At 37.3% G+C, this 70,821-nt stretch overlaps 7 protein-coding genes across 9 annotated transcripts; 1 reads left to right on the forward strand and 6 right to left on the reverse strand.

Moving 5' to 3' along the window:
- Positions 1–3,983: 3,983 nt before the first annotated feature.
- On the reverse strand, positions 3,984–10,179 carry LOC135676549 (ALA-interacting subunit 1-like). Of its 2 annotated transcripts, none has more exons than XM_065187868.1 (9): positions 10,042–10,179; positions 9,729–9,882; positions 9,276–9,334; positions 9,107–9,181; positions 8,885–9,001; positions 8,674–8,744; positions 8,212–8,512; positions 7,464–7,753; positions 3,984–4,334 (listed from the first exon to the last, which is right to left on the reverse strand). In XM_065187868.1, the coding sequence occupies exons 2-9, from the start codon at positions 9,814–9,816 to the stop codon at positions 4,280–4,282; spliced, it is 1,056 nt and encodes a 351-aa protein (XP_065043940.1). In that variant the 5' UTR covers positions 9,817–9,882; positions 10,042–10,179; the 3' UTR covers positions 3,984–4,279. The 2 variants fall into 2 exon arrangements, with proteins under 2 accessions (XP_065043940.1, XP_065043939.1); XM_065187867.1 differs by having other exon boundaries at positions 9,966–10,173.
- Positions 10,180–11,313: 1,134 nt separating this feature from the next.
- Positions 11,314–15,156, reverse strand: LOC103988564 (dihydroneopterin aldolase 2). Its single transcript, XM_009407139.3, has 3 exons — positions 14,699–15,156; positions 13,769–13,973; positions 11,314–11,740 (listed from the first exon to the last, which is right to left on the reverse strand). Exons 1-3 carry the CDS (start codon positions 14,889–14,891, stop codon positions 11,524–11,526), a joined length of 615 nt encoding a protein of 204 aa, XP_009405414.3. The 5' UTR covers positions 14,892–15,156; the 3' UTR covers positions 11,314–11,523.
- A 16-nt stretch (positions 15,157–15,172) lies between these two features.
- On the reverse strand, positions 15,173–22,299 carry LOC103988565 (small ribosomal subunit protein mS33). Its single transcript, XM_009407141.3, has 2 exons — positions 21,973–22,299; positions 15,173–15,502 (listed from the first exon to the last, which is right to left on the reverse strand). The coding sequence occupies exons 1-2, from the start codon at positions 22,179–22,181 to the stop codon at positions 15,412–15,414; spliced, it is 300 nt and encodes a 99-aa protein (XP_009405416.2). The 5' UTR covers positions 22,182–22,299; the 3' UTR covers positions 15,173–15,411.
- Positions 22,300–22,690: 391 nt separating this feature from the next.
- Positions 22,691–43,927, forward strand: LOC135676550 (probable ATP-dependent DNA helicase CHR12). The gene is made up of 12 exons (XM_065187869.1): positions 22,691–23,195; positions 24,069–24,222; positions 30,365–30,429; positions 34,127–34,321; positions 34,424–34,573; positions 34,739–35,134; positions 36,923–37,182; positions 37,259–37,477; positions 38,637–38,844; positions 38,931–39,084; positions 42,155–42,754; positions 42,866–43,927. The coding sequence occupies exons 1-12, from the start codon at positions 22,938–22,940 to the stop codon at positions 43,513–43,515; spliced, it is 3,309 nt and encodes a 1,102-aa protein (XP_065043941.1). The 5' UTR covers positions 22,691–22,937; the 3' UTR covers positions 43,516–43,927.
- A 4,560-nt stretch (positions 43,928–48,487) lies between these two features.
- LOC135676551 (bifunctional 3-dehydroquinate dehydratase/shikimate dehydrogenase, chloroplastic-like) lies at positions 48,488–52,036 on the reverse strand. Its single transcript, XM_065187870.1, has 4 exons — positions 51,795–52,036; positions 50,924–51,029; positions 50,142–50,360; positions 48,488–48,831 (listed from the first exon to the last, which is right to left on the reverse strand). Exons 1-4 carry the CDS (start codon positions 51,935–51,937, stop codon positions 48,787–48,789), a joined length of 513 nt encoding a protein of 170 aa, XP_065043942.1. The 5' UTR covers positions 51,938–52,036; the 3' UTR covers positions 48,488–48,786.
- A 235-nt stretch (positions 52,037–52,271) lies between these two features.
- Positions 52,272–55,408, reverse strand: LOC135676553 (acyl carrier protein 1, chloroplastic-like). The gene is made up of 4 exons (XM_065187871.1): positions 55,251–55,408; positions 53,858–53,962; positions 52,817–52,939; positions 52,272–52,604 (listed from the first exon to the last, which is right to left on the reverse strand). Exons 1-4 carry the CDS (start codon positions 55,311–55,313, stop codon positions 52,476–52,478), a joined length of 420 nt encoding a protein of 139 aa, XP_065043943.1. The 5' UTR covers positions 55,314–55,408; the 3' UTR covers positions 52,272–52,475.
- A 980-nt stretch (positions 55,409–56,388) lies between these two features.
- On the reverse strand, positions 56,389–63,029 carry LOC103988569 (sodium/hydrogen exchanger 1). Of its 2 annotated transcripts, XM_009407148.3 has the most exons (15): positions 62,886–63,029; positions 62,618–62,801; positions 62,433–62,551; positions 61,554–61,651; positions 59,405–59,464; positions 59,244–59,290; positions 58,966–59,160; positions 58,801–58,847; positions 58,484–58,550; positions 58,271–58,371; positions 58,040–58,141; positions 57,592–57,730; positions 57,440–57,502; positions 57,102–57,185; positions 56,389–56,935 (listed from the first exon to the last, which is right to left on the reverse strand). In XM_009407148.3, exons 2-15 carry the CDS (start codon positions 62,789–62,791, stop codon positions 56,516–56,518), a joined length of 1,716 nt encoding a protein of 571 aa, XP_009405423.2. In that variant the 5' UTR covers positions 62,792–62,801; positions 62,886–63,029; the 3' UTR covers positions 56,389–56,515. The 2 variants fall into 2 exon arrangements, with proteins under 2 accessions (XP_009405423.2, XP_018682508.2); XM_018826963.2 differs by having other exon boundaries at positions 62,618–63,006.
- Positions 63,030–70,821: the final 7,792 nt, after the last annotated feature.

Genomic DNA, 70,821 nt, shown 5'->3' on the forward strand with positions numbered 1-70,821 from the left:
TCCAGCATAATGTGAATCTGGTTTGTAATAGAAAGAACAAAACTTGAGTCATTCATTCCTTCAATGTTTAAGTTGGCATGACTACAAAATAGATGACAAGCAATGAAATGATGTACACTAGTTAAAATATGAAACTCAGGGAACCTTGGCAGGGAATAAAATTTCATAAGAACGATAATCAAGAGAAAATGGGTAGACAGTTATAATTTCACAATTAGGAAAGTGAAACTTGAAGACAAGCTTAAAAATACAAGTGAAACATCATTTCCAACATCGAGTCTATGCCTCTCTAAATTGTTGGTGAGCCTTCATAGTGTTGAATGCTAACGGTACAAGTATATACCAGGAAATATATGATTGTTAAATCCATATAATATAGCCACTGGAGCTATCCACATGATCATGGATGTAACAAAGAACTTCTTGATCACCCTTGACATCAATACCTACTACTCTGCAATTTCACAAAAAATAAAAATGGAAGATTAATTTTCCATAGCATCACATCAAATTGCAAATAAATAGCAGTATTGTTGTCATTCGTTTTTGGTAAATTAGTCAAACTGAATATTTCACCTTATTAACAAAGAAAGATGCATAAAAAAATTCTAGCTTTATCAATGTCTTGTATTATTAGTTTAGAAAGATTAAGCATAGAAAAACTGGATATGAGAAATGTGGGCATTCGAGTGTTCACTTGGCCTGTGGTTTTAGCATGTCATATGGCTATGTATTAATGGGCCCAATCAATATTTAAAATTATAGCTTTACAGTAAGGTTTAATGTGCTGCCCCATATTTTTGTGAACCCACCAGGACATGCAGGAGCTTCTATGGGCAACGATACTGCACCACTATGTCGAATGCAGTCATCACATTTCCTAATTTTATCAAAATGGTGTACGTATGTCATGGTTACAAAACCTCACCAGCATGGTGACTGACAGCCAGGATACTGGAAACATCAACTTATGAGATATTTGGCCAAAAAAGCTTTGAGCTTTGTGATGGTTGACATGGAGACAGTATGCTTAAGAATAACGGAGTGCATACAAACGAAATGATTGTTCGACCTAAACAGTACTCTTTCAGCATTCACCTTCTGAAATCAGTATCCTTGAAACCATTGATATATTGCACAACAAAGAACTTGCTACAAATCTCTTGCGATGATAAGGTCAATAAAGATAATCACATCTAGCTACATAAACAAATTTCAATTACCTAAACGGACGATCAACTCCACCAAAATAAACTTTGAATTGTTCAAAAAACGTACTGATCGAAAAAGAAAAGAAAGATTCCAGTCTTTTATAACTCTCCACCAACTGCTCCCAAAATTAGATCCCAAAACGCGAAGGTTTTTGGTGATTAGATACCTAATATTACGTCTACCTTCCGTCGATCATACTTACAACAGCGCGTGTTGCTCAACCAATACGCATACGGTAATCTAACGAACGAGCGTTCCAGGCAGATTACAAGCAGCACCGATTGAAACCGAAAGAGCAACGAAAAAAAAAAACCCCAAGAAGCGATCGACGATCCAGCAAGGAAACCCATGAACTGCGCAAGGGAAATTTGCGACCAGCGAACAACCTTACCGCGGAGGCAGAATCGCAGGCGACGCAGACGGAGCGAGAGAACCGGAGACCGCGGATCGATTAGGGAGATAGGAGGCGGAACGGGTCGGGTTGCGCGCGCTAAATGAGCCCTTTAGTGGTCACCGTATTTGATGCTGTTTTAGTTACGGTGCGCTTCGAGCTCATCATACCACCACCGTCCCTTTCGACGGTAGCGATGGACAGGTCGACCAAATGAACCGCAAAGATTCAACCCATCCGATTCGGGACCCACACCAGATCTGTGGCAGTTTCGGCTCGACGCTCCCCCTGTCTCAACCGACGCACGAGACCGCCTTCCGCCTCAGGGAGATGGTGGGACCCAATCACATGCTCATGTCCACGAGTTTGATGCCGAACAATGTTTGTCCCGTCTTTGTCGGAAAAAGATTCTGTAATCAATATAGGAAAATTATATAAAAAAATATCTTCTATTCACAAAAAAAGTTCCAAATGATTTTACTAGAATGCACATCATTAAGTTGAATAAGTGTTCTCTCTTTTTCTTTTTCTTTTTTTGCTAAATCAGTGGTGAGGTGGAGAAACAATGACATAATTGGGTGATCATTTATATAATGATAGAAAACATATAACAAATTATAAATATAATATGTTATATATATATCTTAGATGGTATCTTCTTTTCATTTTTCCTACTAGTCACCCTATATTTCTAATGTCTCAAAAATACCCCTCCAAAATTATCATGTGTTTTTTTCACTCATTTTATAAGCCACCCTATGGAGTGGTGCATAGGGTGGAACAGTCAAACTATTTACAATATATTGTGCATTTTTATAAAAAAAAAAAAAGAATACTACAAGACTAGTTAAAAAATATTACAAGTCTTGTTCAAAAACACTGTATAATTCTTCTTAAGGAACTATATATTGATGTCATTTTACTTAAAAATATTCACATTAAATCTTAACATGTTGTGGGTTAAATTTAAACTGAAGTATACTGATCCAATTTCTAATAATATATTTTTATCGACGTCACATGAACACCGTAAAGATAGTTAAAAAATACTATAAACATCATATTTTTTATCGAATACTCAACCTATTTTACGAGCCGATTTATAGTGTTTAAATGTTAACTAACTTTATAATATTTTGTAATTACCAATAAAAATGCTAAAATGATAACTCGTATGAAGTCCTAATGTTATATTGTAATTATTCAGATGATACGTGGCATAAGAAATGAAAGAATTACCGAAAAGAAGTCTTTATAGTGTTTTTATGTTCGTGTTATAATATTTTTTGAACACGAATGATCGAAAACACTGTAAAGACTTGATAAAAATATTATAACGATATCTTTTAATCATTTTTTTAGAATTTATTATTCAATTGTGTATATGGTATGCGCTGCATTGAATAAAAGAATGATAAAATTAAAGACTTTACAATATTTTTATGTTATCTTTAATAGTATTTTCTAAATATCGAATAAAAACACTGTGAAGACTTTATAAAAATATTGTAACGAAATCTTTTAATCACCTTTTTTTGGAATGAATGATGCAAATGATGTCTTAGTGCAATTCAATTGTGCATATGATATATGTATCGGAAAGAAAGAAAGAATGATAGAAATAAAGGCTTCACAATATTTTTATATTATCCGTTTTCTAAATACGAATGAAAACACTGTAAAGACTTTATAAAAACACAGTGATGTTTTAATTTTTAGAAACTAGTCTTAGATTATTTTTACACATGACATATCACTTTGTTTTACTATGGTTGACATTGTAAGAGTGTAAATACTCTATATACTATGGTTTACTATTTTCTATGCTAAAACATAATATATGATTGACTGTCTTCGATAAAAAATATGATATTTACAATATTATTGAACTACCCTTATCCTTTACTCTGGTAAAACAATTTAAATTTAATCCACAACCTGTGTCAAGATTTAATGTGTATATACTGACATCAATATATAGATCATATTGAACTATACAATGTTTTTCAACTACCTTTACTGTATTTTTTTTAATTAGTCTAACAATATTTCTATAAATAAAAACCTACAAAACATTAATAAACAATTGGATCGATCCACCATATGTAGGGTGACTCATAAAATGGATGAAAAAACATATCATAAGAAATGGGCAAAAATCCATGACAACTTTTGAAGAGATATTTTTGAAACATTAGAAATAAGAAATGACTAGTTGGGAAAAATAAAAAAAGAGATACCATATGAGAAATACCCAACAAGAAAAAAAATTTCAAAAAAATCACCCCATGCACATTATATATATATATATATATATATATATATATATATATATAGGTCAACTGTCAGCCTCTTATCAAAGTATCATCATCACTAAATATGAAGGAATTTTGCTGATATAACGAAAAAATAAGAAAGAGATAATGTTGTTGTTACACCCAAGACATAGTTTTCACACAACCCACACAATGGAAGGGTTGGCAGTACCAGCGTGCCAACATACAGAATGATGATCACAGAACTAAAAGAATGGAATAGTTACTTTAGTTAATGATACATGCATTGAGTCACTTATGATTTCCGCACAAAATCTTGCTCCTGACAGTTGATGACATGTGACTTAAACACGGAGACAAAAGATGCAGGATGTCATATAATTTGACAAGCCCTGAAAGCTTAGTGGCCGGCAGGATTTCTATTCCATGACAAGTATGAAGGATCACCAAGCTTCCTGCAATGGATACACAAAGTGGTTAACGCTACTAAGAACTAAGGTAGGGTTTACCATTTTGTATTAGTAACAAGAATGATATGTATAAGAGGGTATCATATGTAGATAACAAGAAATGAACACATGAAGGATATTAGAATCAAGATTATTGTTCTGTTCCCTGAGTAAAGCATTTATGAGTAGCAGCTGGATCTACACCCACATACCAGCTAAGATGTTTTATCGATCACCAAGAACATGCACATTTCAGATCATTTGTAGGTTTCATACATCCAGCATGCATCTGACACAATATCATACAACTCAAGTGTAACTGGTTAAGGTTTTATCATGGATATGGATGGTGCTGCGATGCTAGCCTCTTCTAAATTGATCTTTGAATTACTGACACAAGCAACTAAGATATAGGTATGACAGATAAAACTGGAAAACACAATGAAGATATAGAAACTGAAAACTTATGCACATGGCCAAGAAAAAAAATACATGTTTAAGAAAAGGGTGAAAATATGCCTGAAGAATAAAAAAAAGGTCTCAAATCTACAGTACATCCATGTAATGTAAAAACCAGATATAGAATAAAACATATTAGGGCATGCTTAGTATTTTCCAACGAAGGAGGATGTACTTAACCAGACCAGATATCACCTACTCTTCTTTTTCCTTTTTACTTTTCATTTGTTGCTAGTAGCACATACATTAATTTCCACTCAACAACTGGAAGACAACTTTTAAAGCCTTCCCAGGCACTAATGCTGGCTCAACATGCCAATGTGGACTAAGTACTTAACCAGACCAGATATCACCTACTCTTCTTTTCACTTTTTACTTTTCATTTGTTGCTAGTAGCACATACATTAATTTCCACTCAACAACCGGAAGACAACTTTTAAAGCCTTCCCAGGCACTAATGCTGGCTCAACATGCCAATGTGGACTAAGTTGTCTAGACTAGTATTGATTCTGCCAAACCATAAAAAAACCAATCTGGTTCATTCCTATGCAGTCCGACTAAATAAATTATGCTGCATGCTCTAGTTTCATAACAGTACAAACAAACACATGAAATGTTTTGGCATGAAATAAATTTGAAGGAACTGAAGTCGACCAAAAGAACATGGATTGCTACCAATAGAACATGATGTTGCAGTTCACCAATCTAAAAGTGCAAAACACTATCTTTAACAGGCCCAATAAGTGCATCCTTCGGTTAGAAAAGTCCATACTTTTTGCATTGTCATTAAAGATAAACTGAATACTCCACATTCTTTTTTCACTATAAATACAGAAAGTCTATGATATCTCATAAGTATATTCATATTCTGCAAACAATGACACTTAGCAAAAGTGTCAAGCCATCACACGAACAGAAGAAACATAGCAACATGGTGGAAGCTCTAAAAACACCTAGGATGAATTATTATTTGCATAATGGTAGTTACCATATATGTTAAACAAAATTAAAGCATATTAAGCTATTTCAACATTTTAATATTACCTTACCAAAAAATTTGAAAAATTGCTTATAAATAAGAACAACTAAAACTAAATTTGTCATCATAGAGGAGCCTTATTTGTTAGATTACTGGATACAACTAATCCCATCTTCCAAATAGATTTAGCCACTCTGATCGATTTGCAAGTATCTTTTGCAAGGAAGATAAGTCAACAGGAAAACATATATCTACAGTTTATAAGAGGTTTGGTAGGACCATAGACTTTCCAACATTTCATTATTTCTAAGAGGACATAAGTGAACATCAATTTGACAGTAACAATCAGCTTTTCCCCAACCACAGATGGTATAAATCTATGATACCAATAAGCAGAAAATGATAACTAAAGGAAAAACTAAAAGTAGCTATGCACCCGCCCTCCATAACTTACTTTAAGATGGTCAACCTATTTTAGCTTGTATAGGTTTTTAATCTTCCACCGTACCGGTGTTTGCTCGGTACGGTATGATGCAGTGTACCGAGCAATATGCCAAGGTGTACCGAGTGGTACGCCATGGCGTATCGAGCGGTATTACTATCGGCCGCCTCCCCTGATAAAGTCATGCAAGCCTTTACCAAACCCCAGCATCCAAAATCCAAGAGCAATGAGGAAGAACGATCATCGCCTTTACCAAACCTGTCTCATATACACACACTGAATTCCCCAAAACCGACGGCCACCAATTGGCTGTTGTCGGCGTGCAAGTATCCCAGGACCCCTTCCTTCATCGTCAACTGCAACCTCCCCGACCACTGCGGCCACGATCCCTCGACCACCCCATCCAACGACGACTGCTTCCTCTACGAGAAGTTCCACTCCCTCTACACACATGAGGAGGTACGACGAGGACCCGCCCCCTGCTGTGTTCCGCCCGATGGAGCCCTTCTTTGTGTCACCCATCGAGTCCAACTCCCTTCTCCGAGATGCTAGACCGAGCGTCGCAGCCTTGTCTTCCTCGCTGTTGTGCTCCTCCTCTTGTACATCAGATCCCAAGCCAAATACCTGATACCGCCCGATAGCGGACGGTTTGTGAGTCGGTCAGTTGACAGATTAGTACGTACTGCCCGTACCGGACGGTACGGTACGATATTCAAATCACTGGTTTCAACCACACTTAACAAAGGCGGAATGAAGTGTAAGATGGATTTCTAAATGAGCTAGTTATCTCCCATTGTATGTCTCCCACTAGACAGTGTATTAGATTACTCTAGTTCCTGTTATTATAATCTACCAATTACTGTCATTGATAAATTAAATTGAAGAAGGCTCAAAAGATGTATCTCAAATGATAAAATTGACAATGTAGAGGGTATGACTCAAGAACTGTAGTACCATATCACTTGAAGAAACAAAATCAGTACACATTGTAAATTTTCAGTTTCCTTTATCATATAACCATGTCAGTAATTTACTCAGGAGATATTTACTATCCTAAAGATAAAGCAAACGCATAGACAAAACCATCAAGGTTGGGTTGCACAACTAAACTGCACATAGACAGAGAGTGACAGATAAATTTCGCTTTAACTAGCTTCCTAGTTTCCAGCACTGAAATAAGTCCACTTCAACCTCCTTGATCCAGTCATGGCATTATCAGTTTTGCTCAGTAGATAAATACAGTAGAAGTACTTACCTAGGTTTTACCAAATACACGATAGTGAAGGCCACAGCTAAAAAGAAGCATAACCCTCCAACAGCCAGATAAGCAATGCCAAGAAAGTCATTTTTTCCACCAAGCCAACTTGATGTGGAAAGCACCAATTTCTTCTTGCCACTGAAACTGTATGTGTTGTAATTGTTCTCTAATGTAACAGTAATGACATCACCCGCATTCAGATCCTGCTCAATCTTCCCATACAATTTCCTAAATGTTGGAAGAGCAGCAGTGCGCATCCAGACAATGAGGTCTTCCTGCTCACTTAACTGTTCACATGAAAAGCAGAGCATATCAATATAGCACTCAGTTACACGAATTTCTCAAGATATCTATGTTTGCAGAGGCAACTATATAGAAAAACCTATCTATTAGGGAAATCTGACACTATAATTTCACTTAACAGATCGAGAGTAGAAGCAAGAATCAGAGCAAACAATTAGAAGCTGTTTCTCTTGGTGGAGGAAAAACATTGGGGTGAATGAATTTCTGAGGAACAAAAGAAAATTACTGAATAAGTGAAACATTCTTATTATTCACCCTCCAAGTCATGGAAGAAAAAGGTCAAATTGGTCTAATATAGAGAGAATGAACAAATTCAGGTACTTGAACTAAATCAAACTAATCACATTACCATGGCACTGTTATAGCTATCACTATTTGCTCATATTATGCCAAGAGATAAGAAACTGAACTTATGCAAAAAAAACACAAAGAGAAGTCTCACAGGTTTTGTAGCGTCAAGTGTTCCACCACCTATAAGAGGGCCACTTTGGAAGTTCTTTGGAAGGACATCCTTTCCAAACTTGTGATCCCTGTCACTCTTCCAAGAAATCCCCTTCTTGTTCACGGTCAAATTTTTGTTTCCAATGGCAAAGATATATGTGTCATTGAACAAACTCCATGCTATGAGACCACATGGAACAATTGGAGCACCATCTTTTGTCCTTTTTTCTGGATCACAGCCACTTGTTTCATTTTCCTGACTCTTCTTTCTCAATTGTGCATCATTTCGGCTCTTCACGTACCTGCATTCTTATTAATATAGGAAGTTAAAGTTCATAAAAATTGTCATGAGATATTGAATATGCAATAAAGAGCAATCAACATACAATGTACCATTCTAACTAGTTAATCCACAGAAAGAAACACAAGATTTTTTATCTTTAAAAGGTGGCTTGGTGCATACCTCCTATGGTTCTGGTAGAAGTTATCAAGTTGATAGTACACGTAAATAGGCTGACTCATGTGTTTGGGCACCTACAACAGAACAAAGTTGCATGTCATAACCTTAAGATTAATTCTCCTCTGATGGTTCAAGTCAGAACAATAAGCTGTTCTGTCCTCTTCCTGTTTTCACCTTTCGGAGGAAGAACTCGATAAAGGATGGGACACACTACCTCAAGCGTTCTTGTGCAGGATTTGTCTGTTTCATTATTCTGAATATACGCAACCTTGTCATTAGTCATGTTCAGAGGCACGCAGACATTATCATATCGGTCCACAATCTCGACAACCTGTCAAAGGAAGATGCATGCTCAGAAACAAAAGGCAACCAACATAACAAGAAGACCATGGAATTCCCATCCTGATATTTAGAAGCAAATTAGAGTTTACTATACATCATTGGAGGCCATTAGTGATGCAACGCCAATCGGAACAAATACGACACCGATGAGAGTGAATACAGATATCACCTACACAAGATGGTGCAACCATGGTAAGGTACATATGCTAGATTTCTGATGTGAGTTTCAAGAATACGGGAAGGAAAAAGCTGCTGAGTCTTACCCATTTTGGAGTAAGAATAGGTTTGCATGCTGGGAGCTCCTGCTGCGTAAACCTTGAATCTGAGGACACAATCGAGCGAGAATTAGCTTTTGACATGTCCGTACTTATAAGAGACAATTTCAGCATTCAGTTCAGCAAATACATTGCTCCGTGGAGGCAGATGAAATTGAGGTATGAACAAAACCGATACCTCTCTTAGAAAGGCCAAACAGATCTTTCGACGCAAGCAGCAGACCAATTAGGAATCAAATGAAATCTTGACAACTCAAAACCCAACTGATGAAGAAACGAAAGCATGGATTCCAAGAAAGAGGCAAAAATGATATTTAAAGGCGCATGAACAGCAAACAGCCCAGGAAAACCTCATCGCACCAAAAAGAATCAAACTTCCGCAACAAACAAGAAGAATCCAAGAACAACAAAAGAAAAGAAACGATCTTGACAAGGGATTACACTTAGGCCGCTTGGAGTTCCTCCTGGGAGCTGATCCATCCCCAGATCCGGAGCTGGAACCGACCACGGAACCGTTGACGTTGTTCATCCCAGCAGACACGCTCGGAAGAGCCTCCTCGATATACAACGAAAGGTCGGATTTTGAGATCTGAAACTATAACGATCGATCGCTTAAAAAACCTTCAAGAACACAATAAAGCTGTCGATTCCCCGTAAAACTCCTCCTCCTACTAGTACCAATCTCTCTCTCTCTATATCTCTCGATCGCGTCTTTGTTTGACTGTGGAAGGACAAAGAATGGAAGAAGCAGCACCTTCCTCCCTCCCGTCTTCGGCCGGCAAAGAAGACGTCTTCCAAACCCAAACCCAGAGAGGTCAACACGGTGCCTTCTGGAGACGCAACTTCAAGTACCAAGCATTCCGCTCCCCTGTCCTGGAAGATTGGTGACCGCTTCGCTGACGGTGACCGTATCCCCACAAGGCCTAAAAAGAATAAACCTCAACTCGGGACACGTATTTTGGTACCACGGAAAGTGCGGGTCCCGCGACCACCAACTTGCTTTTCTGCACTCACCAGCAAGGAAGGGAAGCGAGTACGATCGAACCGAGTACGAAAAACATTGCGTGTAGATGAGCTTTTATTATACCTTGTTCGGGACGGAGTATTTCTTTAATTTATTATTTTTTTATTTTAATAAGAAGGGTTAGTAACCGTGACTCGAGTCCACGTTTTATTCATGTGGTCGAAACACACGAATTAGGGCTAATTAATACAATAAATAATCTTATTTATCGTAATATCGTCAGTTGTATTGAAAAAATTATAATAAGTGATATCGTATATTATGTTAATGTAAAAATTATGAATAAAAATATAAATTTAATATTTTTATTTTTAACGATTTTATTTATAAAAAATAATTTTAACATGTCAAAAATAAAAAATATTAAATATTAAATTATTTTTTTAATCATCACATCCAGTCATGTCACATGTTATTGATGATATTAGGATATATAAGATTATTTATTTTATATTTAAAATATAATTAAAAATATATTTTTTTAAATATAAGAATCATAATATTAATAAGATCTAAAGGATAACATGTAATTAACCTCATAAATTAGGAAATCAATTCCAAAATATACGATGCTCATATTATATGTTGAATAAATTTGTCAACTAGGACTTTATTTTCTATAGTAAATTTAAATATTGCAAAATCATTGCATGACACAAGCCACGCCATCGCCATGCTGGCATATTTCATCCTTCGTCCTCATTTATATTATGTAAATATCTATACAATATAAAGATTTAAGAAGAATCAATGTACAGAATGTCACTCTTGCAAAAAAAAAAAAAAAAATCTAGAACTTAAAGAAACAACATGAGATGTGACTCATAAATGACCCTCTGCAGAGTTGAAATTTAAATGACAAACTCTTCTATGAACTCAGAAACTAGATAATGATATATCAAATTCAGTTACCAAGGATTAAGACTCAAAACCTTATTCGATATATTTTTTATCTTTAAAATATTAATATGATAGATCTGTGTCAGACCCACTTATCAAAAGTTTTGGATTCAAATCTCATCTTCATTATGTACTATTTAAAAAAAACTCAAGAACGACAGATTTGAGGGTAAACACCTTCACCGAATGACTGCATATTAATTATCTTTGACCAGTGTGCAGAAAAAGTACCTCGATGTTCATGAAAATTTCTCAAATAAGAGCTCGTGCTGAATTCAACTTGAGCGAAAAATACGGGCTCTCGAAAGACTCTCATTCAGGCTCACACTTATCATGACCTTGATCTCTGTGTCTAAGTATTTCGATGCCTAAATAGTCGATGGTGCCATGGACAGCAACGTGAGGCTTCCCAACCATCACTCTGACAGCAGATATTTGAGGGAATTTGAGAAATGTGGTATTTGCGATCACATGAGCTACAGACTCCAAAAGATTTCGAGATGGACCCTCCACAACTTCCTTAATTAACCTGCACACCCATGAGAACGAGTAGTTAATGGACTCTATAAGATGGTGAAAACAGTATTATTCTACAGTAGTAGTGATAAAATCACATGCAATTGAAGTGTTAGTTTTGTAGAACCAGAGATGAGAAACTTCTAACAATTGTAATTCAGTTGGCAAGATTGCTTGATGTTTCAAAAAGACCAGAAAGCTGTGACACCAGCAATATACTGTAAAAGGAAACATGTCATCTTGTATGCTAGTGAACACCAAGTCTCCAATCGACAATAAGAGAACCACCACACTTATATAAACAAGCTGCAAACTTTAGGAAGAACGGACAAAATATGGAACATGCATATATATATATATAGAAACTTCTGACAGTTGTAATTCAGTTGGCAAGATTGCTTGATGTTTCAAAGAGATCAGAAAAGCTGTGACAGCAACAATATACTGTAAAAAGAAACATGTCATCTTTTCTGCTAGTGAACAGAGTCTCCAGTCGACAATAAGAGAACCGCCTCACTCGTATAAATAAGCTGCAAACTATAGGAAGAATGGACAAAACATGGAACATGCATATATATATATATATATGTATATATATATGTATATATATATATATATATACATATATATGTATATATATATATATATATACATATATATGTATATATATATATATATACATATATATGTATATATATATATATATATACATATATATGTATATATATATATATATATACATATATATGTATATATATATATAATTGTTATGCATCCAATCGATGAACTGCTGATCTAGAAGTCAGCCCTATGAACCAGAAACATTTGGTAATTGTTATGCATCCAATCGATGAACTGCTGATCCAGTAGTCAGCCCTATGAACCAGAAACATTTGGTCAGGTTGTGCTACATGCTTAATACAAGTGTGGTTCCACCAAATGGAGTTACCTTGTGAACTGTTTACTTCTATAATTACCAAAATCCTGGGAATGAATTTGGAGGAACCTGCACTAATAATAATTGTGAATAGGAACAATTGGAACATGCCATTGACAAGCTTTTATCATTATCATTACAAAGTTCTGTAACAGGATACCTGTAGGAGCATATAACTATATCATTGTGAAGGATACAAAGGGAGCATATTTTTAAGGCTTTTCAAACCTTAGTAGATAAAACCAGCTCCATGTTTCAAACTTACCATTTTCATTTTTGTTAACTCTTCTCAAGTTCATCAAACCTTTAGAATTTTTGTGCCAATCATTATGTACCAGGATTGTTCTTCAGCATGCCACTCCATACAAGCTAAGCATTACACCTTACTATATGCCAGCACCTCTAGCACAGGTCAGCATGGCTCGTAGCAGTACCTTCTTGCATTGATTTGTTTCACATCATGCTGACATGTCTATCAGCACAACAAACCATGTTCTGAAATCAATTTAGATAGATGAGAGCAAAGCTAGAGTTGATGATGGTGCAAAGGCATGCAGGCCTTTGCACATCCTGGTACACACAAATGCTAGTAAATCATGTTACCAAGATGTGATTGGCAGGCCTCTAGAAAAATGCGGTATGCCCATACCGTGCAAGTTTAGGATTGTCATGTTTGGAAAAATGACAAGTTGATCATTGTTTCTTAATTGGGTGAGTATAAGCAGGAGGGCAACAGTTCAGACTGTGCTGGCAACAAGCTGGTTAACATGAACAAACAAGGAGGACAAAAAGAAAAAAGGAAAAGTTAATGTCGATAAAGAATTGAAAACCCTAATTCCACACAACAACCAAAAGAGACAAGCACACAAACACACAAACACACTATTAATCAACACAAACAACTTTGCCAACGGCAACTGCAGATACAACTAAGAGGCAATATCAACTGATAAAAAATAGCTATTACTTTTGCTAAAATTCAATTAACAAAATATAAATTTGGAACAATTACTGTCTCATTCTGATTGATAGAAGCTAGCATCAACATCAATGCTAAACTTTCATTGTCAAGATGAAAGGGGGAAAAGAAAAAGGAACAATTACCTATAAATATCGGTGTAGCTGACAGTGTCGGAAATATCATCAGATTTACCAGCATTGGTTAAGTCTAACCAGGCATCTACATCAACCACAAACTTTTGTCCTAGCTTCTTTTCCTCTGGTTTCACGCCATGAAATCCATGAAACTGTAAGCCCCTCAATATTAGCTTGTCTTTATTGACAAAATCAGGTTCACCCATGGATGGACCTGAGGAGATATAGATGATTTCACTTTTACTAACAACAATAACGAGAATATACCTTGATGTATTGGCAACATTACGTATTGCATGCAACAACACTTGAGGTTGTTTCAGCAAAAAATAGCATTGATGAAAGCCAAAAGAAACCAGGTATTTTACAAGATACATATCTTGAAATAGACATCCGCTGCTGCAGGTTTAAGGTTCACCAAGAAGCAATTTTAAGATTCGAGTTCAAAGTACCATAAAGGATACAAGATGGAGATGCAAGGATAAAAAGGGTTCATACAGCTAACCGCAACAAATTGAAACTCTAATGTTCAAAGTACAAGATTCATACATTTATGAGTAGGTTAAGAATTTGTTCTATTGGTTTCTCGAATACTAATGCCATCTATAACCTAGGAACCGTCCATTTAAGGGAGCACGAAAACGTTGAATTAGATGACAATTAGAAAGAAATCGATGCTAAATATTGTAAAGCAACCATCTCACATATAAATAAATATATATGTGCCTACCAAAGAACTGTTGAGTGACCAGATCAGACGAAGGATTTCGATTTTTGTTTTGAAAAACTAGGTTGCGATTTTAACAACCAAAGTTTAAACAGCTAAATGAAACCCAAAGCTCGATCTTGAAGATCTACGAAACTATCTACTTCACTGGCTTCCACGACCAAATTAGGACAACCTTTTAATTGATCCTATCCGAAGGGGGCAGAGATTACCGGTGCCGAAACGCCTGTTGCTGTCTGCCCGACGAGCCGTGCGACAGAGGTATATGGCTTCTTTTCGAGTCGATGATTCTTCGGAGGTGGAGGCGATTATGATGGGGTTCGGCGCAGGCACGCGTGAACCCGAGTGGGGCCGAGACGCGTGCTCGTGCGGCACACAGCTTGATTGAGAGCGCCGCAGGGACATGATAAGATCAAAACACCGAACATGCTTTTCGTCGCGCCCACTTTTGATTACCCGTGTTAACTATCCACTCTGTGGATTGGAGGGTGGCTGTGACAGTCCAATGCGGGACCATGCTTACGGACCCACTCATTGGACGGGTCGTCTCATATCGATTACAGCAAGTCAGGAATATTTCGGCCCCACAAGTGGCCCACATTTGTGAGTAGAGAAGATTGGATCAATTTAGTCTTTTAGTTGAAAGATATATAACCTGGTCTCGTCATGGCTAAACAAGAATTCAATGAGCAACAATTCCAGCATCAGAAAACTGTAACCAGTGAAAAAAAAGTGCATTACAAACTGACCCGAGTGCTGTCTCCATGAGAGTAAGGATCAATGACCATCTTATTCCTAGTTGCATCAAACTACAATGTGAAAAGGTCTAGCACACAAGGATTAGATGAGACATTGTCATGCAAAATAATGTCCTATCAAGAGGAAGAACCAGGCATGAAAGCACAACAAAATAACGATGACACAATTATTTATTGCGCTTAGTAGCACGTTTTCCTTGGCCCTTCTTTGGAGGTCCCTTCCCACGACGCTTCAACATTTCCAACTTCGCCAACCGCCTAACATGGTTAAAGAGTAGCAAAGATAAAAGTCAACCCAGATAGGCAATTCAAATGAAGAAATTGATAATTGTAACTGCATTTGCACACAGCTGAAAAGACTTGTTACTTGCTGCTCATACAAAAAAGTTCTTTACAATACTTTTTGGCAGAATCTGAAGCAGAAGATTTTAACAAAACATATATTGTCTAACCTGATAGATCAAGCACTTGATCACTTTAAGCTTACTTGGGATGAAAATAGGTACTAGTTACAAGACCCAATTATCACAAAAGAAACAAAAATTAACAGGGTTATATCAGTGTACTAAGATGAGATGAATATGCCCAATCAAGTTCAAAAGATGTTGGAAGCAGCATGCTGGAATAAATATCTGAATGAAATCAGGGAAAGAGATGGATGAGTGATCTTCAAACTCCACCTGTCTGTGATGTCAGAAATAAAGTTGAAGTGTCATCCTGTATCGTATTTATTTAGCTCAAGCTTCAGAGTTCGAAATCAAAAACAGTCCTAATCAAAAGTGAACAATAATGTACATGTATTATATAAACAGCTTTATGGCAGAGTGCTAAAAGATCCAAGTATTTGAACAATAAACTTAAAGTAACTCCTGAATTTTATCAATGAATGTTCAAGAGATACAACTTTGTCAAGGGATGGAGAAATTTAGAATGTTTGTGATTCTTATGTTATCATTAACAACTATGAAGAGCAAAATGTTATAATATGTCATGAAATTAAAGTTCTGTTGAAGGTTCATACTGCTCACCAAGTCTATATGCATGTTCGTGTCTTAAACAAAGTAGCCACCATAATATTTATATTAAAACCACATTCCTGCTGCGATCACCACCTCAGTGGGGCAAGGATTATGGATAATATAAATGGATGGATAGGACACAATATAGATGAGAATCACATTAAAGACACTTAAACAAAGTTACGATTTAGAAGCTTATTAAGCTTGACTAAAAATAATGCTAATGAAGAATTAATATTCGGGCGTTAATACTTCGTAAGGAGCTTTGAGAATTATGAATTGACTAAAAATATTTGTTTATGTATGTCAAAGAAATCAAGTAAAGATGATTGACATAAATTCACCAAAACATCAAACAGGCAGATGAACAGACAAAGGCTCAAAAGTTTGCACAAATCCGAATATTTTGACAACTGATAAGCAGACAAACATCAAAATATTGATAAGAACAATGCAGGATCCTGCATATGTCTGGCATCTCAAGTGGCATCCTTTGATCGCAGAGGAGAAATGGTCCTCGAGGTTGTAAAACTTCAATGCAGTGATAATGGAGCAACCTCAGATGGCTCAATAGAAACTGTGATGTGTTCTAGACATGCAAGTTGCATTGAAATAAAATAATGAAGATGGAGAACATCACTACACAAGGGGGAACTAAATACAAGAACTGCCTTATTACAGTACAAGAATTGTAACTTTCATGATTTTTTTTTCTTTTCTTTTCACTCTGTTTGAATGGTTACTCGTCAGTTCCCAGGCCTCGCAAAATCTAATCCCAAGAACAATGACCAGCTTGTAGTTGCCAAAAGAGATTATGGTCACAGACTTACCCTGCAGCCTCAAGCTCAAATTAAGAAAAAGAACAGATCTGTTGATATCTCATCAATCATTCTATACAGAACCGTGATACAATTCTGTCAGCCAAGCACCAACTTATAAACGTTTTTCAACGTGTCTTATACGCGATTTGCAGACGACTATATGTAACACGTATAAGAAGTAACAGAAAACAAACAGCTACGGACACCATTGTCACGGACAAACTTCTAAACAAGGTGTTCGATGTAATGCTTATACATGTCCGTGTCTTTTGGCATGTTCATGCCTTGTACAACATGTAGAGGGGCGGCCGAAGGCTTAATAGTCTCATTTTAGTTGGGTTGGTGGCCTCTTTAGGCTTGTAAATAAAGGTTGTGTCATGTGGACACGTGCGAGAGATTTTCGGTCTGTAATGGACCATTTTACCCTTTGTTGTGCCACTGTTCAGAGCTTGTAAAGTCTGTTTGTAATTTGCATTGTCTATGAAGTGTTTTTCGGACATGTTTGCTTGTGGATCCCGATTGAGGCGTTCTCTTTAACCCGTTCTCTCTTTTGTTGGTCCTAAGGGACAATGGGAGGCTTCGGGGAGGCTTGACCTTTGCGGACGGACGCGCGAGGGTGCCGCACGACTTAGGCAAAACCAGCTAAGTCCGTGTCATATGGTATCAGAGCGGGACAAGCACTCATAGAAACACTTGACATGCAAACGTGGGGGACCTAGCGGGGCTGCGTTGAGGGCAGTCAGCAACGCGCGACCGTTTGAGGGAAAACGAGCATGGAGATGTAGGGAAAAGAGTCGCTCAGAGGAGCGGGCATCTAACATTGGCATTCAGAGGAATGGCCAACCCTTTGCGCAAGAGGCACCACGAGAACAGGCAAGCTTGGAAGAATGCGGAGCGCACAAAGGTTGGGATGGCTGAGTTTGAGCTACGACTCAACGTTGACAACTTTACTTGATGGTGCTCAAGGCAAGCGAGGCGCTTGGCAAAGGTCGAGACCATGCAAAGTGGAATGAGTTGCTCAGCGACCGAAAGAGTTGTGCAAAGCTCACAGAGGTGAGGGGAATTGCTAACTCAAAGAATTCGGTACTCATGCATGGGCTTGTATGCGGACGATAGAATGTTCGTGGCCATCCCATGGCGATCGAGACTCGGCGCCATGGAGCATTGAAACTTTCTCTTCGGCATGCGAAGGATACGTCCGGAGGAGGCTGAAGTGTGCAACGAGTTCAGCATGTTGCTAGGCCTTGAGGGGTGCAGCGGTGGCTGTATTGACGTGGAGGCGCAATCTAGCAAGTGCGTTTGCAAGAGGCAGAACAATGCACAGTTTGTTCAGCAGATCGGAGTAGTCCAAGGGGATGGTGGTCTCCGAAACGAAGAGAGATGTTGCTCCAACGGGACAGTTATCCAGGAGGGATAAGTCTCGGCTCTCCAGAGGGAGAATCATGTGAGATGGACTTCACATGTTGAGGAGGAGTACCTCACAAACAACTCCACGAAGCTCAATGGACCGAGCAAGCAGCGAGGAGTTATCGCATGATCTCGCTCGAGAGAATGCATTGGTGGATGCATTGCGAGATCAAGTGGGGGAGCGACCTAAAGCAACTTAAATGAAGGCACACTTGGAGTCGATGTAGAGATCGGACTCAAGGGAGGGCTGACCCGTGGAATGGTGGGCACGAGGGCCACCATCGACTCAATGCGAAAACGAAGAGCGGAGCAACTTGGGTGTAACTTGGCGAAGTACCCAAGCCGCATGAAGGGAGCCAGCAGAGAAGTTGGAACATGGAGCAGAAGCACAGTGCTTTCCTTAGACAGAGGTCAAAGACATGAACTCTTGTAGAGGCAAGAGTAGGATCATGTTGTTCCATGGGTCTTTCATTCTGACGGAGCGGACTCATCTTGCATGGTGCCAAAGACGAAGGGAGCTTCGGGGCACATGCACCTTATCTCGGAGAAGCATTTGATGGAGGAACTAAGGCGACTCAATTTGCGGAGGCGAAGTTGGGTACAGAAGGCCTTAGCACGGGGCAAGAGGACGCAGAGGCGGGTACTCTTGAAGAATATGCCACAGTGTTGTCATTCAAGTTGCTATGAAGGAAGCGGTGCGCAGCGGAGATTGTGCTAGTAGGGGCAGAGGACCAGGATCCAGATAATGGTGCACAAACTACAGTGAAGTCGGTGGACTTCGGGAGCTACTAGGCGACGGACTGTCCTAGAGCAGTGCTTCATCTAGGCGTGACCCAAGAGTGGGAGGATGAAGGTCGATTGCCAAAGGAACGAACAAAATCGAAGGTGGAGGAGACCCTGCGATGTATTGGCAGAGGCCACATATGGAGGGTTCACAATTCGAGTTTATTCCACAAGGATCAGAATGCAATGGAGATGTCACCAGGAGGCGACATGGTGCAGCGGATCGTGGTGGAACAGTTCGTGGCAATGCGATACACACGACATAGTCCCGGGAGGGACTGGATCATATGGAGGTATGATCGGGAGCTACTGGGAGCTCCACTTCGGTGAACAACACGACGGCAAGAAGAGCTATGGATTCAAGGAGTGAAGGCCATGGTACCGCAGAGGCGGGTCTTCCGGGCGTGCATCGAATTTTGCATCGGATGAAAACCTTGGTTATCAGCATATGGGGGTTGTGTTCCACTAAGGGAAAAGTTCGAATGCAAGTACCAGTGAGTTCCATGGGAGGGACTTGATCATGCAGAGGTATGATCGAAGCAGCTGGAGAGTTGGACTGCTCCAGAGCTCATATTCGCTTAAGGGAGCCCGGCAAGTCAGAGGACAAGGCCGAGTAAGCGAACGTTGCTACCAAGGAAGCTAAGGAGAACAGAATCGGTGCAAACCCTACAACGTGATGGCAGAGGCCATGCATGGGAGTTGCAGTCTGTCTTTCCATTGACCAAACAGACTGCTTAGAGAACACAGAGGTGTTGAAGCAGGGGGTCAAAAGGGGCGAGGAAGCGACGACGAGTCCAGAGGGACTTAGCTACCCAAAATCAAGCAATCAGTTAGAATGGAGGTGGACTCGGAGGAGTGTCACGGAGGCATATCTACTGATTGTGAAGAAAAGGGATGCAGATGCGAGGCGACGGATAGTGGGGCCATGGGCATGGTAGCGCCATGGTACCGCAGAGGCGGGACTTCCGTGCAAGTCATTGATCCCTTGCTCTATGGAGGGAGAGCGCTTGGTCGTGAAAGGGGCCGAGGAGGTGGAGCATGCAGAGGCAATCTCCAAGTACCGAGACAAGGCTGAAGGGCAGAGGCCGAGGAACTTCGTAAGACCGGTGTCAACAAGTTTCTCATCAAGATAGTCGTAAGTGAAGGACTTCGGGTCATGCAAGAGTGCACGACCAAGGAACGAAGCAAGCAGTACGCGGTGCTGTACCTTTGCTACTCAGTGGAGTAGGCGGCAGGGTTGATGGAGAAGACGGTACAATCCCAGAGGCGACCTCATCTATCAGAGAATTACTCCAAGTTGGGGTGAAAACTTCCTGCATTCCAGAAGTTCAATGGCATTGAGAAGGTGAATCACAGTAGCTAACTCAACGCAAGGAGTGCAAACACTTCAAGTGCTTCAGAAGTGTGAGCAAAGAGCAGGCGAAGGCCAGTAACCAGCTCGATGCATGAAGTACAACCTCGAGGAGGCGAGCGAAGTCAAGTAACCTTTGCCTTCTCAACTCTTAAGAGAATGGGCGAAACCGAGTACCCTAATTCTCTTATCTATCTAGCAGAGGAGCTCTGCATATGTTCAAAGACCCTTCGAAGATAATGGAAGACAATAGTTGTCAAATCCTCACCAACGGTGATCAGTGCTACTGAGAGTAGATTGTCCGCTTCATTTCCCAACGAAATGCCAATCGAAAGCGGAAGTGATGCGAACCTACTTGGATGTGACAACTAACTGAAAGAAGAGTCAATGAGCAGATGTTGTGGAGGAAGGACCCAAAACTTCAGAAGTTGCGAGACGATGCTCGTTAAAGCTCCAACAAGCATCCACCCAGTTCGAGCAGCATGTGGAATTTATGAGAGACTGGCGCAGTAAGGATGGTCTTTTCCTTCATCTGGGAGATCCGCAGGAATCAATGAGGATCAACACAATTCAGCCAACCCCACACCAGAGTCAGAGTCATTGGCGAGTTGAAGCAGCATGGCGGATCAAAGGTTCGACTACTCAGAAACAGCAGCGGAGAGCAACTGGGAGCCAGGAGGCGCATTACAGCTGGAGCAGAAGATTGAAGACTCAGCAAAGGCGAAGAGTTGCAGTGTTCACAAAGGCTTCGACGAGGACGTCGAAGGAATAAGTGGGGGAGAATGTCACGGACAAACTTCTAAACAAGGTGTTCGATGTAATGCTTATACATGTCCGTGTCTTTTGGCATGTTCATGCCTTGTACAACATGTAGAGGGGCGGCCGAAGGCTTAATAGTCTCATTTTAGTTGGGTTGGTGGCCTCTTTAGGCTTGTAAATAAAGGTTGTGTCATGTGGACACGTACGAGAGATTTTCGGTCTGTAATGGACCATTTTACCCTTTGTTGTGCCACTGTTCAGAGCTTGTAAAGTCTGTTTGTAATTTGCATTGTCTATGAAGTGTTTTTCGGACATGTTTGCTTGTGGATCCCGATTGAGGCGTTCTCTTTAACCCGTTCTCTCTTTTGTTGGTCCTAAGGGACAATGGGAGGCTTCGGGGAGGCTGACCTTTGCGGACGGACGCGCGAGGGTGCCGCACGACTTAGGCAAAACCAGCTAAGTCCGTGTCACCATGTCACCAAAGCATTTCCTCACAGACGCATAAAGTCAAACAGGTAGCGCGCATCAAAGATCATGCAAGTCACAGAGTACACAGACAAATTGAGCAGCGAGAGAAGGTGGGCGTACTGTTTCTCCTCGCGGGCGAGGACGAGGGGGTCGTCGTTCTTGATGTCGTAGGGGTACCACTGAGCGACCTTGTCGCCAATAAGCTTCTTTCGGAGGATCTTGTGGGGGGATCGCTTCCCCGTCGGGTTCAGGATGTGTCCAAAGATCCTCGCCCGCGCCTCTGCCACCCCCTGCAGCGCTGCCGCCGTCAACAGGCTCTTCAGGCTCATCCTCTCTCTCTCTCCCTGTATCTCACTACCTCCCTACGAATCCGCCAAACCTCCCCTCGAACAGTACTAGCAGTCTGCGCACTACCTATTGATTTCTCGGCCCAACATTTTCCCCATGTTGTAGCCCACTACCCTTCTTGCTATTGACCCACTTAGTGGGTCTCAGACCAGAGACGTCGACGCTTCTCTAAATCGGAGCCAAATCCGATAGGGTTACCAGAGAGACTTGAAGATTCACAATTGGTTACCAGATGATGGATCTACTATATTTGGATTTCGGGTTAGTGTGTTCCAACTCCGACACCGGTCCATGTTTACCCTGCAATAGACCCAAAGAAGAGGTTATAAAAATATAAAGCAAAGTTCACATAAGCTAAACAGAACAAAAAATAGAAAAGAAAAGTTCGCTCGATTGGTTCGGGTTCGGATCTACACTGGTGGAACCCGAACCAGACATCGGTCACTATATATAGGCACACATTAAGGGGTTGTGTAACCCTTGGCGAGCCAACATCCGAATCCGCTCCCCGTCTTGCGGAGATCTCCGAAGGATATTAGAGAGACGACAGGGGAGGAGGGGAAAACAAGAGCGAGTTCGATCGGTCGGAATCGGAAAGCAAACGCGATCTAAGTATATAATATATTTAGATTAGGAGGAGGAGAGCGCGGGGTGAAGCGACCGTTGCGGTTTTTTGAATTCGTCGGTGAATTAGAGAGGGATTCGTCGAAGCTGCGGCCGCTGCTCCCACCGCCGAGATGGCGGCGTCGGTCGAGAACCCGCCCCCCTCCTCGAACACCCACGTCGAGGAGACCAAGACCCTCATCGCCGCCCTCAACCTCCTCTCCCGCAACCTCCCCCTCCCTCCCGACGTCCTCCGCGCCGTCGCCTCCATCTACCATGCGGCCCACGCCGATCTTCCCTCGCCGACCCCGGAGTCGGAGGCGGAGGCGGTGGCGGGCTCTCTGCCGGAACAGGCGGAGGAGGACGGTGACGCTCCTTCCTCCGGCGAAGAGGTAGTCGGCCCCGTCTTTCCGTAAATGTTATTTCTCTTGATTCTATTGGATTTTCTTGGACATCTTTTTGTTTCGGGTAAGCTAAGCGAAACAATCGACAAAAAGATTTAGTTTTATGGAAATTTGTCATCTCTAGGGTGGTGTAATGTTCTGCAATTATACTACTTTAGCCAGCGGTAGATTAGTCATTAACACATCAAATTATTTGGAGCCCAAGATAAGGCTCAGTCTTGTTATTCTTGGAGAGTTGTACTCGAGGTACGACAACAGGTGGGTTATGTGTTAGGCTTTCTTGTTGCAATAGATCGAGTTTTAAGATCTTAGGTAGTTTCTAGTGTCTCATATCAATGTTCGTGAGCCTGAGGTATTTAAGTGGAGACTGCTGGTCAAGATTCTAGAACATGGTGATGCTTTTTTGGCAATTGGGGTAAACTAAGTTAGGGTAGTTTTCTCAATCATCTGCAAGTGCATATTTGTTCGCATTAGTTTATGTGCTTTGACCTTCAAAGCCACTCATAAGGAGGTAACTTGGTCAGGAAGAAAGGCCAACTTTGACAACATAATGAGATGAAAGTGCATAACTTATGGAGAAAAGAACCATGAGTCTCATCTGCCTGATTTTCAATAGATCGTTCATCTATGGAAGCACTTACCCTACTTTATTCTACTTGTACTGTATACTATCATTTGTCTAATAAGGGATTTAACGTGAAGGCAAGTTAACAGCTATATGCATTAACAATTCATATTTATGTGATCACTTTTTCTGTAGGATCTATACTTGCAGAGTTATTATTGCTTGTTAGTGCATCTTATAATTTGATTAAAAGGGTTGCACCATTTTTTTTTTCAATTCATACCTTTTATGTGCAGATTCATTTGGATCCAACTGGTGGGACTTTGACTTCAGAGCTTGAAGATGCATTGTTAAAGCAGCAACTAAGTCGCATGTCTTGTTCAGCATTGATAGAAACAAAAGAAAGTCGCTTTAATGGTCTAATTCAGCATCGTCTTGCAGAACTTGAAGGTTACTGAATTTTGAATTTGTAATTCTTTTTCTTTTGAGCAACTAATTCACCTGAAGCATGTTTTGTTGAATATTTTATGAAACTGTTTTGTGTTAATCGGTATTTTCTCCATAAAAGTTCTCCTTTTAAATTGTTTATACTAGAGTATGTTAAACACTTAACTAGTTATTTGCAAGATTGTCTATTGACTGTCTTTTTAGCATTACTAAGTTGCTGTTGTCAGAGAGCTGAGCAGAAAATCATATCTTGCATTGAAGTTTGATCATCAAGAGTCTAAAAGTTATTACCTTCACATCGTTGTCTTGCCTAATGAAAATTGATGATTTGTATGTTTCTTGTACTTGAAGCGTGAAATAAAGTAGGAAACCATCAAATAATTCTCCCAATTTTTCTGCTTCAGATCTTTAGCATCGCATATGGAAAGGATGATACTAAATCACTTTAGATATTGCACAAGGAAAGCAGGGTGGTTAACTTGTACTAGGCTTGGTAAAGTTAGTATTGGGAGTATGAATTTCGAGTCATGTGATTAAAGGCTTGTTGTTTTTAAGTTATTGGTCTGGTAGGTCAATCATTCAAGTTTAATAATTTGTTCTGATAGACTTTGTTGATTTTTGTGTTGAACTATTGATAGGGGTGAAAGTGGGGTGGATGATATCAATCCAAATTTATCTTTATATTTGGGTGGAACCAAGGATTGAAATATCATACTATATCGGAGTTTCGACATTCGCTCGGTACGGTATGGTACTATATATCGAGCGGTATACCGTTCGATATATATATATATATATATATATATATATATATATATAATATAATATATATATATATATATATATAATATATATATATAATTCGGCGACTCGCCTCTCTCCTCTCCCTAGGCGGGGCAACGTCACAGAAAAACGAGGCAACGTTGCCTCGGCGACGCCGCCTCTATATATATATATATAAGTAAAAAAATCTTATATATATTTATGTATATAAATAAAAAAGATTTTTTCAGCAACATTGCCGAAAAAGGCGATGCCCCTTCGCCTTTTTTGGCAACGTTGTTGAGGCGACGCGATGTCACCTTTTCTCGCTGGGGAGAAAGAGGCGACGTTGCATATTTATATAATATATATATATATATATATATTATAATATATATATTATATATATAATACCGTTCTGACACGAACTTAGCTGGTTTTGCCTAAGTCGTGCGGCACCCTTGCGCGTCCATCCGCAAAGGTCAGCCTCCCCGAAGCCTCCCATTGTCCCTTAGGACCAACAAAAGAGAGAACGGGTTAAAGAGAACGCCTCAAACGGGATCCACAAGCAAACATGTCCGAAAAACACTTCATAGACAAAGCAAATTACAAACAGACTTTACAAGCTCTGAACAGTGGCACAACAAAGGGTAAAATGGTCCATTACAGACCGAAAAGCTCTCGCACGTGTCTACATGACACAACCTTTATTTACAAGCCTAAAGAGGCCACCAACCCAACTAAAATGGGACTATTAAGCCTTCGGCCGCCCCTTTACATGTTGTACAAGGCATGAACATGCCAAACGACACGGACATACATAAGCATTACATCAAACACCTTGTTTAGAAGTTTGTCCGTGACATTCTCCCCCACTTATCCCTTCGACGTCCTCGTCGAAGCCTTTGTGAACACTGCAACTCTTCGCCTTTGCTGAGTCTTCAATCTTCTGCTCCAGCTGCAATGCGCCTCCTGGTTCCCAGCTGCTCTCCGCTGTTGTTTCTGAGTAGTCGAACCTTTGATCCACCATGCTGCTTCAACTCGCCAATGACTCTGACTCTGGTGTGGGGTTGGCTGAGTTGTATTGATCCTCGTTGATTCTTGCGGATCCACCAAATGAAGGAAAAGACCATTCTTACTGCGCCAGTTTCTCAAAATTTCCACATGCTGCTTGAACTGGGTGGATGCTTGTTGGAGCTTTAACGAGCATCGCCTCACAAACTTCTGAAGTTTTGGGTCCTTCCTCCACAAAATCTGCTCGTTGACTCTTCTTTCAGTTAGTTGTCACATCCAAGTAGGTTCGCATCACTTCTGCTTTCGATTGGCATTTCGTTGGGAAATGAAGCGGACAATCTACTCTCAGTAGCACTGATTACCGTTGGTGAGGATTTGACAACTATTGTCTTCCATTATCTTCGAAGGGTCTTTGAACTTGTGCAGAGCTCCTCTGCTGGATAGATAAGAGAACTGGGGTACTCGGTTTCGCCCATTCTCTTAAGAGTTGAGAAGGCAAAGGTTACTTGACTTCGCCCGCCTCCTCGAGGTTGTACTTCATGCATCGAACTGGTTACTGGCCTTCGCCTGCTCTTTGCTCACACTTCTGAAGCACTTGAAGTGTTTGCACTCCTTGCGTTGAGTTAGCTACTGTGATTCACCTTCTCAATGCCATTGAACTTCTGGAATGCAGGAAGTTTTCACCCCAACTTGGAGTAATTCTCTGATAGATGAGGTCGCCTCTGGGATTGTACCGTCTTCTCCATCAACCCTGCCGCCTACTACACTGAGTAGCAAAGGTACAGCACCGCGTACTGCTTGCTTCGTTCCTTGGTCGTGCACTCTTACATGACCCGAAGTCCTTCACTTACGGCTATCTTGATGAGAAACTTGTTGACACCGGTCTTACGAAGTTTCTTGGCCTCTGCCCTTCAGCCTTGTCTCGGTACTTGGAGATTGCCTCTGCATGCTCCACCTCCTCGGCCCCTTTCACGACCAAGCGCTCTCCCTCCGTGAGAGCAAGGGATCAATGACTTTGACGAAAGTCCCGCCTCTGCGGTACCATGGCAATGCCATGCCCATGGCGCTACTATCCGTCGCCTCGCCTCTGAATCCCTTTTCTTCACAATCAGTAGATATGTCTCTGTGATACTCCTCTGAGTCCACCTCCATTCTAACTGATGCTTGATTTTGGGTAGCTAAGTCCCTCTGGACTCGTCGTCGCTTCCTCGCCCCTTTCGACCCCCTGCTTCAACACCTCTGTGTTTTCCAAGCAGTCTGTTTGTTCGATGGAAAGACAGACTGTAACTCCCATGCATGGCCTCTGCCATCACATTGTAGGGTTTGCACCGATTCTGTTCTCCTTAGCTTCCTTGGTAGCAACGTTCGCTTACTCGACCTTTTCCTCTGACTTGTCGGGCTCCCTTAAGCGAATATGAGCTCTGGAGCAGTCCAACTCTCCAGCTGCTTCGATCATACCTCTGCATGATCAAGTCCCTCTCATGGGACTCACTGGTACTTGCATTCGAACTTTTCCCTTGGTGGAACCCAGCCCCCATATGCTGATGACCAAGGTTTTCATCCGATGCAAAATTCGGTGCACGCCCGGAAGACCCGCCTCTGAGGTACCATGGCCTTCACTCCTTGAATCCATAGCCCTTCTTGCCGTCGTGTTGTTCACCAAAGCGGAGCTCCCAGTAGCTCCCGATCATACCTCCATATGATCTAGTCCCTCCCGGGACTCTGTCGTGTGTATCGCATTGCCACGAACTGTCCCACCACGATCCGCTGCACCATGTCGCCTCCTGGTGACATCTCCATTGCATTCTGATCCTTGTGGAATAAACTCAAATTGTGAACCCTCCATGTGTGGCCTCTGCCAATACATCGCAGGGTCTCCTCCACCTTCGATTTTGTTCGCTCCTTTGACAATCGACCTTCATCCACCCACTCTTGGGTCACACCTAGATGAAGCACCGCTCTAGGACAGTCCGTCGCCTAGAAGCTCCCGAAGTCCACCGACTTCGCTGTAAATTGTGCACCATTGCCTGGATCCTGGGCCTCTGCCCCTACCAGCACAATCTCCGCTGCGCACCGCTTCCTTCATAGCAACTCGAATGGCAACACTGTGGCATATTCTTCAAGAGTACCCGCCTCTGCATCCTCTTGCCCCGTGCTAAGGCCTTCTGAACTCAACTTCGCCTCCGCAAATTGAGTCGCCTTAGTTCCTCCATCAAATGCTCCTCCGAGATAAGGTGCATGTGCCCCGAAGCTCCCTTCGTCTTTGGCACCATGCAAGATGAGTCTGCTCCGTCAGAATGAAGGACCCATGGAACAACATGATCTTACTCTTGCCTCTGCAAGAGTTTATGTCCTTGACCTCTGTCTAAGGAAAGCACTGTGCCTCTGCTCCATGTTCCAACTTCTATGCTGGCTCCCTTCAAGCGGCTTGAGTACTTCGCCAAGTTACCCCCAAGTTGCTCCGCTCCTCGTTTTTTGCATTGAGTTGATGGTGGCCCTCACGCCCACCATTCCACGGGTCAGCCCACCCTTGAGTCCGATCTCCATATCGACTCTAAGTGTGCCTTCATTTAAGTTGCTTCAGGTCGCTCCCCCACTTGATCTCGCAATGCATCCACCCATGCATTCTCTCGAGCGAGATCATGTGACAACTCCTCGCTGCTTGCTCGGTCCATTGAGCTTCGTGGAGTTGTTGTTTGTGAGGTACTCCTCCTCAACATGTGAAGTCCGTCTCACATGATTCTCCCTCTGGAGAGCCGAGACTTATCCCTCCTGGATAACTGTCCCGTTGGAGCAACATCTCTCTTCGTTTCGGAGACCACCATCCCCTTGGACTACTCCGATCTGTTGAACAAACTGTGCATTGTTCTGCCTCTTGCAAACGCACTTGCTAGATTGCGCCTCCACGTCAATACAGCCACCGCTGCACCCCTCCAGGCCTAGCAACATGCTGAACTCGTTGCACACTTCAGCCTCCTCCGGACGTATCCTTCGCATGCCGAAGAGAAAGTTTCAATGCTCCATGGCGCCGAGTCTCGGTCGCCTTGGGATGGCCACGAACAATCCATCGTCCGCATACAAGCCCATGCATGAGTACCGAATTCTTCGAGTTAGCAATTCCCCTCACCTCTGTGAGCTTTGCACAACTCTTTCGGTCGCTGAGCAACTCATTCCACTTTGCATGGTCTCGTCCTTTTGCCAAGCGCCTCGCTTGCCTTGAGCACCATCAAGTAAAGTTGTCAACGTTGAGCCGTAGCTCAAACTCAGCCATCCCAACCTTTGTGCGCTCCAGATTCTTCCAAGCTTGCCTGTTCTCGTGGTGCCTCTTGCGCGAAGGGTTGGCCATTCCTCTGAATGCCAATCTCAGATGCCCGCTCCTCTGAGCGACTCTTTTCCCTACATCTCCATGCCCGTTTTCCCTCAAACGGTCGCGCATGTGCTGACTGCCCTCAACGCAGCCCCGCTAGGTCCCCCACGTTTGCATGTCAAGTGTTTCTATGAGTGCTTGTCCCGCTCTGATACCATATGACACGGACTTAGCTGGTTTTGCCTAAGTCGTGCGGCACCCTTGCGCGTCCGTCCGCAAAGGTTAGCCTCCCCGAAGCCTCCCATTGTCCCTTAGGACCAACAAAAGAGAGAACGGGTTAAAGAGAACGCCTCAAACGGGATCCACAAGCAAACATGTCCGAAAAACACTTCATAGACAAAGCAAATTACAAACAGACTTTACAAGCTCTGAACAGTGGCACAACAAAGGGTAAAATGGTCCATTACAGACCGAAAAGCTCTCGCACGTGTCTACATGACACAACCTTTATTTACAAGCCTAAAGAGGCCACCAACCCAACTAAAATGGGACTATTAAGCCTTCGGCCGCCCCTTTACATGTTGTACAAGGCATGAACATGCCAAACGACACGGACATACATAAGCATTACATCAAACACCTTGTTTAGAAGTTTGTCCGTGACAGTTCGGTAGCGGGCGGTCCGTGTACCGGTTTGCTGACGGACCGGTATGTACTGCTCGGTACGAGCAGTATTATTCGAAATTGTAATCCTTGGGTGGAACCAGATACAATAAAATAATTTACACTTATTTCATATTCCTATTCGTATCTAAGTGTGGTTATCTAAAATTTTCTGCAAATAGATACAGATGAGTTGGGGCCAACCATGTTATGATATCTTTATTTCTGAACATATTTGGAAGTGTTCAATTTATCTACATTAGTCTAAGAAAAATTATTTTTTGATTGATTTCCTTTGTATTATATATATGTGTAGTACTTTCTCTTTGAGGAAAGAGAAAATATTCAAGTAAATTTTCTTTATTTTATTAGAAAATTCACATTTGTCTTGTGTATCAGTGTTACCGGCAACCAGGGGTGAAGACTTGCAAATGAAGTGCTTGCTTGAGCTCTATGGCTTAAAGGTAATAGAATAACTAGGAATATGTAATTATTGACTTATTAACAAGTTAGTTGTGCATTCATGCATTCTCTTCTCCACTTATGCCTATCAATGACTTATCTCATAATACTTAGCTAATTTTTGCTTTCATGTATGTTGCTAATGCATAGTATGGTTTTTTGATATGGATTTCCATGGATTAACCTTTTTTAATTATATTTGTTTTTGCATATTCTCCAAAAAAGATACACAACATCAAACTGTAGAAGATTATGAATTTTTTATTTATCACATTTAGATTCAAAAATGAATGTACAGTAATTCTATGATTATGATCAAAGAATATTCTTGAAAGAACAAACAACTAATTAAGAAATAATAAGCTACTAATTAGAAAGTCAATCAAGCTTTCTATGAGAGTGAAAGTTGGCTCTCACTAAGAATTTTTCAAGTCCTGAATGATTTTAGTCATAGATGTACTTACTGAGCATATTTGAAGAGTCTAGTACTTGTGGATTCCTTGCTGATAACATGAAGTTTGAGTATTCTAAATTATCAGATAATTTGATAAGTGGATGAGTCAAAAGGAATGTGTAAACGTGGATTTGAGTTTCTGAGGGCTTCTATTGTGCCATATAGTTCATTGAAGCTGAATTACCTCCTGTTGTCAGAAGTCCACCACATGCCTATGGTGTGTCTAAATACCTTTTTATTTAATGCTGGCTTGTCTAGTATTTTAAAAAGGCACTTGGGCGCTCGCTTAGCTCACATAATTGTCGGGCGATGCACTTCAGTGAAGCGTTGCCTGGGCACTCACCTAAGCCCAAGCGTCGGGCACCTCGGCTGGGCGCCCGATTGAAGGCGAGCAATTGAACTAGATGGTCAACTCTGGTTCGATTAAATAGTAACTTGGTTTAATCGAACTAATTAAGCACAATAAATAGTAGCAGTAACACTACCCCCCCTTATGCAACCCCTGACCCATAAACCCTAGGTATTTTGTTGCCCACCCAACTCACCTCTAGTCTGGTAGCTGCCTTCGTGCGTAGCCACTAACTCTGCCATCGATACCCATGTTTGACACTTCCTTTGCCGTTGACGGATAGGTCTGAAGTTTGTGTTGTTGTAGCTTTCGTACGTAGTTCCCTCCGTCATCACTACTTATGTGTGTAGCTCCTTCCGTTGTTGAGGGATAGGACTGCAACTTTCTCCGCTATCGAGAGATGCATTTGAAGCTTCTTCTGCCCTCGACGTTGCTGTCAGTAGCTTCCTCCACCATAGCTGCCATCGTTCGGAGGTTCCTCTATCACCGTCACCCTCTCCTTCCCCATGTTCCACCATCGGTAACTCTTTTTCTCCCCCTTTATTGTTATGACTACTGTTAACAGTGGATTAAGTACTATTAACAGTGGATTGTTAATCCTTAACCGATATTAAAACTACTATTAGCATATAATAAACTAAAATTGATATTAATCTTTAGAACCGTTGACCTATTTAGAACTAATTCTTATTTAGAATTACTAATCCTTACTGATTATTGTTAATCGTTATTTAGCAAGGTTCACAATACCATGGTGTACCGCTCGGTATAAGCAGTGCATACCAGTCCGATAGGGGACCGGTACGGGTGGTGCATCAGTATAACCTCATGTATCGTGTATCGGTACGTTCAATACGACCGGTATAGCTCGGAACGTACTGTACCGACAGTTGGTCGGTACATCGGTATGGACCGATAAGACAAATCATTCTATTTAGAATTGTTATTTGTCCCTATTTAGCACTATTAATTTTTATTTATTTCGATTTTAGAATTGTTATTAGGGTTTTAGGATTAACGACAAGTGTACAAAGAAATACAGAAGATTCATCAAAGAATTCAATTTAATGTTGCATTTTTATGTATATAATCATATTTATCAATTATATTATATATTTTTTATATTTTAATATTCTAAAGCGCCTTGCTTCGCTCGGATGAGCGCCTAGCGTCGTGGGTGTTTTGGAACCTCTAGCCTAGCGCTTTTAAAAACACTGTTGTTTGATCATTGTGCTCAACTATAGGTGCTTGCTCGAGTCATGTAGAGAAAAGTAGAACACTTTGGTTAAGTACCTTCAGTAATTCAGTTGTCCTTTTATTTCCTGATTTATCTATTTCATGTACCTTTAGGGCTTTTCGGTATAAATGGATAGATATTTCCGTGGGAATTAGACGGGATTTCATATTACATAAACAAATTATAACAAAAATATTTCTTCTTTATAGTATTTGAACTTAAAAAAGAATGGGTAGAGAAAATGAAAATGTACCATGAGGTAGAGAATTTGTTTTTTCTTTCCTTTCTGTTGTTAGAATAGAAGAAGCAAAATTATCTTATTTATTTTAAGAACTTATAATACTGGCTGATCAAGAGTGCATCTATCAGTTATCCTATCCTTTTCAGATGGTGTGGTCAAGAGGATGACAAAGGTCATAGGCTGGAGATCTGATGATTTGTTGATCATAGTGTCAAAAACTGCTAGAGAAGCAGTGTTGATGTTAGTGGAAGGATTGATAATGAGTAATCTCAAGAGGGTTTTCATTTTAAGGGAGTCCTATTTATAGTCAAAATTTGTCCATAACCATCATCTGTGAAATTTTGGCTGAAGAAAGGAATAGATTTGCAAGAATTTATGGGAATAAAAAGGGAAGAAAGATTTCTTGGCTCATAAGGATTACCATGTTGAGACATGCTTAGTCGCATCACTTTTGCAATTTGCTGGCCAGCATGTAGGTGTTCCATTGGTGTAGGTACAGCTTATGCTGTGCAAGGAAATTTATGGGATGTTCATGCCATGTAGTGTCATACGTATGTGTATCAATATATTTATTGCGATAAAATCAAATATGATTTTTTAATTTAATTTATAGACAAATCTGCATCATCTGATGAGTTCAAAGTTTGATCCAAAAGTTATTTATTGTCCAATCGACTGGCATGAGTTGGCATGGGTTGTAATGTATTAAGCTAGAAAGGTGTCAGCATTTTTATACAGCCATGTTGATTTACTGGTGCTTTGTTTGTGGTTCTGAGTTTTTTTAATATATGTTAAATGAATCTTGGGTAACTGAAGCAATTCAATTGAAAACTGTCAATCTAACCCAATCTGATCTATTTTCTTATTCTGATCACTCTAGTTCAGGGAACCTGCACTCGAGCAGGTCAGGTTGGTTCTGGTCAACCTGGGCAATCTTACATTTTTGCTTCCTGACTTTAAGCTTATTCAAATCACAACCAATTGCCACTATAGCTGCAGTGAAGAAGCTCATCAAGTATGAAGTTTGATTATTTCATGTGCTCAAGGTGTTCTCCAAGTATCTTATCTTGTTCCATGACTAGTTTGACAGACTTTGGTCAAGATGTTCTCTAATGTCAAAATACATGAATTAAAGATTAACTTATGAAGCAATTATTTTAAGGTAGTTAATTTATGTATTTATATTCATGGTTTTCTTTTGTATAATACATGCCAAAATACAGAGTTTTCATAATACCTGGTCCTTGTTTACTCTTTAATTCTATAATGTTGTCAGATGCCATTGTTGGTACTTGGTAGAGACTGCTAGGATGGATTTGAGTTTTTATCTCATTTAGTTGACCTTCTGTTTCTTTTGGAGATGTTGATAAAGGCTAAAACTATCCTCATGGCCAAGAATTCTTTTCTTTCTTTGTCAGTTAGTGGAATTGCAGAAGAAGGTGCGTTCTGATGTCTCTGCAGAATACTGTTTAAACAAGAAATGTGCACATCCAGAAAAACAATTGTTTGACTGGGGAATGATGAGACTACGATATCCTTTTAACATGTACGGTATTGGAGACAGTTTTCGAGTTGAGGCTGATGATCGTCAGCGGAAGAAAAGATATGCAGAGGTTGTTCAACTACCAATTAATACTTTCTGAAGTTCTTTCTTTCAGTTATTTAATGGAAAAGTGTAATTACTTTGTTTTGCATTACAAAATTTCTCATTGCAGAGGATGTCAAGATTGGAAGAGGATGAAAAGAACCAGGCGGATATCAGAAAGAGGAAATTTTTTGCTGAAATTCTTAATGCTGCCCGTGAATCTCAGTTGCAAGCGCAAGCTGTTCTTAAAAGACGAAAACAGCGAAATGATGGAATTCAGGTACAAATAATATTTTTACTTAATAGTTTTTTGAGACTTTTCCTTTGGGAATTATGTTATTTCGATTTTGAGATTTTTGCATTTAAATTTCGTCACCATCATTCATTCTTTTCTTGCTTTTATATGATAGATATATTAATTATTTGCAACTCTTTGGCACTACAGGCATGGCATGCAAGGCAAAGGCAACGTGCTACACGTGCAGAGAAATTAAGGTTCCAAGCATTAAAAGCTGATGACCAAGAAGCATACATGCGGATGGTTGAAGAAAGCAAGAATGAGCGCTTGACAATGCTCCTTACAAAAACAAATGAACTACTTGTATGCCTTGGAGCTGCTGTGCAGAGGCAGAAGGATGCAGATGGGCTTGAAGCTCCAAAAAGCTTAGAGTTTGAAAATCTTTCAAAGAACTCTCTCTCTACTAGTGAAACCCCAGGGGAGATGTCATTAGATGATGACAATGATTTCGTTGATGCGGATTCTAGCCAGAATAAAAAAGCAAATGATTTGCTCGAAGGGCAACGTCAATATAATTCTGCTGTTCATTCAATTCAGGAAAAGGTATGGAATAAGAATTTTATATTCCAGAGCTTCTTTTTTCTTTTGCTATTAATGGCTGTTGCTTAGGCTACATCATTTTAGGTCATTTATTTAGTATAAATAACTGGCTCATTGCATATCTAGATGAGAACTTAGCTACTATCAGAACTGGTTAATTTTCATAATACCAACTGGTTAAACTTGCACCGGCCCTTGGTGGTCAGGGAATTAAATTCCAGTTGACCCAATACAATACAAACTGGTATTTAGTGATCCGGCCAAGGATTGGTACTGAACCATATAAGTCAGTACCAATTGATATTTGATTTTCTCTTATCATTTGCTGTGATATGAGGTGATACAGGTTGGTAGACCACTTGATATATCCGCTCCATACAGGTCTAACTGGTCACAAAACCATGTGCTTTATGATTCTGAGTCACGGAAATAGATTCTGCTTATGAGATACAAGAGTGTATATGTTTGACCCTTCTCAAGCTCCACAGCTGTGGAGCCTTATCATCTAAGGTGAACCCAGTAAAGCAGTTGAGAATGAGTTCATAAGATGTAATTGAAGTTAAATAGGTCATTTTTTTGGCTGATCCTTCTGATGTTTCAAAATTGGTGAATATAGAACTTTATCCAGCCAGTTCTTATGAGCTACATGATTTGTACTTCCTCTACCTTTCAACTATGTTTATGCTCTATAATATGCTAAATATGATATAAAAATCCTTTATATAATTGCTTAACATAGTCTGATTGTTGCCTTCATCGTATGGATGAAACATTTTGCAACTCATCCAATAGCATTATTGCTGGAAGTACAAGAATACAGTGAAGTTTACATGTGCTAGGGGGGAGTAAGCTTGTTCATTGTTTTTTGCGTTTTTTTTTGTCATTATAATCTGTGGTACTTGGATTTTAAATGTTTTGCATTATGGTTAAAGTTGGACTAAACAAGGGGAACTTCAGAGATTGACAAAATAGATGGATATAAAGCTGAGTGTTGTCTGCAAGTGTAATTGTGGAATAAAGAGTTGAAAGGCCTCCTTGTTATTATAATTTCAGGATATTACATAGATTTTCAGTTATAACAGATATAATCAAGCAAAATTTCAGCAAAATACACTAAGTAAAACATAAAACTTTAGATAGAATCAATCACTAATCAATGAAGAATTAACACTTGAAGTTCAAGGAAGAAATTAGTTGTTGAGTCGGTGCCCTTAAAGTATTTAGCTTAGACTGTGCATTCATAGAGATATAACAAGTTTTGTAATCTTTCTCTGTCTTAATCAATCAAATATTAAACAAATTTAAGAATCAATCCAACTTTAATAAGAAAAGATGAAAAGGAAGAGGCTGAAGGATCAAGGGCTAGGTCTGATTTAAGATCAAATAAGAGAAAGTTGTTCAAGCTAATTTGGACATGGTAAAGAAGACCTGTAAATGCAACGGTCAGATGAGGTGAGCCATTCAAATTAGGGGTGCAAGGATAAACAAACGAAGCCTTAAAATACCTTGATACAGACAACAAAAAGGAATATGATGTTTTTTTTTTGTTGACTAGTAATGTTACATAGATATAACTCAATGGTGGAAAAATCCATGTAGCTGACAACAGCCTGTTGTTATTCCCATGGCTTCTTTCTTTTTTAATACTGACTCTAGCAAGTATCATGCTTCGTTTTCTTTTATAGTACTCTTCTTTTGTTTTTTCTCTAATTGCACAGTTCTATTCTTATAATCTGGTGGGATTTATAATCTAATCTAATGGCATTAGAAATGGTCTTCTGGAATCTGTAGGTAACAGAGCAGCCATCACTACTTCAGGGTGGGGAGCTTAGACCTTATCAGTTAGAAGGACTTCAATGGATGCTTTCACTCTTTAACAACAACCTAAATGGCATTCTGGCTGATGAAATGGGTCTAGGAAAGACAATCCAGACCATTTCATTAATTGCATATTTAATGGAAAACAAGGGTGTTACTGGCCCACACTTGATTGTAGCTCCAAAAGCAGTATTGCCTAATTGGATTAATGAATTTTCAACATGGGTACCCAGGTACGACTGGTAAAATTCAGCAACTGTTTCAACATGAATGCCTAGTTTTTTATAACATTCTGTTTATTTTTGTCAGTATTACAGCAGTACTGTATGATGGACGTCTAGATGAAAGGAAAGCAATGAGGGAAGAATACTCCGGGGAAGGGAAGTTCAACGTGATGATTACACACTATGATCTGATAATGAGAGACAAAGCTTTTCTGAAGAAAATTCACTGGCACTACATGATAGTTGATGAAGGGCATCGCTTAAAAAATCATGAATGTGCTCTTGCTAAGACACTTGTTTCAGGGTATGTCCTCCATCACTAGCTAAGTTATATAAGCTTGGTTCAATCTATAGTTGATGAGTACTGGGTATGCTTTGTCTATGACATAAAAATGCTTCAATTTAGTTCTGGAAACAGTAACACCTGCTGCAGTTGCATAAAGGATACATAGCATAAGCAATTTGATTTGCCAATCAATCACTGAAGAGTATCTTGAAAGGTTTAAGCTTTCTGTTTAGTGGAAAAGTCTTAAAAATACTGGTCCATGCTAGATACTGTCTTAGTATTAGACCAAAACAGTATGTTGGCTAAGGCACATATACAGATGGAGACAACAATGAAAAATAGAACAGGGGATGCTGGTTAGTTAAAAATCTTTCATCTTCCTCTTTGATTATTGCTGGTGATCAGAATGGGTGCTGGAGATGGAATCTGGAGGTGAGAGTCAGAATCTCCTCTTCCTCTTTTCCCTTTTGGTCTTTGTTTTTCTTGCAACCTTTTAAGATGCCTCCAACTTGTGATTGAGCTTTAAAGATCCAAAGGCAATGTTGTTGTGAGCCAACTTGGAAAGTAAATAGTCAGGTTGATGTACCTTGCAACTTATAAATTTAAAGGAATTACTAGTGGTTTAATATCTATAGAACTGAGTGCTCCTGGATTTAGCTGTTGCAAATTGTTCCAGTTTGTCATTATTTGCTGTTGATCAGTTAGCACTTTTTGGTGATAAAGCACCATATAGCTATGGCCATTGCTCGATATTGAAAAGCTTTTTTTTTTCTCTTGAACATTATTCATATTGGATCAAAATTCTGAAGGTTGCTTGGTGGTTGACCTAAAATTGATAACCAATATGCAGTACTTCTCACCTCCCTTTATGGCACTTTTGGGTTTTATGGCAAGTTTCTATTATGTCTAAGTGAACTTGTACAGGACACAACCGTAGTGGTAACCTGAGTTTAGCATTTTTTTTGACGTGGTATCATTTGTATATGAACTGACTATAAGTTTTGGACTCTCTTTTACTTCTATCATATTTTATTTTATACTAATGCTTTAGGAGTCCAATTTAAGATTGTCTTTTTTTTCTTTTCGATTAATGCTCTCTCCCTTTAATCTCCTAACTTCTTATTTGTTACTCTCTTCAAAACTTGTAATTAAGATTTGAGGGTTCTCTTATGTCCAGCTATCGTATCCGCCGGAGACTTCTTTTGACTGGTACTCCAATACAGAATAGTTTGCAGGAGTTGTGGGCATTGCTTAATTTTCTTCTACCGAGTATATTCAATTCAGTGCAGAATTTCGAGGAATGGTTTAATGCGCCCTTTGTGGATAAATGTGAAGTTTCTCTTACAGATGAGGAACAACTGTTGATTATTCGTCGTCTTCATCAAGTAAAATTTGATGCTTACATCTTCTGTCCTCTGGTTTGTCTTTATCATGATAGCACCTTGCCTTATAAGATTATTAAAAATCTCAGGTTATCAGGCCATTTCTACTGAGAAGAAAAAAGGATGAAGTGGAAAAATATCTACCTAGCAAGATACAAGTCATTCTAAAATGTGATTTATCTGCTTGGCAAAAAGCATATTATCATCAGGTTACTGACATTGGAAGGGTTGGACTAGAATCTGGTACGTTAAAACATGATTTTTTTCATTCTTCTAATTGTTAAAAATGACATCCTTTGGTGTTGCTCCACATTTTTTCACAATGAGACATTATGTTATCTGGATATGTTGAATTCACTGTCAATGCGGTGAGCCCATAAAGAGCACATTGGCAATATTACCTATGCACTTGTGCAAAAAGGTTGGAGATTATGCACCTTTTGCTTTTTTAAAGTGGTTAATATGAAGCTTCTAAACTTCGCAAACATATGCTTTTGTTCCAAAATGCATTTTTTCTCTTTCATGCAAACAACTACTACTACAAAATCTAGCGCTGGGTTCCCAACTATACAAGTTTCTGTTTGATTACATGTATCTTTTTGCATAGCTGAGCTCTGTTTAGGATAGTATCCCTAGTATAATATCTCTTTTTATTGTTTATAATAAATATCTCCTAGGTTCGTTTATATTTCTTCTTAGACCACTAATCTAATTAAATGGTCTTATCTAATGGAAGAATCTATTATTTTTCTTTGGTTATATATATCATCCTAAAAGATTTTCTCTTATTTTTATCTTCAACCGTAGTTATTTCTAGTTGGTCATAAATGTAAAATTTCTAAATTCTATCTTTTTCATTATCTATCTCAACTTCCTCTTCTAAACAACACTTCGTTTCTTGGCTACCAAGCATTTCAAATCATAAAATATGATTTTTATAGCCATTTAACAAAATTTATCTTTTAACCTAAGTAGCATATGATTATTATTAAAAAGAGAAGACTTGTGATCCTTTCCACCGTAACCAATCTGCTTTCAACTTGATAAATATTATCTTCAATAGTCTCATTGTCTTGCTGAGTTTGTAATAGGCATTAGTGGATCGAATCCTTAATAGGCACTGAGGAGTGTGTGTGCACATATTCCACCATAATAATTTGTATGTGGTTAATGCCAGACTTGAAGCCTGCTCTTAAACTTTTCTGGTGATTAGGTTTGTTGATTGTGATAGAGTTGTCACATTCCTTTTTTCAATGATTGTCACTAATTGTCAAAGTTTGTACTGTTAAATCAAAATGTTTTTTTTCCAAGAACAATTGTGTTTGCTACTTGTTCATTGTTCACTGCTATAATGTGGTCAGATTTAAGGATTGTTATGTCAGTCGAGATGGGCCAGCTCTTTCAGAGCTGTGCCAACAGATGGACAAAGCCAGTTTTTGCTTATGCTACTTGTCAGAAGGGGTATGAGAACCAGCCAGGCACAATAAGTACGGTGTCATCATGTCTGATTAAGACTTATTCAGATCATTTTATGGATGAAATATCAAGTTTCTATATAACTCATAATTAGGTCTGAAGACTCTGAACAATGATGTGAACTGTAATAGGCAACTCACAAAGTGTCACTCATGATAAACCTACTTAAAGACATATTTACATGGGCCGAAACACCACACAATATGGATCCTGTAATCATCTAAAAGTTCGAGCATAGAACCAACCCATATATGTCCCAGTTACAATTTAAATTTATGGATTCAACCAGACATGACTTAAAAGTTTGAACTATAGCCTAGATCTATGGTGTACCTGGGTTGCTGGATCCTGTTCTAAGATCTATGATCATCTTGTATAATTTTCTGCTTTAACCACATAGGAAAGAAAAGCAGTAGTCTTTAGGCCACAAATCTATTTGTCACTTAACAAATATTTCATTTTGGTCTAATGCCTCACAAATTGGTTGTTATTTTATTGTTTGACTTTTGTCTCTTTAATGAAAGTATGAAATATCTCCATCATCTTGTCATTGAACTTTTGTGTTTTCTGTATAAGTATGAACTATGATTTATCCTCAAAATCTTTGATGTGGTCTATTTTTAAATATTGGAGAGGATTTCTTTATGTCCATAAAAATGTGGTGTGACCACTACTTCCTTCTTTACTTTTCTATAGGCATGAAAAAATGCATATGTGCTCAACACTAAGCAAACAACCTGATTTCTAGCTACTTAATGAGTTCCATGAGCTCAATATTTGGTTGCAAAGACATTTAAAACTATCATAACCTGATTTCTAGCATTTTCTATATTCACAGTAATGCCCAACACTAAGTAAACAACTCTAAATGTGACTAAAAATCATTGGACTAAAGCAGCTAATCAGTCTTTAATAAAGCGCCTAATCATTGGACTAAAAATCAACAAAGCTGTCCAAAAATAAGACAATACCATCCAGTTTGACTCAGAACTACGACTCAATCCAACACCTCATGAACTTTTAGTATCCTTTTTGGACAGCTTTGTTGATTTTTAGTCCAATGATTAGGCGCTTTAGTATCCTTTTGTTAAACATTAATTTGCTCCCTACTTTAGTTCTTCTACAGTCATTTCACAGATTCAAGACAAATATGTGCTTTGACACTTTGCAGGGTTTAGTTTAGAACCTTGCATTTTTATAACTGAATTGAGCATGGATTTGGAAGGAAAAAAAAAAAAAACTAGCTGAACTTAGCATATTGTAATCAAATTTTCAGGTCCTTGTGTTATTTTGAAATTTCAAGACTTCTTCTCTTTTTTTGAATATCTAGTTGTTAGGTATTTTACATTGGACTTTTACTGTACCAGACCACTTATCACCACCACCAGCTGACACTGAAACTATTTAAATTTGCATGTCTGTATTCTGAAGATATTTGTGTTTATAAACTTGTACTAATATAACTTAGTTGCTTTTTTAAATGACACCTGTATTTTACTGCATATTTCCTGAATATGATGAGCAAAGATGACTCAATTTTCTATATGTTTTTCGCTTGCAAGTTATCTCAATAGAGTAAGATTCTTGTTCCATTTCCTCCTCCTGTGATGTTGACTAATAAAATTTAAATTAATTATATAGACCAAAATTAGTACTAATTTGCCTGTTTTACTGTCTTATTCATGTTAATTTATCATTGTGTGGGTTGTCTTTCATTGTCCTTGTGTATTTTACATTGAATGTATTACCTTTCATCTGCCATGCATGACTTTTACATTATATATATTACCTTTCATCTGCCATGCATAACTTATTTTTCATTATCAACAACATTTAGGAATAAAATCAAAGAGTCTTCAGAACTTGTCAATGCAACTCAGGAAGTGCTGCAATCATCCATACCTATTCGTAGGGGATTATAACATGTGGCAAAAAGAACAAATTGTTCGAGCGTCAGGAAAGTTTGAATTGCTTGATCGTTTACTTCCAAAACTGCAGAGGGCTGGTCATAGAGTGCTACTTTTCTCCCAGATGACAAAGCTTATTGATATTCTAGAGATCTACTTGCAGTTATATGATTTCAAGTACCTTAGACTTGATGGATCTACAAAAACTGAAGAACGGGGGACATTACTCAAAAATTTCAATGCCCCAGATTCTCCCTACTTCATGTTTCTCTTGAGCACCAGAGCTGGTGGTCTTGGATTAAACTTGCAGACTGCAGATACTGTTATAATTTTTGACAGTGATTGGAACCCTCAAATGGACCAGCAAGCGGAAGATCGTGCCCATCGTATTGGACAAAAGAAGGAGGTGCGAGTCTTTGTCTTGGTTAGTGTTGGATCAATTGAAGAGGAAATCCTGGAACGTGCAAAACAGAAGATGGGGATTGATGCTAAAGTTATCCAGGCAGGGCTATTCAATACGACTTCGACTGGTTGGTTACTTGTGTTATATCGGAAAGCTGATTGTCACGTTCTTTGGAAATGCTTGTTTCCCTTTCCTTTCAAATGAAAAATTGAGATTATTGTTTGTTTATTCCGTGCAGCACAGGACAGGCGGGAGATGTTGCAGGAGATCATGAGAAGAGGGACAAATTCACTTGGGACGGATGTGCCGAGTGAGAGAGAGATAAACCGCCTAGCGGCTCGAACCGAAGAGGAATTTTGGTTGTTTGAGAAGATGGATGAAGAGAGGAGGCAGAAGGAAAGATACAGGTCAAGGCTGATGGTGGAAAATGAGGTACCTGATTGGGTGTATCCTAAAACCAATGAAGACAAACCCACAGTGAATCTAGGTCAAGATACTCAGGGCAGTGAGGTCAGTGGGAAGCGATCCCGTAAGGAGGTCGTTTATGCTGATTTACTGAGTGATGTACAGTGGATGAAGGCTGTAGAGAGTGGAGAAGATTTGTCCAAAATAACTTCCAAAAGAAAGAGGAAAGAACACCCTTCTGATGCATGTGAGTCTGCCTCTGAGGAGGTTGACCGGCAAAGCATGTCTGAGCATAGGAATGTTAACAAATATATACTTGATGAGGATGTTAGTGATGATTCACCAGTAAGATTTAAGTCTGGCCTACTTCACAACAAAGATGAAGGTGAAAGTGATGCCAGCAGTTGGCCTGACAACATTACTTGGAGGACCCACAAGAGAAAACGTTCGAACCATGGACTATCAAGTGCACATAGGATCTAAATGACTTCTAACATGATTGTTAATTTGGTTGAAATTGATTGACAGCAGTTGATAAAAGCAACTATCAAGAGGTAAATGCTTTTACTACTCGTTATTTACTGACCCATTTCTTATTTCTTAGATAAAGGGGGAAAAGGAACCTTAATATTGTGTTGTTTCTCTCTTGTTATTAACTTCAGATGTACTTACCGTCCAAGATGAGCTGCTTCATGACCTTTGTATAGAGATTTAATAGTTAATGTAGCTGGCTAGGATGGGATCTGACAAGGGCTGGTGTCTAGCTATCTTAGGCCAAGTAATCTTCATTTCTATTATATGGACATGAGACGTAAGTGATTATCAGTTATCTATCACGACAGTGGAAAACTACAATTTCCTTCTTAATATTGCAGATGATCCAGTTATTGACTTCTTTCGTTCTGTGAACAAATTTGAGTACTCGTGTATCTTTTTATTTATCCTGAGACTTTTTTCTCCTTTAAGTCAGTCGGGCTAATTGCATACGGTACAAATTATTGCTCTTTTTATATGTCACTTTGATCTCTATTCGTGGTCGACTGTTTCTATAGTTGGAAGTATGGTTTCTCAGATGTTTTTTAGTTGAATTCTTGAATTCTCACGTTTGGTGATGAAGCTTTCTTTATTATCAGCATAGATGCATTCAAGAGTACGAACTCATGCAGAGTCTGCCAGTCGGCATGCCAACCTTCCATTTTATAGTTGCCAAGTAAACAATCACATGGCATTTTGATGGTTCTTGTGACGCTCAAGATGATTTATGAAAGTCTTCATGTGTTGGTAAGATTCTTAATACCAAAGGCTGCTCCTGTTGGTCTCTCCTACTGATACCGTTTTAACTCCCATCTGCTTATCCATGTCGAATGACATGTTTTGATTATGCCTATGCAACAGCAGTATGCAATCTGTTTCCTGTTGTAGGATGGCAGATTGTGGGAGAATTAACAGCATGCGTGACTGATCCACACAAAATGGTGCTTACCGTTGTTGTATGTTTGTTGATGGTACTGATTGCTGAACATGGGACTCATTGTTACTTTTGTCGATGAAATTGATTGCAGGACCTGATATCATCATTGTTATCATTTTTTGCTCATTAACTTATCTGGTGGTACCTTTTGGGTTGTGAACTTTTGTTTTATGTTAACTATGATTTTTGTTCATTAACAGGTGTACTTACCCTTAATGCTCATGAAGATGTTCTTTAAAAGTTTAAATCAAAACAGGCCAGTTGGCAAGATCAAATATCTATCACAATCAGGTTGGCTTGTCTTAATTAATACTGTTTTGACCTCTATTCATTCCTATGCATGCTTCAAGTGTCATTTGAGGTATCACTTGGATGCTTGATGTTATTATTCAAAAAATTTAAACCATAATCAAAAATTATTTTGACAGAACAAAGCTCACTCTAAAGGTCTTCACTTTATTAGATGGGAGACCAAGGTGGACTGAAAGTTCAGTTCATAGCATTAGAAGTTTGAAAAATGCTCTTCGAGATATCTTAATAATGATGAAAGATTATTTATGTCAAATATGATACTGTTCATCCTTGGAATATATCCAAACTCCGAGTTGGAGTTAGGAATTGTTCAATGTTTGATATTCTTACATAATGTTATATGTAAGAATATAATATCGATATGATATCGATTTTTTATAATGTTGTATCTTTACCCATAGATGCTAAGGTTGATGCGTTTATTCAATCTGGTAGGGTAGTTGGAATTGTCGATTGGGTATTGGATTTGTGCACACATTACTTGTTGATGTCATTAAGGTGATAGAAATTACAGAACATCCTTGTGATGATATTTGGATATACATAGGTTACCTACAACTAACTACCAAGGGAGCTTATAATCTAAAAACAATGATCTTATTCAGAATTTGGTATGGCTGGATTTGCGTGTGGAAACTTCCTACAATCCCAAGAATTCAAATATTCTATTGGAAACTCATTCATAAAAAGACTTCCAACCGATTATAAGCTTTTCAAAACTCAGTTTACAGATTCGTAAGTTATTTTGAGTCAGTTGATTATGAGATTGGTGGCTAACATATATATTACATTTCACTTTTGAGCATAAGCGTACATGGATTCATGGTGATCGGTTGAAGGAAGACAATAGTATAGATTCAAGTAAACTCGTTAGCCATTGCAAACCAATTCATTTGGAAAACAATATTCAAACCTTCCATTAAATGGGTTGTGGCTCGAGCTTTCACTTTCACGCCCAAAAATAATCTTTGAAGCAATGTTATCGAGCAAAAAAAACTATTCAGCTTTCATGGCTAAAATCTTTGATGGTTTTGTGCTTTCCAAGGATGGGGGGTTGGCTTCATATTGAGAGAACACGGAGGAGGAGGAAGTTGCAACGCAGTAGAGCTTCGGCATGTCCATAATAAATCTGTATTAGACTATGAATCATTGGCTGCAAAATTAGGATTGCACTTTGCAATTAACAAAGGCTTTGATTCAGCTACAAATTCGAACTGATTCGACTACATTATCAGATCTGCTAACAAGTGACAAACAATCACTTTCTGATATCAAACTACTTCTATTACTTCTCCATTATTTTCAAATAAATAATCCTCGACTTAAGGCCTCAGGCTTATCTCAAAGCAGAAACCACCTATAGACCTTCCATAGAGTTTCTTTTTTTTTTTTTTTTTTTTTTTTTTGACGATGTTTGATGGAACCATTATTTATTTGAAAATAATGGAGAAACTGGACTGCATGCCCAACTACCCTTACCAAGTGACTGATATTACAACTTACAAGAAAAAAATCCATATACATATACATACACATACACATACACATATACATACACATACACATACACATACACATATACATATACATATACATATACATATACATATACATATACATATACATATACATATACATATACATATATATATATATATATATATATATATATATATATATATATAGAGAGAGAGAGAGAGAGAGAGAGAGAGAGAGAGAGAGAGAGAAGTTTAGTCAAAATTAACAAGCAACAGAGTCCAATTTTGGCTCATTTTTTGCTCTTTTGATCTCTCTCAGTCTTGCAGGTAGTTTGTTGCCTCTTACTTCTTTCTATTCACAAGTCTTAAAGCTTTTGCATGGATGGTAATACTGTGGGGTCTTACAATAACACATTCTGCTTTTACCTCTCCCTCTGCATGCAGCCCCAGAGAACCTGATGCACGATATTGTAACAAATAGATTACAGCAAATATCACTTGGACATAACTCAGGAAGACTGAGAGATATCAAAAGCTAAACAGGTAGACATAACAAATATCACACGTACACTTCCTGCAATCTAAATTAGCTAAATTGCATGCCAAATTAGTTCCAGATAGTGGTGCATATGCAAATGGCATTGCATACCTTCCCAAGAGGATCAACCTCTTCACAGCATGTAACTGCTGCCTCCTTGTGTGGAATTGTTCAGCTACAATGCAATAGCTAAGGAACTATTAGACATTCTATAAAAAAATTCGTAAAGGTATTATCTTGTTGGATATTATAATAGTCAATGTCTGATTAATGCCTGAAAGTCATTATTTCCAGAGATCTTTAGTAACATGATTTTTTCAAACATTCAAGACTCCTTATGTGTCTTCCAGGTTATTTTTCTTATCTGACATGTGTCCGATATATGAGGTAAAAGCTTTACTATACTTTTGATGGTCTTATTCCCTGCTTGACTTCGGCAGATTATCTATAGTCATAAATGAGTTCACTAAAAATCAACTAGTGTGCAATACATTTATACATAAAAATAACACTCATTTTGAAAAATCAGGAGGTAACATCACCAAGGCATTAGAATCCTATCAACAACAACAGTGTAGCAAACTTCTATAAAAGAATAATGTTCAAAACTTCAGATGGTTAATAAAGTATCCAGATATCTTGGTCCAAAACCGTAGTGTCACACAGGTGTTCTTTTTAGGTGTCTCCAGCTGCTTGATGCAGTCTCGAGTAATATATCATCCATATTAATAGGTTGGAAATGGTGCCTGCCACTTTATTCCTCTGAATATACATCTTTTACTCAAATGTGTGTGATAACCGAGATATAGTTTTCATAAGGCTCCCATCCACACACATATCACATTTTAATCAAATCTATCAGTTGGTCATTTGTGGAGAGGATGTGAAATGTGCATGTACTAAACTTATCGAAGCACCAATATCTCAGACATACATAAAAGCCTGTCTAAACATGTAAAGCTAGATCTTGTATGCAAAAGTGGATATTAGTACAGTAAATTGCTCCATGCATTTTACATTGGTTTACTTAGTGCCAAATATACGATTCATTGCAATTTTAGAATTCCATAGAACAGCATTTCCAAGTCAACCAAAACTTAAGATGCTAAGAGTTCTTTGTCAAGTAAATTTCTTGGGCAGAATATGAACCTATCTGAACCTAGAAAAGTGTCCAGCAACTAAACAAGCATTAAAAGAAGAAATAAACATAAAGTTAACAGTTATAACAGTAAAACCATCAAATATGCATCAACTTGCTACATCAGCACAGTTCACGGCAAGCTGGAATTTTCAGGAGATAATTGTTAATAAAGAAAATATATCTTTTTTTACATTTTTGCCTGTTCTAGACTATCAACATTAATGGAAACAATTGATTTTCAAAGCCATAGAGAGATACATAAGATACTCTACGTATTAAGATTCAGCAAACCAGGATTTCTTCTACACAAATGCACAACACTAAAAGGAAACTAGAAAGCAACAGAAGGAGAAACCTCAAAATATGAAAACAGGACAATCAACATTCCACAGATCAGAAAAGGAAACATTCAGGTCAGTATATTAATGACCTTAGAGAATAAAATATCTGAAACCCATGGTTCTAATCATGGATGATGCTTCCAAAATGGAAAGAAAAGAAGGCTAGTAACAACATAAGAAATATAAGTTAACAAAGCATAGGGAAAATTTTAACAATGACTTATACATCAAAAAATAGGTATTGAGGTTCTATTCATAATCCACATTGTACCTGAAACCAGCAAAATCCAGGGATAAGTAGGCAGTGAGAAAATTTGCAAGGTCATCCACCAAAAGTGGTACATAAACTGCATTCAAACCAACTGATCTAAAAGCCCCATTGTGCAAAATTGGGCTCTTGCTGTGGCCCACAGGTTTGCCAATAATTCCAAAGACCTTCATATCAGGGCCTATGTGTTTGATATTATACAAATTCAACAAGTCAGAGATAGTCGGCTATCCAGCAGCTGATTCCTTCCCTGCATCAAGAGTGGCAAAAGTAAGATATCCACCAAACTTAGGGCAAAGCAACGGAGAGATGGCACCTCTCTCACTCATGACTAATCCTATTATTGGTACATGCCACTCATACTCACTAGTTAAATGAAAGATGATTTAAAACCAGTATCATAATATATCTATCTTGGATAATTTCATGATCTATAAGAGAACAATAATAACTTTGAAAAACATAATTCAGGAAATTTTGATAAAAATGATTAGATTTCTCCTTTTTTGCTTTAAATATCAGCAAGGAGCTTTGACATGGTCATAATGAAGTCACAAAACATCAAATAAGCATGATGGATTTAAGTGCAAAAGCACAAAAGCGTTGTCCTAACAAGTGCAGGAAATGGGATTGTCCAGGAAGCATGTCACATAATAATAGTTCCACATAACCATTACTAATCACTGATCACTACTAAACCTTTGGTGGTTAAAACTCACTAATAATGAGACCTACTCCACATCCTTCCAATTCAATCTAGTTAAGAATATATAGATACAAAGAGACCAGCTTATATAGTTATACGATTAAAATATTCCAAGCTCTTCCACTGCCATATAACCATAACGGAAAGAATTGAATTGTTAATTAAAAAAATACAAGACGTCATGATCCATGGAAACCAAATTTAGACAAGATCAGTTTGTATTATAGTTTAGTGTCATCTTCAATCTACAGAATAAGAATACAACAACAACAACAAGTCACTATGTCCCAAATATTTGGGATCGACTATGTGCATCTTTTTTCCTCATTAAGCTATATGTAGCTCAATATCCCTAATTATAGCAAAAGCAATCAAAGTTTGTTTCATTTTTTCTAATAAAGTTTTCTTAAGTCTCTTTCTACCTCTCCTTGCACCGCTATTCATCTCATCTAAGCAAGGCGGCACTATATTCTATAGGTACTCTTTGAATATGTCCATATAATTTTCACCCTGACCTTCCCTCTCTTCCCTTCCACTCTTGCTCATTGATCTCTCTACACATTCTGAAATCCCAATCACATCTGTTTATTCAGCAAAGAGCTGTTTCTGCCAAAAGGACACTGTAGCAGAACTAGCCTTAAACATGAACATAATTAGACACATTTTTTGCATATGCACAGGATGATGCAGCAGCTACTGCTCTCAGCTACCAGCACTGTCAAGCCAAAAGCATGACATGTATCATTTACCACCATGCCGATTGCCAACATGCACTGAAGTGATATGGGCACCACATTCATCTCCTTCAGTAAGCACAATTTATTAAAAAAACATCAAATTCTATTTATACTCACTTGGCAATGCACAATTACTTGGAACGTGTGTGTTACAACAACAATATCCAAAGCAGTTGTTGTAATCTTTACTATGTCAGCCCCGACAGCTTGTATTCTTACTACAAGGCTGCCAAGCACGTCCCTTGATGGTGTGCTTTGATAGTTATGCGAAGATACAATAAGCTTAAAGTTCTCTGGCCTTTTTCCTGATATGAATCTAACAAAATCACCAGCAACCTGAAATAAGTGTCACAATAACATATCAAGAAAAGATGAAACAGGGACCAAATGGAAAAGGGTGAAGAAAATTACTTGTGGACACGCAAACAAACACTAAAGCAACGGATGTCCAAGTTGCAAAAATACATCTCTATATTTTTTTTGGACCACAAGGTTATTCCTAGTATTGTCATTCAATTTTTCTCCGCAGGACCATGTTTTCTATGTCTCTTTGCTAGAGATTTAATATGAATATTTGAATTTAACAGATTAATGTTGTTTCAAGTAAGTTTTTTGAGCTCCTATACCAACATTTCTGTATCATTCTTGAGATGTGTTGCAATTGCATATGATGGTCCATGTGTGTAGAAATGCACCATGCTGCTACACGTCTTCATGCCATGTCTCGAGCATGTCGAGTTCCAACTAGACTTTTATTAATGTTTGGCTTGTGCTGATCGGCATGGCAACCATGTTGTACAATCTAGGACATGTTAGGAAAAATGATATCCTTGACATAAAGGCCAATCATGATCTTAGCATAAGCATAAATCATTGTCATATCAGTCTTCAAACCCAACCTTAAGCTCGATATCAATGTATTCAGCTCCTAATTCCATAGCTAAGCACAGTGCGTTGAACCGCCGGCTATCATCACCTTCATATTCACCTCCTTCCCACTTTGGCCTACAAGGAAGATGTTAGAAGTTACAAATGAATAAGAAAAGAATGATGAAAAGGAGATGGAACAGTTAAAGATAAGCTTAGAAGAAGATTGACCGAAGGATGTGAAACAGTTAAAGATAAGTTTATAAAAAGCCTCAAAAATAAAAAAAGACCGCTTTTGGTAAGTTGCAACTCACCGATGGATATCTGGCATTTGGATACATGACAGGTATAGATGAAGGTTGATGCAATAGTCGAAGTATATTGAAAATTGGATGTGATTATGTAGCCTTTGTTGTTGATCTATTTAACTGAAACTAAAGCGTACTAGACAGGCGAGGGAGTGAACTATCTTAGGTCAATGCTTCCTGTTGCATCCTCCTTGAGCTGGTTTAAGCTGCTTCCCTCGTAAAATTTAAATATGCAAAAAAGGCCCCGTAATTTATTCCCCAACCACTCCAATTTCCATCAACAAAAACGAAAAACGGATTATATTTCGATAAACCAAAGGAAAAAAGAAGAAGAAGAAATATAAAAGAAAATCAAAGCAATACAAGTTGCGTGGAGTACAGCAGGGTTCAGCTTAGTAGAGTTTTAGGCATTCTTGTTGATCGAAAGACGAACTTTAATTAAGATGTTCCCCTATGCTTGCTACCACTGGATGACCAAATGGTTTTGGATCGAAATTTTTTATTGTACACTAAGTCTGCCAATTCCAAGAAATTACAGCCATCAGATGAAGTAAATGGCAGAAGGGAGCGGGCGGATGCGGATGGAAAATAAGACCTGTAGGTGACGAGGGCGGGAATAGGTCGGTTCTTGAGGAGGAGCTGAAGATCCCGCCAGGGATGGAAGACGGCGAGGTGGTCAAGGCGGATCTCGACGAGGTCGGCGCCGCGAGCCCTGGCGGCGGCCATCTCCGCCACCATCTGCTCCACCGTCTTCGCCACCAGCGGCACGCACACAAGCGTCAACTCTCTCTCTCTCTCTCTCTCTCTCTCTCTCTCTCTGCGCAATCGAATGGAAGTATCGACGATCTGGAGGAATAAATAGATAAGTTACCAGGGATTCCACCACAACCGTCCATCTCTCATCTCCTTCATTCTTAACCGTCCATTTTTCATTAAATACAAAAATAACCTATTCGACCCAAAGAGAGGGGGGTTCGGACCGTTCATGACTTAACTCACGTAATTGTTCGAAAAGGTTGTTGTAACTGTAATGGCTGGCAAGCAGCAGTACCAAAACAAACACGCAGTAAGAGATAGTAATTAAATATTTCTGATGATGTCGAGGAAGTTCTAATTCATAGTAATTCCAATCACAAACCAACAAGGAAATAACATAGAATCTCAGGTCTACCAGCAGTGACGTGACACGTAACTCTAGTGTGACTCGGTGGAAAACTATAATGACTCGATAGCCCAAAGGATAAAGCTAGCGATGTGACGAAGCATTCGGGTTTGATCAAGCAGTCTTGGCCTCCACGAGTTCCTCGATCATATTGGCGGCGTCCCGCACCGTCACGATGCTCTGAGCACTCTCTTCTGCCACGGTGATTCCAAATGCCTCCTCGAGACCCATCACAATCTCAACCTGCACAAGAAGTTTGATTAATTTGCAGCATGCATCAAAATGTTATATGCCTTCGGGATTCATTACGCCATCACTCTTAGATTTGACACGTAAGTACCATACTAAACCATAAAATTATACTCATTTTTGAAGTACTCAGGGAAGAAACTGAATTGGCTTCTTTTTTTTCCTTCTTTTAGAACAGCAAAGTGGATTATAGATATGGATGGTACCGTGTCAAGAGAATCAGCTCCAAGCTCCGCAAACTTTGAATCTCCGGTAATAGAAACGTCATCAGCAAGTGCCAACTGCTTCTTCACTATTCCACAAACCATGTCCAGTGTCTCTGGTTTAGCCTGCATACGAATTAGCTCAATTTTTAATCTACTTTGTGAAAAGCCAGTAGTATAAATATAATGGCTTATAGTTATGTGGTACAAAGATTAACATTTACACAGTGCGCATGATTGTCACAGTGAGAATTAGTGAGAGAACCGTATTCTTGGATTATGAAGCACTGAGCAATTGATGAAGTGTTACAGATAAAACACACTACAACTGAAACTATTTGGATGGCATAGAGCATTAACAAGCTTATTATATCAGACAAACAACAATCTTGTTAAGCTTCATAGAAATTTACCAAAATATATGACAATTCACAATAACTATTAATAAATAAACAAAACTAACATCAAAATAAAGAGTTCTAAAAACATGAAAGAATTATGATTAGACGTCCAACAATCAGCAGTAAACCTATTCCCCAACCAATCATGCAAAACGCCATGCGCTATCCAGAAAGTACTGTCAGTGCCAAGAATATTCTTTTCTGTACAAGTATCAAAGAAGATAATTACTACATCTGACAATAAATATATTCACGAGATAAGGAGAATGGTAAAAACAATAACAATATATTATAATATCACAAAAAAATTGATGAGCTATATCGTTTTTGCTCGTAGAAGCACATCGTACTCATGAATTTGTAAACAAGAGCTGATTGCAATGGAGTCTGTCTGCCTAGTTCATTTGTTGCTATTGCATCAGTGTCTTCAGAAGTGCATGTTTTCATAGCAGCCATAAGTGGAACTCGGAATTTTCAGATCAAATTATGTTCCGTAAAGCAAGGAAATATCCAAGCTGTGAACCTAGTGGTTATTGATTGTAGAATAGCCAAACAGCAAACCAGCAATAGTCCTAAAATAAAAGCATGAGAACAAGACTGCACTTATAAAATTTATAGCAGATAAAAAGTGAAAGAAACATACAGCACAAGAAACACGAAACCGTGCTGGGTTCAAACGAATTGACCGGAAGCTCCTCCTTTGGCTTGAAAAGGAAACTGATTTTAGAGCAGATAGACCATTAAATACCTGCAGAACAGCAACAAAATTGCAACATCATGTAGACTAGCATTTTAGTTTGATGAGTTCACTGTACACAAAATTAGTATGGTGATTAGCACACATGAATTTTTTTGCCACAGAACCTAGAACCGAGTTGTTAATTGAAGAAGTTGAAAAAAATTTAAACATAGATCTTGATCAAAAATGCTACTTGGGAGTAGGAATGTATTCTCTCTCTCAAAAGTTAATTCAGTATGCATCATGCACGTTTGAGCCCATTTATCTAAATTAAGATAGATGGAATCTCCAAATCAAACGTTCATGCTATTAATCTTCATGTTAATTTGTTTTCCTTGTTCATAGCTAGCATGATTACATAAAGCTCCAGAGATATTGCAGAGTTCAGAAGGTCTGCATGTTCTTCAGGTATGACTGTAGTTAATATCAACGAACAAGCAACCAAGGACGCTCTTAAAGCAACAGACGTCCTCATTTGTTGAAAAAACCATGTAAATATCTGGTTAAGTTCAGCGATTCTACCGTGGTGCGAACATGTGGGTCATGCTATAATGCCCGGAAGAGTTAGAAATGCATCAACACCGTTCTTTGCCAAGGCAAATGGAACAACAGTTCAAAATGTGGGTTGGGATGGTGGCTGGACATGGTAAGGAGATCGTGTTATCAGCAAGAGACGGTGACAATAATTTTGTCAAAGGGGAGGCTTGCAACTATGTTGTGACGGTGATCAACGAGAAACACGTCGAGCAAGGGTGACGGCAGTTGCTTGGTTGTGAAATAGACAAACCTGATGAGCAGAGACGCTAAATCACTTTAAATGGAAGGTTCAGAAAGGGGCTCAGAATGCGATCCGCACTTCACACTTGTTGAAGAACCACTGGATGTTCGAGATAATGACATCAACATTCAAATAGGATGAGTAGAAGCTACATGCAGATGCAAAAGGCCAGCGATTAAAGTAGAGATAGAAGCAGAGAAGGTTGCATAGGCATAGGAGGCTCAGTAAGATGTAGGGGCGGAGAAAGATGTAAGGACTGAAATTAAAGCTATCAAATAGCAAACGATATCAATCAAGGTGTTTTTCGCTTGATCCATTCAGATCTCGTAAAGACAAAAAAAAGGAAAGATTTTTCGAAAGCATTATCGGGTCCACAGAATCAAAGCAAAAACACATATAAAGCTGAACAAAAAGTAGTGAACCACACGGTTCTATGATTCCGCAAGGCAGAAACAAAGATCCAATGAAAAACCCTCAGGCAAGGCAGTAGGCAAAGACGAGACCAAAAGCGATCGATACCTGCAGAGATTGCCGCGGCGGCCGAGCCGAAACCGGGATCGCGATTCCGGCGATGGAGGCCATAGAACGATCTGAGAGAGAGAAAGAGACAGAGAGAGAGGTATGGAGGAAGATCACGGCGACGAACACGAGGAGCTTGAGAGAGGAAAGGTGAGATCCGAATATAAAGAGAACGGGGTAACCTTGGTAGTATCGAAGGGTGTCAAAATGACCATAATACCCCGAAGCAAACAGTTATGGGCTTTCTGGTCGTTTAACAATGCCGACTTGGACTTGCTTTGCTGTCGCTGAGGTCGGAAAGTATGCTCAATACATCTCAACCGTCTAACCCACAAAATCATGAAGATCAACGGTTGATTGATCATCGTTTTACATGAGGTGCGATTGCTAGATGCTGTAGCGAGTTGCCAGCAGCATCATTTATATCGGACTCCAAAATTTTCATTAATGTATCAAATAAACGAATGCAATGAACCCAATAAAGAGGTACAATCTCAAAAGAACTCTTCATTTGCAATATAAAGATGTTTTCTTTTTCATTTTTTCCCCAAAAAAAATTTTTTTTTTTAACTGATACTCCCTCCTGATTATATCTCTCATCAATCCTAATGATATTTTTTATATTTTTTATTTGATTTAAATTATTATAATATTTTATTTAGTTCATTTATAGTATTTTTTATTGAGATATCGAAAATATTATAAAGTTATTAAAAAATATTATAAGTGATATTATATTATATCTATTTAATTATCTCTGTTCATAAATCATTATAGTGTCATAGTTTTAGTTTTGTAGTTGGTTTAATTACGGTTACAAATTAATTTAGATTATTAATAATATTTTTAAAGAAATTTTAAATATCTTGATTGTAATGGTTAAAATACTATAATATATTAATTTTTTATCTTTATTTGGATGATGTTATTTTTAAACAATCATAACTATCTATTTAAATCTATTTATATTATTTATAATATTTTTAAGTAAATTTTATAATATTTTTATTATAGTGACTAAAATTATTAACGAAAAAAATACTATTAAAATTAGTGAAAATTTTTTGAAAATTATTCGAAACAGAGGACATTTGAATTAAAAACAAAAAAAAAAATCCAGAAAAATCACTCAAGAACACACCAAAATCACATGCAGGTTTCATTTCTCTCACTGTGACATCAACAATCCCCACAGTTACGGACCGAACACAAACGTACATGTGGCAGGAAAAGAGGAAAGAGGAGGTGGGTACTCCCCCTTCCGGTTAAGAGGTGGCAGGAACAGGGGAAAGTGGAGGTGGGTTGTCTCGTTCCGGCTCGCTCTTAGATGGTTGACATGGATGGAGACTGCGTTCGGTGGGTGAACCAGGCACGAAAGGAACGAAACCCCTTCCACCGAACACTGGACGCATGAACTTATCGTCGAACTTGCGCCAGTAATGGTGAACCGAGCGACTCGGAGCTGTGAGAAGCATACGGAGGTCCGGAGGAGGCGGAGGCGGAGGCGGAACAGTCTGTTCTTCTTCGACCTGAGACTGCTGTCCGAACCCAAGCAGCATGGAGAGGTAAGATCTGGGCGGGCTCGAGGGCTCAGATGTGAAGCTGAGAGTTAGACTGCTCAAATGGCCAGTAGCGCTCGGAGGCAGTAAGTATCCCACTAGAGGCTTGGTGATCAACCCAAACACCTAAAGCAAATGAGAAAATGTCATTCAAAATTTGCACGATCATATTAAAACAATCTATCACCACTGTATCATAATTATTTTTCCTGATTTCAGGAACAGTTTCTGGCATTCTCTCAAACATCTGAGCCAAGAACAGTAACAAAGTGTGAAGGATGAGAGTCCTTACTATCGTGCTGAAAAGAACGACGGTGATGGTACTGGTGATCAAAAATGCATTTCCACGCTCTTCGGTGTCTCCAAAGCTGGTAAACTACAGAAGGACAAAAAAGAAAAGAAAAATGCATAGTCCATGATCGACGGGTGGAGCTTCTGATGACATGAGAGTAGTGTATGAATAATCTCATAACAGTCCATTAGTAGCCCAAAGTGGAGCTTGCCACATCAAATGTATATAAAGACATTTTTCATCCAATATAACTATGCTGATACATTGAGAAATATTGCATTTTGCATTGTCAAACCACCAGTTAAATGGATGGGTGAAAGATTAGAAAATGAATTAACCTGATTGTACGCAAGTGCAATTGATACTGCTCCTCTCATGAGACCTGCCCACCAGATCGTCACCTGTTGATCATATGCTGGAGCTTAATACAGAGAGGAACATGTAAACGAGGTCGTACGGATACAAGTGAAAAAAAGGAAAGAACACTTGCTTGTTGCTTAAAGGTGATCCTTTCATCTGGAGATTTTCTTCTCCAGTTGGATAGGGCAGAAAGTGGAAAAACAAAAGCAGCTCTTCCAACAAATACCAGGCCAAGCAGAATTGAGCTTACACTCACAGATTTTCCAGGGCTGTAGACGAAGAGAAATAGTGAGGTAAAACAATGACCAACTTGTAAGATGCCGAAAATGTATCGAAAGTTTACTGTTGCTAAAAATATGAAGAACAATTTTACACTAGGGACTAGTATTTGTTGCTAAAAATCAGCCACCAGAAACAAAAAAAAAAAAAAAAAAGAGTTTTTTTTTTTTGGATTGAAATGGCCAAATTCAAGAAGAATGATGCCTTTTGACACCTAGATCTGTTATTCAACAAAGAAGAAATTTTGGGTATTTTTTGTGCTGTTCAACGCATATATAGAGGCTTAATAAGTCACAAACCTGTTGCTGACAGATCTCCATTTCTCAATGTCGAGTGCATCCATGCCAACATAAAGGAACAGAAAAACCTCTGCAATAAATGACAGAGTTGCAAATGCATGCCTGCAGCAACAAGCAAGCAAAAGATCATACGGTATATCCTGACTGTATCGGTGAGCCAAAGAAAATAGGAGAAAACAAAAATGTAGAAGAGCATGTTGTTTGAGGCAATGAGAAAAGGAAATCACATACTTTGTGGTGATTCTAGATTTTTCTGTCACGTTATGCCAGGTATAGTGCGACATTAATATCCCACAGAAAAATACTGTGAGAATACCACTTAAGTCTAACAACTGCAAGGAAAGTTATATTTCCACAATACCAAGAAATCAACCATCATCTAAGCATCCAACACCATGGAGACGGAAGAAAGAGAACACTGAAAATTCAGGAGAAGTAACTCACTTCAGCCACCATGTAAGAAAGATATGCCATGAGTATCATAAGGGCAACTTCTCGATCCGTCGAATGTCTGGATAAAAAAGAACATAAACAAATATATGGATGTTTTCACTAGCAGGAACATTTTTGAAAGATGTTTATTTTTAATGGTGTATATCAACCTTCCCTTTTAACTCAATGGGAGGGAAGACAAAAAGAACAAATAATTCTCAGCTATATGTTTAACTTCAAAAAAATAAGAGAAGAATCAAAATCTTTAGGATGCTGGTCATTAAGAATAGTTCTCTACGGGAAACCACAATCAACATCATTTCACAAACCTGCCAAAGTATAACTTCTTGATAATATAAGCAGTGAGCAATCCAGCCTGCAGTATGAGCAATTATCAGCCAGAAATATAACTACTATGCAAGAGAAAATTATTAAACATGGCTAGGAGTGAGGGACAGGAAGGAAGAAGGGAGATGGGGAGTTGAGAGACTTACAATTGCTCCAAGCAATGTGCTGGTAAAAAATAGAAAAAGGAAGTTGCCGACAAACTTCAAGACAGCAATGGCATCGATATGAATTAGATCAAAGTTCTGGATTGCATGAAAAAGCACCACCGATGTCGCATCATTCACAACACCTTCACCAAAGACCAGGCTATAAAGCAAAGGTGTCTCATCCTGGTTAAGCACCTATTCAGTGAGCAAAAACTCGTAAATTCAGTATTCAGATATATTCATATGAAATTTGTGAAAGATTTTGTTGGATTCAGAACCTGCAAGGTACAAACAGAATCCGTCGCAGAGAATATTGCTCCAATTGCTGCAAAGAAAAAAGTGTATGTGGAAATAACCCAAAGAAACAGTATTCAGAAAGATCAGAATAACATATCTAGATTTATAAAAAGGATCAAATCATGTTTCTCTAGCTGTTTACCAAGATAGTCTCCAATTTCGAGTGCACCGATATCAAGTTTTCGGAATAATCCAATGGCACCTGGATCGATCAATAATGTCAAAGGTGATGAGTTCTCATCATATAGACAGAACGCATGCTATTCAAACATAAGAGAGGTTAGCTACAAAGTCAAGGTTTCGGAACATCATGTATTTACAAACAGAGTCAGACAAACATGAGAAGACATGGATACCGTCAGTTTGTGAACATACTCTTTTATCCTGTTTGATGCCATGGATGACCTCTAATTCTCTTGAGTTATTACCTTGTGCTTCAAGAGAGACATATTAGTCTGTTTTGATTATGACACACTGCAACTACAAGCTAGAATCATGCCAGCATTCAATGCTCCATATGACCAAACTTCAATTTCACATTCAAACAACTCAACAATTCAGTAACTGAAGATTTTTCCATAACCCTTGCAAAGAATAATTTACAATTTATGTAAGTTCTGAAAACACTGCAAGCAAGAGACCATAAAACACCACAAGTATCAAAGAGTGATCAGTACAGCTGCTTTCAGTGGAAGCTATGCTTATCATTTGACATCTCTCCAAGTGTAACTTTCTCATGTCAACATAAAAGAATTTCTGTATTCACAAAAAATGTATCTTAATCCATAAAACTTTGAAGGTTTTGACATCCCAAAGACATCACATTTGCATTCTGTTGAGGTCCTCAAAGCTGATTGCCTATTTTCTTCTGCTCCTAATGCTTCTTACATAGATGACACTGGACTATCATACAAGTTGGACAGTGGGAATTCAGTTGGTTTTAATTTGCACATTCTGAATTCCCACTGTCAATGGAAGGTGTTGACAATTCCATAAATATGCACAAGTAAAACCAACTGCCAGTAAGACACTGGCAACACATTTGAGCAAGAGAGACTAATACATATGGTACATCAAGTAATTGACCGACATGCCAGAAGAGATGTCAATCGCAGATCATAACAGTCCATGTAGGGAGAAAGACGAGAAAGAAGCTCTAGTCTTAGACTTGCAAAGAAAAATTGAAACAGAGGAGATTAGAACTAGAGAAAATGGTGCTAGATATTCAGACATTTAAAATCCAGCATCACTAACACTCAGGATTCAATAGAACTCCGAGGCAACAATTGGAGAACTACAGGACTCCTTAAAATGGCCAAATACATAAAAGATTTCACCATTTTCAAATCCTGAAGCCTCTCTCACAGAACTTGATTGGACTGGCAACAAAAGTGTAGGAAGAAATAATTGGAAGGCCTCTGATATTCAAGAAAGAGTGAACCTATCTGTTGTGACTATCATACAAGAATGTGCAAGTTGGACAATATTTCACACATCTCTCTATGTGAGGGATCATTCCTCCAATATTCTTTAAAAGAATGCATTAAAATCAAATTAAAACAGGTAGTTCAACACTCGAAAACAGTTTCTCACGACTAAGCAACAATTATTTGTGATCTTAATGTTGAGCTTTTGTGATCAAGATTTTTTCACCAAATAGCTGCAGCAAACTTTCTGAAAATCAAACTTCCAAGAATTACAGAAGTTTGACTTCCAAGCTACAGAACTTAAAAACGGATGTCCAGAAGATATGGATAGGCAGTATAAATAAGAGAAAGAAAAATACTAAATTAGGGCTATCCTGAAAGTTCGAAATAGTGGGTGTTCAAGTTCAATGCAGTTGAAAATGTTTCGCACAAACATCTGGTTCCACCTAGATCAATAAGTTTTCTGACAACAGATATAGTCTTCCTCCACTTCAACAAACATTATTTTTTTGTCATCAACTGTAAAGATCTCCATGCCCTAAGGAGCATGAACTAGTATTGAGGCAGAGAGTTGTGAGGAATGGAGAGGACTAGACTACAGCTTGTTGCTTTCATATAACTGAAGAGGCCAATGTATCAGTTCTAGAGAATGCAAACTACTAAAGAAGAATAACAGATTTTTCAAACATGCATAATTTGGTATCTTGTATTGCAGCAAAGAAACAGATGTAAGGAAGGGCCATTAATACGCATGCACTTCAGATGATTGTGTGCATTACATTATCAGTGCTTTAACAGCCCGTATGTGTAAAAAACCTACTACATTTTTTTTCCCGAGAGAACACAACAACATCCAGAACTTACCAAGTGAAATGATGATGAATGAGATCAGTGTCCCTACAGCACCAAAAAGCATAATTGTCATGAAGTTCCGAAAGAACTGCTTCTTCTTTACTTGAAACCTGATTAGGAAAAAGACGTAGTTTCTTTAGATAAGCATACATTCAAATTCAGACCTTCAGGTGCTCTAGATTTACATAGTCACAACAATCAACTAATCAAACAAAAACCTTCAGATGTCTTGAATAAGACTATAACCGAAAGAAGGTTAGTGTTTAACTTTAGTGAATTTACTAATAGTTATATAATATAAACCTTTAAGCATCATGGGATTAAATGGTCTACAAAGTATAGAGACCTAAGAAAGATCAACAAAATTGTAGAAGTTCTTCTGTAAGGAAAAGTCATATAAAAAAACCTTGAAGCAAACTTGCTGACACAGAGGAGAATACCGAATTTGGTTTCCTCAAAATGGGTATCTTGGATTTGCTACATAGTTTACAGTATTGCGGGAAGCCACTCAACACATAGGAAGCAGTTTGATATAATGTGTTTCAATTCAAGACAATAATTTTTGCCAAAAATGAAATTGTTGAGTTTCAAAAAATATATATTAAGGATGATGGTTAATAAGAAGCCAATATAAGGAATGAATCTTTTAGTAGCAATGCTCAATCTTCAATGAGTTATCACAGCATACAAAACCTTTGGGGCAGTGAAAGCAAACTCCAACTAAATTTGACCCCTAAGATTCACAACCACAGAAAAAGTACCTACATTATCCATAGAACAGTCCAAACAACGAAACTAAAAGAGTTGAAGTCAGATAAACTGTGTTTCAAAGAAACGAGTGAAATATTAAAGCAAGAATTGAACTTAGAAAAGAGCCGCAAAGGGAAGTACCCTGCATTGAAAATGATTGGTGGAAGCACGTAGATAAAGAAAAGGTCTTCGCTAAAAACCAGAATATGAGAACTCTTCCCTCGAGTGGTAAGAAGAATCACACATCCAGTGAACAGTCCCTGCAATTCGCACAGCCCTAAATTTGACTCATTTCCTAGTCAAAAGCACTAATTGAGGGAACTCACAATGACCAAGGCAGTGATAGACTCATTGATCCACCGGTGCTCCTCCAGCAGGTGGCCGATCACGATGCAGGCGCAGAGGAGCGCGACGAAGATATTGATCGACGCGACCGAGGTGTAGTCGGTGGCCGAAACCACTCCCGGATTCATCAGCATCCCACCCCAATCCACAGCCATGCCGCTGATTCTGCCAAACAAAGAGCACCACAAATCATCAACAAACGTCAGAGGCGACTCAACATCGACTCGGACGAGGCGATCAACAGCCCACTTTTGGCTCAGAAACTCGAATCTAGGGTGAAATTCTTGTGTGATTTTGCGAGGAAGAAGACCAAGAAGGGATCAGATTCGAGCTTTCCTTCGGTTCGAAGAACTGCTTGAGATGGCGTCGAATTTCTCGGGCTAGTGGCCTCAAAGGTCTTATTCTCCATGTGTGGGGCCGGAGGGAGGGAAGCATTACAAATACGAAGGCGGTGAAACGTGTCACGATCAGATTCGTCCCCTATTTCTAAACGGGATTTCTTCTACGTCATTCATTAATAGTCAAAAGGTTGATCTAATAAACAGCAATAATATTCCGATACTAGTTCTTCACTACCCAAATGTTCACCCATCCAGAATCACCGTAGGGCACACGCGACGTCCAGTAAAGAAGAGGGTGTATCGGCGACTGGCGACAAACTTCTTCCATGGTTTAGTACTTCAACGCGTCCAGTAAATATTTGCCTCAAGAGTACATGCAAGCACGCCATACGAAATGGAAATATATATATATATATATATATATATATATATATATATATATATATATATATCCTCAATTCAGCATGCCAAGAAAGATAATAAACTTTAGAGGCACAATTATTAGGGGTGGGCTTGCATCAACATATTTTTCTATTTTTTTCTCCCTTTCTTGAGTTTTATTCATGGCAATGTTGCTGGTCAAACAACAAGGCATGCATCAAACACTATTTTTTTTTATTTCTTTCGATTTTTCTTAGTTTCTTCTTTGCCTCTTCTCTTCATCTGCTTTATTTCGTTATAAATTAAAAGGTTTTTCTTCAGCGTATGTGATTTTTTTTTTTTTTTGCCTCATTTGCTAGTGGTTCATGAATTGGAAGATGAATTTAATCTTTTCCATTGTATTCGATTTAATCTCCTCAAGAAAAAAATCGTTATAATATACAATTAAGTGCAGTTAATTTTGCTATATAGCAATAGTGGAGGCAGTCATTAACAAATGTTGTTGTTTGGAGATAATTTCTAAACAACGACAACAATATCTCTCTTTTATTTTACTGTAGTGAAAGTTTCAGGATTGTTTTTACACCCAAAAATCTATCTGATATATTCCTTTTAATCAGACAAGGATCCGTCTCCAATGAGATGGCAAGAATCAAAGAAAAGACGGGTAGAAATGCACCATTGCACAAGCTATGTTGCCATGGTAATCTCATACTGCAGATCTAAAGCTTCAGAACAGAAAGCTGTCGTCTCCATCAACGCACTTACTCCTGGCAGATCTCACGACAACCCAAAGAGGAGTCTTCAGATGCGGATAATCCACGAACAACCTTGGTAAGATTGTCAAAGAGGTTGACGAGACCGTAGACAACGAGGAGCATGTAGATCAAGTAAATCGACGAGACTAATGAGGATCACGAGATGCACGTAAATCAAGTAAAAAATATAATTATTATATAATATTTGAATATTAAAATTAAAATCAAATATTGTAGTTTTAAAATAAAAGATGTTTACCTTTTAAATATGATAATCAATTGGTTATCTTAGATGTCGCTGAGGAACGCACTGTTATCCTCTTCTTCTATTCTCTTTTTATTTTCATACTATTATAATTAATGAAATAGAGATATATAATGAGGTGAAGAAAAGATCTTTATAATCATATCCTTAAAAGGACTTGTGGAGCAAGCGTCTAGAAAAAATAATTAAGAGAGTTCCTTCCCTTTCATTAAGTTCATCTCTTAAGATATTTTATCATAATTGAAATTCTTTTCTATTGATCCATGATCAATAATCAAAATCTAATCATATCTATAATATATCTTATCTAATTAAATAGGGTCACATAATTTAATATTCTCTTACTTATTCATTAATTCATAAGATATAAAAAGATCTAAAATCAAAATAAATAAAAAATATTTAAAAATAATTTTAACTAATTAGATTTTAAATTTTTAAAAATCATTTACATGCATGCAAATTTAAAAATAAGTCAATAAGTATAATAAATATAATAATATTATATTAAGTCTAATCTGTAATGTAAGTCATAGTAATTGTATATCATCAATATTATATATATTTTTATATGTACTATAATATTGTTATTTGTTTCTAATCTAGTATAAAATGATCTTATAATTTATTTTGTTAAGTCAATTTTATTATTCATATTCAACTATAATATATATATATATATATATATATATATATATATATATATATATGAACATAATAGTATAAATAAATAACTCTATCAATTATAGTATCTATTTAAACTTGAATTACCATATCTTTTATGGTTTACTTACAAACCTAACCACAAAAATATATTTTTTCAAATACTTTAGGTATAAAGCCTAAATTAATAGATCAGCAATTAATATAGTGAAACTCAAGTTCTTAATTGACACTAATTATATCCAGATTCATTCTTTAACAATCAAATATTTTATATTATATTATTTTTTTTCAAGAAGAAAGTTACTATATTATGTCACAAAATATTTTTAGTGACTTCACAATTAAGTTTGTTCACACTAAATCCTAAAACAAAATTCAACGGTCATAAAGCTTGATTAGTGACTTTAAAGCATTTCACAAAATCAGTTTCTACTATCGATAATATAATTTATATTATATTATTATTATAAATTACCCCTCTAACTAATATAGATATAAATCGTAAAGTGGACTTCCTATTATTGAGGTAATTTAAAGAATCAATATTTGAAAATACTATCACTTCAAGCTAAGCTAATTTTCTATATATGAGCATATAATTTTTTGTCCTTTGTAGATATCTTATTATTTTCTTTGCAACTTTCCAATATTTCATTCTTAAATAACTCTAATATATAGCTAATATTCTAACTATAAAACTAATATTTGGTTTAGTATAGACTTGTACATATAATATATTTTTAATTACACATATATAAAGAATATTTATTATTTATTATTTTATTGATTCTTTTCTAAATTAATTTTAAAAAACATGGCTTTAATTGAATCTTACACCTTTGTTATTTATTGAATAAAGGTACATGTAAATCTTTAAGACTCAATTAATAACTTCTATCTAAGACAGCCCTAATAACCCTTAAAATCTATTTCTAAATATCTCAATATCAATAACAGAAATTATTTCATTAATATCAATCATCTTAAAATTTTTTGTAGGAAACATCTTTATTTCATATAGTAAACCAAGATTACTATAGATAAGCAAAATATCATTAATATACAAAACTAATATAATAAACTTATTCCGATCTTTAGATATAAATACTAATCAATAGTATTTTTCTTAAATTTGAAGGAAGTAATTATATTATAAAACTTAATATACCATTATCTAAAATCTTATTTATAATTATAAATATATATTTTTTAATTTACATGCTAAATTTCACGTTTCTTTCTTTTCTCTACAAATCATTTATATTAATCTATATAATTTCTTTATCTAGATTTTTATTTCAAAAAATTATTTTCACATTCATCTAATGTAACTTAAAATTATAATAAGTCACTAATATTATGATGATTCTTAATAAATCCATTAGGTAAGCTAGAGAAAATATCTCGTATGAATATTGTTTTCCTTATGAGTAAAAATTTTAATCATAAATATAATTTTATATCATTCAATATTATCCTTTAAGTCATGTTTAGTCTTAAAGACCTATATATAATAGACTTTTATGATTATTAGGTAATTCAACGAGTTCTTAAATATTAATATGGTCTATTGATTTTAACTTTTCTTTTACTGCATCATATCATTTTCAAAATCATTACTTTTCACACTTGTGAAAATAATAAGAAATTTGTTTGATATTGTAATTTGATTCTTGTAAATATATCACATAATCATCAAAATAGTATGTCTCCTTTCTTTTTTAAGATTTTCTCAAAACTACTAATTATAATTCTTCTACAAGTCATCAGCAACAATAATATCAATATTATGTTGGAGCTCATTAACATTATTTTATTAGTCATCTTTATCAACTCATTTAGTGATTTAATGAACAACTTCTTAAATATAAAATGATAAAAACATATTAACTTATATCTTCTTAATATCAAGATTATGTTAAGATTTTTTAGGAATCTTATTTTATCACATTCAACTATTCTCATACTATTATTAGGGTAATAAATTTGTACTCCTTTGAATTTTTCTAGATATATATAATAAAATACATAGAAATGGTCTTTGAATATAAATTATTTTTATGTGAATTAAAAACTCTTATCTCTATAGGACAATTCTAAATATATAAATGTCTCAAGTTGGATTTTCTACCAATCCATAACTCAAAATAAGTTGATGAAACTGATTTACTAGAAATTTTATTTAAGATATACATAACTATTATTATAGGTTCACCTCATATTAATTCGAATATAGAAGAATAATTTATCATGCTCCTAATCATATATATAAGAGTATAATTTTGCCCTATATATATATATATATATATATATATATATATATATATATATATATATATATATATATATATATATATATATGTGTGTGTGTGTGTGTGTGTGTGAAGATGAGGCCTTAGGTGAATTAGATATATATAGTTAGATCTTAACATATTATTTATAAAGGTGATAAAATATCTCTTTCTAGGGAACATGAAGTGGTCAACAAATATCAATATAAATAATCTCAGGAAGTTCTTTACTTATTACGATTTTTTTTATATATTTAGTTTACTTTTTCTTTCTGTAATCTATATAAGTATTAAAATCAATGAAGTCTAAATATTTCAAAATATTATTCTGCACTAATCTTTTAATTTTTTTTCTTAGAAATATGTCTCCAAACATATGTGCCATAATATATAAGATTTTTTATCATTAAAACTATATTCAAATCCAACATCTAATTACAGGGTCACTATTGTGATTATAAACTCAAGACTCAAATTAATTCTATATAAATTATTATATAAAATTTTAAAATTAACTTTTATTTAATAATAAAATATACTAAATTTATATTACTAAAAGATAATATTTTAATAGTTTTAGATATAATAACTAAATTTTTAAAATTGTAAAAACATAATATGCATCCACAAGATCCATCAAATAAATCATCTATATGCATAGGCGATAAGTATTTACTTTTATCACTTTCAATTTAAGATGATATCTTACGATAATGATCCTTTCATGCCTTTTGGTTTTCAAGTTAAAATGAATCCCTATATATTATTAGTAATATAAATTGAAGCATTAGAATCAATTCATCAAGTATTAGAAAGAGACTTCCATAATATTTAATTTGAAACATACAAAAGTTATCTTATAACTTTCTCTTTTGAACCAAGTCTTATAGTCCTCTTTACACGACCTTTCTTACTATAGGAATAACACTTTAATGTGAACATTTTTTTTATTATAGTATTTATAAAATTAATTAATTTATTTGATAAATTATGCTTCGAGTTTTTATTGTAAGCAATACCCAAGATATTATGAGTCTTTTCTATTTTAATCTTATTTTTTTCTAAGCACATATACTTGATAACTCATTTAAATTCACTTATTATTTATTTATGTTATAGCAAATTTTAAATAAGCCAAACTAAAAATTATATGTGAATGACTCATCTATATTCATATATAATATTTTTAAAATTTATAGCTTTATCATTCAAGGATATATCTTTGAATTCCTCGAACATTGAAATTAGTTATATCATTAAGGTATTAATTAATGACTTATTAATAATTTTAAATCAGCCTTTTAATTAATATTCTAGTTTGCTAATTATATTTTATAATAAAATATAAATATTGTTAACAATAATTAAAACTAAGCCTTTAGACCTTTTTCATTTATTTGATTATTTGCCTCACATAACTCTCAATTGAATCTATAATCCTTTCAACAAATAAGATCAATATCTATTTCTCAATCTAAATTATACATTCTCAAACCATTTATAATAATTTAACTAAAAAAATATAGGGTTATTTATATGAACACAATGAAGGAAGTATTACTGTAATAAATAATATAATATTAATATTTTTAAGTTTTCTTAATAAATGTTGAACTATTGATATCATATCTACTTCACTTTTAAGTGAAATATTGATATATATGGTGTTCATACAAGATTTTATTATTATGGAGGATTGATATCATTTATATGAGATAGAGTTACTATTTTTGGGTATATAACTTTAAACTACAAGGATATTCAAAATAGTATTATCCTACCTCATCACATAATTATTCGAATAAATTCTCATTTAAGATTATCTAAATCTCCTAATTATGTATGTTTGAATATTATTTTTTTTAATATCATTTAGGACTAATTTCTTAATATAATTTTATAAATTTATAAGTCTACACTACTTTTGGCAACTATAAATTTAAAATATCTTATAAATGATAAAATATTTATTGTAGTATAAGCCTATTATCCTAAGCCACTTACCCAACTATTATTAGATAAAACTTAAGGAAATAAGTTACAAATAATATTTATCAATTTTTAATCTAATTTATATATAAATAGTTTAATAATTATTATTAAATATTAATCAATATGAAATAAAATATAAATCATATTTTTATGTAAAAAAATAAATATTATTTCGTAATTTCACGTATGAACAATTATATAAATAAACAAAACTAATAATTAGAATTCAATTATCACAAGTAAAAATTTTACCAATCTGTCATATGAAAAAACTATAATAGAAATCCATAATTTTTATTTTTTAATTCAATATAGAATCCTAAATTAGACCAATCAATTTTATTTAGTTAGATAGGCCCAAAATTGAGTTAAACATCAACCCAATTAGATCAGTCAAAATTAAAGTTAATTAAAATAAAAATAATCAAATTTAACTTTCCTAAATTCGTTCAAAATTGAGGATCAAATCTAAATTTAGTTAAGTAGTTAAAATATAGTTAGTGATCAAAATGTTTGATTAAAGTTGGTCAAATTGATTAATTTTATAATTGAGGATATGAGACAAAAATATCTTATTTTAAAAGTGCAAATCAGATATTGAAAATATTAAATTTATAAAGGATAAAATTATCAAGGGATATCGATTAGAATGAAAATAATTAGAAGAGTAAAACAATCTTTTAGTTGATGAATAATCCTATTTTTCCTTTCTTCTTAGTTGTTAGAATGCCTATGCAAGGCACTATGACCGTCGTCGTGGCATGAGACCATCTGCCACTTGTGACCGTCGTGGGACGTGGTCGTCCGCCACCAACATGCTGCTTGTGGCCATCACGATGCGGTGTGAATTATCATTGTGACATCTCTATCACGCACGACCACCTCATCGTGACACACCATCGTCGTCCACTGTTCGTCACAACCTGCACTGCCACTGTTGCCACTTCACGTCCAATGCCAAAAAGCGACAGCCTCAAGCGTCCTATCAACGTGAGCATCCTCTTCGCAACTAGCAACTACCTAGCGTTGCCTCCACCTGAGCAACTACTAGTGACGCTACTTGCGGTGCTGCATTGCGATCTCTGATGTTGTGCTGTCAACTGCTCGTAGCTCTTAATGGAGCTATTGTCATGACACCTTCGGTGACCGCTATCAGCTACTAAACCCCTATGTAACTACACACAACTCTACTAGCTACTGCCTACTATAGGGCCCATTTTGTTGCCCTCAATACAAACGATTGTTGCACTTTCACTTCACTGCCATGAATAGCCACTACACAGCAGTTGTCCTTGACAAGGTCGATGGCTACAGTAGGCCACCGCCCTACATTGCACCATCACCAATAGTAGGCTATCGATAGTAATCCGTTGACCAGAATGTTAATATCTTTTTGTTTATAGTTTCCTTAGGGATCTTTGCAATGCCCGTAAATAGAAAACAAATGGATCGTATGAGGCAAGCATCACAGTATCAAAATAGAAACAAATT

This window comes from Musa acuminata, chromosome BXJ1-6 (assembly GCF_036884655.1).
Source record: "Musa acuminata AAA Group cultivar baxijiao chromosome BXJ1-6, Cavendish_Baxijiao_AAA, whole genome shotgun sequence".
In the NCBI taxonomy this organism is placed as follows: domain Eukaryota; kingdom Viridiplantae; phylum Streptophyta; class Magnoliopsida; order Zingiberales; family Musaceae; genus Musa; species Musa acuminata.

Coding starts and splice junctions, on each gene's coding strand:
- LOC135676553 (XM_065187871.1), bottom strand. CDS start 55,313: ATGGCCTCCATCGCCGGAATCGCGATCCCGGTTTCGGCTCGGCCGCCG. Junction 52,940..53,857: donor GGTTTCGTGTTTCTTGTGCT/GTATGTTTCTTT, acceptor ATTCGTATGCAG/GCTAAACCAGAGACACTGGA. Junction 52,605..52,816: donor GAGCTGATTCTCTTGACACG/GTACCATCCATA, acceptor CTTCTTGTGCAG/GTTGAGATTGTGATGGGTCT.
- LOC135676550 (XM_065187869.1), top strand. CDS start 22,938: ATGGCGGCGTCGGTCGAGAACCCGCCCCCCTCCTCGAACACCCACGTC. Junction 23,196..24,068: donor CTCCTTCCTCCGGCGAAGAG/GTAGTCGGCCCC, acceptor TTTTATGTGCAG/ATTCATTTGGATCCAACTGG. Junction 39,085..42,154: donor AAGGGTTGGACTAGAATCTG/GTACGTTAAAAC, acceptor AACAACATTTAG/GAATAAAATCAAAGAGTCTT.
- LOC103988565 (XM_009407141.3), bottom strand. CDS start 22,181: ATGAGCCTGAAGAGCCTGTTGACGGCGGCAGCGCTGCAGGGGGTGGCA. Junction 15,503..21,972: donor CTCGCCCGCGAGGAGAAACA/GTACGCCCACCT, acceptor TAACCATGTTAG/GCGGTTGGCGAAGTTGGAAA.
- LOC135676551 (XM_065187870.1), bottom strand. CDS start 51,937: ATGGTGGCGGAGATGGCCGCCGCCAGGGCTCGCGGCGCCGACCTCGTC. Junction 51,030..51,794: donor CCCGCCCTCGTCACCTACAG/GTCTTATTTTCC, acceptor TCTTCCTTGTAG/GCCAAAGTGGGAAGGAGGTG. Junction 50,361..50,923: donor ACATTGATATCGAGCTTAAG/GTTGGGTTTGAA, acceptor CACTTATTTCAG/GTTGCTGGTGATTTTGTTAG.
- LOC103988564 (XM_009407139.3), bottom strand. CDS start 14,891: ATGTCCCTGCGGCGCTCTCAATCAAGCTGTGTGCCGCACGAGCACGCG. Junction 13,974..14,698: donor CAACAGGCGTTTCGGCACCG/GTAATCTCTGCC, acceptor ATATCTCCTCAG/GTCCATCCATGGGTGAACCT. Junction 11,741..13,768: donor AGCTACACCGATATTTATAG/GTAATTGTTCCT, acceptor ATGGGTGTGCAG/GTTAATTAAGGAAGTTGTGG.
- LOC135676549 (XM_065187868.1), bottom strand. CDS start 9,816: ATGAACAACGTCAACGGTTCCGTGGTCGGTTCCAGCTCCGGATCTGGG. Junction 7,754..8,211: donor CACTTGACGCTACAAAACCT/GTGAGACTTCTC, acceptor TCATGTGAACAG/TTAAGTGAGCAGGAAGACCT. Junction 4,335..7,463: donor GTGTATTTGGTAAAACCTAG/GTAAGTACTTCT, acceptor TATCCATTGCAG/GAAGCTTGGTGATCCTTCAT.
- LOC103988569 (XM_009407148.3), bottom strand. CDS start 62,791: ATGGCTGTGGATTGGGGTGGGATGCTGATGAATCCGGGAGTGGTTTCG. Junction 62,552..62,617: donor CTATCACTGCCTTGGTCATT/GTGAGTTCCCTC, acceptor TGCGAATTGCAG/GGACTGTTCACTGGATGTGT. Junction 58,848..58,965: donor GCACATTGCTTGGAGCAATT/GTAAGTCTCTCA, acceptor CTCATACTGCAG/GCTGGATTGCTCACTGCTTA.